This window comes from Arachis hypogaea, chromosome 7, assembly GCF_003086295.3.
Source record: "Arachis hypogaea cultivar Tifrunner chromosome 7, arahy.Tifrunner.gnm2.J5K5, whole genome shotgun sequence".
In the NCBI taxonomy this organism is placed as follows: Eukaryota; Viridiplantae; Streptophyta; class Magnoliopsida; order Fabales; family Fabaceae; genus Arachis; species Arachis hypogaea.
The window spans coordinates 19,916,913-19,989,001 of NC_092042.1; the positions used below are offsets into that span (position 1 = coordinate 19,916,913).

The 72,089-nt window shown below is 33.9% G+C and overlaps 2 protein-coding genes across 5 annotated transcripts; both read left to right on the forward strand.

Annotated features, from left to right (window-relative positions):
- Nucleotides 1–11,493: 11,493 nt before the first annotated feature.
- LOC112702732 (WRKY transcription factor WRKY24) lies at nucleotides 11,494–15,360 on the forward strand. Of its 4 annotated transcripts, none has more exons than XM_025753888.3 (5): nucleotides 11,494–12,068; nucleotides 12,334–12,528; nucleotides 12,607–13,220; nucleotides 13,377–13,538; nucleotides 14,527–15,360. In XM_025753888.3, exons 1-5 carry the CDS (start codon nucleotides 11,769–11,771, stop codon nucleotides 14,990–14,992), a joined length of 1,737 nt encoding a protein of 578 aa, XP_025609673.1. In that variant the 5' UTR covers nucleotides 11,494–11,768; the 3' UTR covers nucleotides 14,993–15,360. The 4 variants fall into 4 exon arrangements, with proteins under 4 accessions (XP_025609673.1, XP_025609674.1, XP_072055362.1 ...); XM_025753889.3 differs by having other exon boundaries at nucleotides 12,610–13,220; XM_072199261.1 differs by having other exon boundaries at nucleotides 11,564–12,246.
- Nucleotides 15,361–18,591: 3,231 nt separating this feature from the next.
- LOC112701247 (cation/H(+) antiporter 15-like) lies at nucleotides 18,592–22,449 on the forward strand. The gene is made up of 4 exons (XM_029288146.2): nucleotides 18,592–19,046; nucleotides 19,426–20,427; nucleotides 20,569–21,086; nucleotides 21,519–22,449. Exons 1-4 carry the CDS (start codon nucleotides 18,795–18,797, stop codon nucleotides 22,258–22,260), a joined length of 2,514 nt encoding a protein of 837 aa, XP_029143979.2. The 5' UTR covers nucleotides 18,592–18,794; the 3' UTR covers nucleotides 22,261–22,449.
- Nucleotides 22,450–72,089: the final 49,640 nt, after the last annotated feature.

Below are 72,089 nucleotides of genomic sequence, written 5' to 3' on the forward strand. Positions count from 1 at the left end.
GTCTCCCCTTTTTATAACTAATCCTAATTAATTTAAAATATAATATTTAAAATTAAGATAATATCTTTCCTATTTTAAAATCAAATTTGAATTTAAATCAGAATTAACTAACTACTCCGCGTCTTGTAACGTGGGGACCACTTGGCTTCACTGGATCCGCGCCTAACTTGGGTGCTAAAATGGGGCCCAGAAATCACCCCCAAGCGTTTTCTGCGTTTTTTGCACATGGCGCATGTCACGCGTACGCATTGATGGTCTTTTTCACGAGTCACGCGGATGCGTCAGTCACGCGCACGCGTCGCTGAGCAAATCTTCAATTCACGCATACGCGTCAGTCAGGGGCACGCGTCGCCATGGATACCTCTAAATCACGCGCACGCGTGCGCGTCGCTCTTCGCAGCCATCTCCTTTGATTCTTGTGCTGCAGAAACTCCATCAAATCCAGCCGAATGCTACCTAAAATAAATAAAATTGTACAAAACTCAAAATAGCATCCATAGTGGCTAAAATATATTTAATTCTTAATTAAAATCAACAAATTAGATGCAAATTTACTAGGAAAAGATAGGAAAGATGCTCACGCATCACCCAGGCAGTGTTATGTTCTCGGTCCGAAGTTAGAGGCAACAGAACACAGTCCTTGCGTCTTACCCGAAGCCTTGAATTTTCCTGCAACAAGTGGATGACAACATTGCATCTTACCCGGCTTATTGATTCTTACCCGGAGCAGGTGGATAACACCACTACATCTTACCCAGAGTCACATACAGAAATACACTTTCATTATCATTACCATTCATTCATTCTCAATTCATACCCAAAGCAAGTGGATAATACCACTGCATCTAACACGACAATCTCGCCTCTTACCCGGAGCAAGTGGTTAACACCACTGCATCTTACCCAGAGGCACATCACAATCAATTTCAATTTCATCATCATTATAATTCATTCATGATCATCCTTTACAACCATGGCATCACATATACTTCATTTCTCTGCATTTTTCATACATAATTCATCATTTTTCAACCTTGCTTCATCCGCAAGTTACCACTCTTTCCTAGTTTCATCTCATCACTAGCCTTACTAACAAAATCTAGGATTAAAGGAATGAAAATAGAGGTTTAAAATTAGGTTTAAAATTTAAAAACCATATTTGCTAAAACAGGGGCCACGCATACGCGTGAATCCTAATCCGAAAGGGTTGGTCGCGTCGCGAGCGGGTGGTCGCGTACGCAAATCCCATGTCACGCATACGCGTGGAAGTACGTTTTTCCAAAAGTTTTGCTGAATCAAATTCTGCAGAATTTCAATTTTAAAACCCCAAACTTCTAACGCGCATAACTTTTTCGTTTTAAATAATTTTTCTTCCTTCGAACGGTGTCAAATTCACAAACCCAATTTTTATATATAACAGGTTTGGAACAATTTGGGATTCCAGAAGCCGAGTTATAACATGCCGAAGTTCGGTCAAAGACCAAAGTTACACAAAATCTCCAAATCTCATTCTCTTTAAAACTCAATTCCAAAATCAACATACCATACCCACAACCTTCATTTCCTACCATTTATCAAATCAACAGTATCATGCACCAACCCCTTAAATACATCAACAAAATACTTATTTTACCTGTCCAACATATATACATATATTATCATAAGTCACCATTTGACTCCATTCAACAAACACACTTCATAGCAATCCCATACAACCCTACTAGCCACTCATCATATTACAAACCATCATGCTTTAGTTTTTACCCCATTCACACCCTAAATCACTTGCTCTCATCAACAAAACCATCTTCATTCTATAATGCATACTTATACAATCAAATCATCAAGCTTGCTAACAATATCCAAACACCCAAGGAGCATTTATTTCCACTATAACCATGATCACCAATACATACTTACTTATATCATCAACAATATTATTAATGCTAAAATCCAACATACATAATCATTCCAACCTATCCTATGATTCTCTAGCCTAAGTTTTCACATGAGATTATATATTAAATATGCGAAACCTAAACCATACCTTGACCGATTTTCACGTATTACCTGAGACAACCCACACAAAAGCAAGCTCACGAGTTCCACTTCCAAAAATCCAGCCACTAAAGTTGTTCTAAAAGCTCCAATTCACCAATTCAAACTTCAATCTAACATAATTTCAATCTAATTTACACAATTCACTAAATTAGCACTAGGTATACAAAATTGGATAACCCACAAGGGTTTATAGTTTTATTACCTTACCCATTGATGATTGGAGTATAATTCAATAATTATCCAATGTTAGATTGCACTTAAACCACCAAAATCATCAAAATCACTGTATATACACACAAAAACGCAAAACAGAAAGGGAAAAGGAAACTGGGCGCAAATCACAAATATTCTTACCACTTTGTTTGGATATAAATAAAGAGGACTCCAAAATAAACGCGTGGCCACAAACGGCTCATCAATCGGAGCTCCGGATCGAAAGATATAAGCAATTGAAGGTGGAGGTGATTAGGTTTCCTTCTCCTCTTCTCATCACCCTAACCCTTTCCCCCTTTTCTTGCCAATTGCAGCATGTTTCCCTTGAGAGAAGGGACACGAGCTGAAGTTCCTTTTCATTTAGTGGATTTGGGTTAGGCCTTGGGCCCAATATGGACTTGGTCTAATCGGTTCGGTCCGTTCGATTCAATCTTGGGCCAAATTCTTTAAAATTAGTGTAAAATTTTCGTTTTAATTAGCTCTATCTTATTTTAGGATAAAACTTACATTTCTAATCTTCTTTATTAAAATTAATTTATTGGTTAATTATTTGCTAATTTTACAAAATTTACACCGACCGCTAAGTGATGCTGAAAGATACATTTATGTGGTAGACAGCAATATAGTTGCAGTCGAAGTTATAGGAACCTTTAGATGATGTTCCATGAGTAGATTTTACTTGGATTTATTTGATATATTTTATGTACCGTCGTTTAGGCGAAATTTAGTTTATGTTTCTTGTTTGGACAATTGGGTTATTTTTGTTCGTTCGAAAATAATAAAGTTAGTTTTTTTTATAATTCGAATAATATTTTCTTTGGTCGTTTGATGCATAATCTATATAGGCTTAATTTAATTTCCTATAATAATGAAATACTGCAAACTAGTACAAAACAAAAAACTAAATGAGAATTCGGCATCATTATATTACAAACGCCTAGGTCATATCTCTAAACAGAAAATTTATAGGCTGGTATTGGATGAGATTCTTGGACCTCTAAATTTGGCAGATTTTGAAGTCTGCATTGAGTGCATAAAGGAAAAAAGTACAAATGAAAAGAAATTAGGTGTCGAGAGAGCTAAAGATGTCTTAGAACTGATGATACATAACCATATATGTGGCACATTTCCTACTGTCTCTTGAAATAGACAACGGTATTTTATTACGTTCATAGATGATTACTCTCGTTATGAATATCTATATTTAATTCATGAGAAGTCCCAAACCTTGGATGTTTTCAAACCTTTCAAAGCTAAAGTTGAACTTCAACTTGGGAAGAAAATTAAAGCTGTCAAATCTGATCGTGGTGGTGAATACTACGGAAGATATGACGGTTTAGGTGAGCAACGTCTCAGGCCATTTGCGCTTTTCCTAGAGGAGTGCGATATTGTTTTGCAATACACCATCCTTGAAAAACCTATTATGAATGGTGTTGTAGAGCGGAGAAACCGAACTCTTAAGGACATGGTGAGAAGTATGATTAATCACTCTTCTTTGCCTGAATCACTCTGGAAGAAGTCTTAAAGATCGTAGTGTATATCCTTAATAGAGGGTGCCAAGAAAAGTAATTAAAAAATTCCTTATGAAACATGGATTGGAAAAAGGCCCAGTATAAAGCATTTATACATTTAGTGATGTCCAGCTGAGGCATGGCCTTATAGGCCTCACGAAAAAAAAATTGGACTTAAGAACAATCAGTTGCTACTTTGTTGGTTATACTGAGCATTCACGAGGGTACAAATTTAACAATTCTGCATCAAGGTCTATTTTTGAAACGAAAAATATGAGATTTCTTGAGGATGTTGAGTTTGAGGGAAGAAAATATTAGGAATGTTGCTTGCTTTTGATGAGGATTCTATAACTGACAATAATTTTTTATACCTATTATTGTTCAAGATGCAGTTACAGTACAAGAGTACAATGAGAATCTTACTATAGATACTGCTACAGTACATGAGAATAATGAGAATCCTCCTCAACCCCAACCATACAAGAAACTCAACAATATCAAGAAGTGCCGTTAAAGAGATCCAACAAAAAAAGAAGAAGCACAATTTTGGATGAATATGTAGTCTTTCTCTAAGAACATGAGGACGATATTAGTTTGATAGAAAATAACCTAATCAATTTTCTTCAAGCCATGCAAAGTTCTAACTTTGAAAAGTGGATCAGTGCCATGAAAAAAGAGATAAAATTTATGAAAAACAATGACGTTTGGGATCTCGTAGAATTACCTGAAAGTGTGAAACCAATTGGTTGTAAATGGATATTTAACATTAAAAGGAATTTTAAGGGTAATGTCGAGAGATATAAAGCTCGTTTAATCACTAAAGGCTTTACTCAAAAGGAAGGCATAGACTATAAAGAGACTTTCTCTGGTATCATCGAAATATCCTTTTAGAACTATAATGGCACTAGTAGCTCATTTTGACTTGGAGCTACATCAAATGGATGTAAAGACAGTGTTTCTTAATGTGATATTGATAAAATGATGCATATGATACAACCAGAAAATTTTGTATCAGGCGATTCAAAATATATGATTTGTAAGTTAAAAAAATCTATATATGGTCTCCAACAAGCTTTCCGTCAATGGCATCACAAGTTTCATCAAGTCATTATCTCATATGGTTTTGAGGTAAATACTATAGATGAATGTATATACCTCAAGTTCAGTGGGAGTAAATACATATTTTTTGTCTTATATGTTGCTGGCATTCTACTTGTCAGTAATGATATAGAATTTTTGCATGAAACTCAGAAATTTCTATCGAACAAATTCAAAATGAAAGATCTTGATGATGCCTCTTTTGTATTTAGAATCGAAATACTAAGAAATCGCTTTTAAGGTATTCTTGAATTATTACACAAGAACTATATCAAAAAAAATTTAACTAGATATAGTAAGAAAAGTTATAGACCAGGACATACCCGTAGCTAAAGGAGATTAGTACAGTCTCAAGCAATGCCTCAAAAATGATCTTGAGTGTACAAAAATGCATGATAAACCTTATGCATTAGCACTAGGGAGTTTAATGCATGCTCAAGTCTGCACACGTCCCGATATATCATTCATAGTGGGAGTGTTGGGTATATACTTGAGCAATCCTAGCATGAATCATTAGATAAATGTTAAACGCGTAATGCGTTATCTGAAGAGAACGAAGGATTACATACTTACTTATCGGAGATTAGAACATTCGAAGATCATTAGATACTCTGATTCTGATTTTGCGAGATGCCAAGATAGTAGACGCTCTACTTTAGGCTGTCTTCAAGTTGACTAGAGGAGCTATTGCATGAAAGTCTAACAAACAAAATCTTGTAGTTTTTTCAACAATGGAGGCAAAGTACGCTGCTTGTTTTGAGGCATCCAAACATGACATATGGTTGCGAAACTTTGTCATTGAGCTTCGTATAGTAGATGATCTTGGAAGACCATTGAAGATATTTTGTGACAATAAGTCAGCAATATTATACTCCAACAACAATAAGAGCTCGACAAAATCGAAGCATATAGACATCAAGTTCTTAGTTGTCAAGGAGAAGTTCAAGAAAAACAAATTTTCATAGAACATATAGGAATAGATTATCTGCTAGCAGATCCATTAATCAAGGGATTGGTCCCTAAAGTCTTTCATGAGCACACTGCTCGGATGTCAATATATGCGATGCCTTGGTTTAGTGGGAGTTTATTTTATACTATATATCCTATAACAAATATTAAATTATCTTTCTGCAAAATTAAGTTGATGGTTTATTTCATGTCATGTGCAACGTTTATTTTGTGTTTGATTCAATAAAGTTTTAAAGTTGGACTAGTCGAAAGTAAACATGCACGAGATCACTTGACATGTAATTTTCATATTACTCATTCTAATTTGATCTATGTCGTTAAATATATTAATATGGTGATTATTGTGATTCAGTCATGACAATAATGTTATAAAAACTGTGGTAATTTCATAACTAATATATGCGATGGATCCGATTGCTAAAGTAATAAGAGAAATAGCATTTAGGAGGGAATATATGTATAGCCCAAGTAGAAGATTGTTGAAAAATTATTTAATTTTCTATTTTGTTTGTGGACAATACATATATTAATTATAATTACAAATTATGCTATTTCAAATTAAATGACTTATATAACGATGATCTCATTTATTGTTATACATTCTAAATTGAATAAATCATAACTATTTTTAATTTGAAATTAAATGAGAATAAAATCAGATACTATTTTTATTCGAACTTTAAATACTATTTTTATTTGAGCTTTAGGATTTAATGGATATTATGCTCAAATATAAATAGTGACTTCAGAGTTTCGATTCCCAAATATACCAAAGTCACCTCCGTCGCTTCTTTCCCCATCAGAGGAATTACAATTCAGCCCTATCAGGAATACAGAAAGTTTTGGTTGAGGAAGAGTAAAACAACTCTTCAATCACTTTTATGCATACAAGTACGCTTCCGCACTATGACATATTTTTGGTAATTTAATATGAATAATCTGAATTATAAAATTATTTATTCTAACAAACTTATGATATTTGTTTTCTTTTAATAATCTCTAACAACTCCAAGTCCACTAGTATATTAAACAAAACTATCACACTAAAAAATTGGTTTGAAATCCTAATATTCTTCTCAACCTTTTTTGCTTTGTAAAATAAGACATAATTAATAACATACCTTTTTGTTTTATTGAGAACATGTCTTTTTACAACGTAACAATTCTGAATATATTTTTCACATAAAATCTTTGCTTCATTTTGTTCAAAAAATCACACGTATTATCACATTAAAGTACACTTTAAAAAAATTTCTTGCGAATATACAACCAACAAAACACAAATATATTGCATTTATTCCAAGCATCAAATGTATTGTCGTTGTCATCTGGCTTTGGCAAGGAGTCGTCGATAAACTTAAATTTTTTCTTTGATTTATTGGAGAACCATAAAGATTTTTTTCAAGAGTGATAAATCAAAGATAGAGTTAATTTAAGTTTTCACTAAGATGCAGAAAATATGGGCATGACAGATCTTGATTTAGGTTCATGCTTGCTTTTGGAATTTGAATTTAGAATAATGAGATTTGAACCATCATCTTTGCAAATTTTTGACATTATGCCATGTTTTGGTTTCTGAATTTGACTAATTTGTCATTTTTTCTTTGTGTGTTTGCTACAATTAGACTTGGACCACAAAATCAAAGCTTACTAAACTCAATCTAAACCTTGTAACATGAAGTACTCACAAATCTATGCAATTTTCATGTTTACGGTATCATATCAAAAATATATCTCAAATAGCAGAGAGCTTATGAGGGTGAGGTGAAGATTACATGAGCAGAGTTTTGGAGTTTCAAAAAATGAACTCTAATTTTAGAACGATGAATCTTAAATTTTTTGTGAAGTCTCACATAGATTGGGGAGGATAATATAACATGCCTTATAAAGGTAGGAGACCTCTCCCTTATAGGATGCATTTTGATAGAATGAGTAGTTTTCATTCTCCTCTCTAAGAACAAACGAGTAAATTGAACTGTTACACATGGTTTTAGAAAAAAGAACAAAACATGTCTTATCACATAACTTTTAATATTTAAAATGACCATAATAAACAGAAATAGAAAAATAATTTTTTTATCGTAAATAAAATTTGACATCAAATTATCAATAATTTAAATAAAAAAATCTAAATATTTATTAATATATAAAATTCGTTAGATAATACTTAGGTATCTTCTTTTAACATAATATATAACTCATAAATGTTATTGGTTAATTTTCTCATTTTTTTATATTCTATTTTTTTATTAAATATCATATCATTAAAAATTTAAATGTTTTATATTTTTAATAAAAAAAATTTAATTTATAAACTTAACATGTCTCTTTAAAATATAAGATAAATAAATCTATATATATTATTGAATATTATATTATTAAAAATTTAAATTTATTATATTTTTAATAAAAAAAATTTTAATTTGTAAACTTAACATATATATATATATATATATATATATATATATATATAACGTTTAAAGTTCAACTCCGCACATTTACTATATATGTAGACATGTAGTACTATATATATATATATATATTTGGTTAGACACTTAAAATGTCCAAACTATAGTTTAATTCCTAGAAAATCTAAATCCAATGAACACTTTTTAAGCTAAGGTGGGGAGGATATCCCTCTTTAAGAGCTGAACACTTTTGTTTTTAAGGAACATGCCTTTTTAAATTATGTTTTCGGCATTGGCTTTTTAGTTATAAAGAAATAATAAACTTATAAACTACCAATTAAAGTTATTATATTAGATACAGACAGGTCCAAAGTTAGACAACTATTCATAACGAAAGGGTATTTGAGTGTTCACGCCACCAATCAAGTTAACGTTGATTGTTCCAGCTATAATTTCTCTTATAGCTAGTCTGAAAATGTAAGCAGACACTCGTGTTAATTTAAAATCAATTAGCAAACATGTCTTCAATAAAAAAAAAATTAAATAACTAATTGATAAACAAAAAGTAATAATAAAAAGAAACAAAGGGTGGATATCTAAATGAGTAAACCCTAATAACAAATTTGAAGCAAGGTTAACTAACAAATTATATTAGCATCCTTTGTAGAGTTAGATGTAATAATTAGACTCCTAAAATTTTAGTCTATTTGGATCGATTCCGTGCAAAATTATCAATTTAGTGATAAAAATAATTTATTAATTAGTAGAGAATCACTTAGATAAAGATGTTAAAAATATTTTTTTAAATTAAAATTTAATACATATAATCAATTAAACTGTGTTATTTTTATTAAAATTAGACCGAACAAATTAGTTTAGCAAAAAATTAATAAATTAAATTTTAAACCGGTCTAAATTAATATTTTTTATAAAAAATAACTACAATTTTCATATTATAAAAAATAACTAATATATATAAATTTTAAAAATTCTAAATCCTAACCCTATGATTATAGAGAAAAAAAAGAGATAGAATTTAAGATTCTCAAAATTAATATATATAATATGAGTATTTTAGTCATTTTCTATAATAAGAGTATTGTAGTAATTTTTTATAAAAAACAATATTAATTTAGACCGATTCAAAATTTGATTCACTATTTTTCGATTAAATTAATTTATTTGACCTAATTTTGACAAAAAAAACATGATTTAATCGATAATATGTATTAAATTTTAATTATTAAAAAATATTTAAAAAAAAAAGAAGTTTTAAACGTCTTTATCGGAGTGACTTTCTAACTAATATTGTGAAATAAAACAAATATAGAAAAACACTTTTATATACCATAATAATATACGTGTTGCTTTTTTTTTTTTTAATTTTAACTGAATTTTCTATATCCACATCATTCTTGATCGAAATAAATGAATATATGCCACTCCAAACTAATCACCTTCTAATGATGTAGATTATTTTCAAGTTGAATGAATTATTTTGGTAATAGTATACAATGTGTCAATTTTATAAAATTACTTTAATTTCATAGAACATATAAGTACGATTATGACTACATTTATATTAGGTTTATAGAACATATAAGAACAATTGATGCCCAAAATTATTAACAAAACAAGTCTCTAATATTCGAAATAAAAATATTTTGATATAAAAATATCAAATGAAAAACTTAATTAAAATGTACTTTTAGATTGTTTTATATATATATATATATATATATATATATATATAAATGATCAGGCAAGTGTCTGTAATAATCTGCTAGTTTTAGGTCCTTTTTCTGCGGTTTGCTGATTTATTTTCGGTAACCAACTAACCATGTTCCCACCTCCCATGTTTCGGGGTTTTGTAATAATGATCTATATTTGAATTATTAAAAAAAAAATCTAATAGCTAGTTTTTCTATCATAAATAAATCTTACAATTAAACATGTCTGAAAGTGACTTGAGCTGATCGAAATCAGTCTAAACTCAAATTCGATCCGTAAAATTAAGCTCAACTTATTAATAATAGTCAAGCTTATTTACGAAGTTCAAATAATATAAATATAATCTAAAATTTTACATAAATAAATTATAATTTATATATAAAATTTTATTATTATATATATTATCTATCTATTAATTACAGTTTACATCTTAGCAAAATTATAAGATGAGTAGATGACTATAAAATTTTAATTAAAATATTAATATATATTTATAGTATTTTTTTATTATAAATAATTTAATTAGATTTATTGTCTTTTAATTTATTATCTATTTCATCTTTAATAAAATAAAAAAGTTGAATCTTTTTAGAAATTAAATATTTTTAAAATTGAAATTGACCTCTCCAATTTTACTTTTTAAAAAATATAAAAAGTTAAAATATTAAAATTGGAATTTTTTATTTTTGTTTTTAAAAAATAAAAAAATTAAATTAAATTCTCCAATTTTTTTTTCTAAAAAATAAAAAAATAAATCAGGTCCTCAAATTTTATATTTTTTTTTGCTCTTTCACAAATTGGATGGTTCAATTTGTATGATAACAATTTTTTTAGAAAAATTAATCCCGTATTAAAGAGAAACACTAACTCTTTCAATAATAATACATATTACACCATTTTTATCCATATAAAAAAATAAGCTTAAAATTCATGTATTTAGTAATTAATTATTTTAGTAAAAGAATGTATAAATGGTATATTTTTATTATTCATAAAGCATTTTTAGTATTAATTAATCATGGACAAAATAGTTTTATTTGTTGGAAATGTATACTATTTTATATTTCATCCATGAAAAAACATTGGCTAAAAAATGTTATACTATCTGAACAATTTTATTAAATAGTCTCTAAAAATATTTTAAAAAAAGTAAATGAAAAAATTTTAATATTTCTAATACACTAAATTCATAGAAAACACTTATACATTAACCTTTAACTTGTATTTTCTATAAACATTTTCTCTTAGTATTCTGTACCAAAAACCTTAAAATACTCGTAAACAAAATCCTTATTTTATATTTATTTTCATTGTCTATCTAAATCTAAATACCTCTTCCCCTAAATATAACCAAAAAAAAAAAATCTAAATACCTCTATTTTTCCTCATTTCCTGCCATAATAAATCTCCCCTATATCTCAGTGTCGTCAGCCGCCAACCAGTCAAACCCACGAGGTTTGACCATACCACCATATAAAAAAAAAAAGAAAAATTAAACATTCAGAAAAAAAAATGTACACGTTGGCAAAAAAAGAAAAAAAATAAAGCGGATTTTCCACGGTCAAAGCAATGCCAATCCCCTCTCATATTTTCACTAGGTTCTGAGAACCATCCTTCATCCAATAGCACGCAAAGCCTTGTGCTATACGTGACCCCTTCTTTCATCTTCCTCTCTCTTCTTCATCTTCCCTCTCTTCTCTCTTTCTTATTAAATCCTTCACACCCTCTCTCTTTCAAAGATTTTCCTCTCTAAACACCGTTCACAACCATTTCTCTTATGGCATCTTCTTCTGGTACCTTAGACACTACTTCTGCTTCCAATTCTTATACCAATAACTTCACTTTCTCGACACACCCATTCATGACCACTTCTTTCTCTGAACTCTTAGCTTCTTCCGCTGAAGACAAGCCTCGTGCTTCTGCAGCTGCTGTTGGTGTTCCTAAGTTCAAGTCTACACCACCACCGTCTTTGCCTCTCTCTCCACCACCCATTTCTCCTTCTTCTTATTTCGCTATTCCTCCTGGTTTGAGCCCTGCTGAACTTCTTGATTCCCCTGTTCTTCTTAATCCTTCTAACGTGAGTTTTCGTTTCTTTTCTATTAATCTTTGGTTGACCGTGTTTCTTATGCTCTGAATTTTTTGAACCAGGAGAGAGAAGCATACTTTTGAACTTGTTCAAATCTGGAAATTTGACTAAGACTCGAGTTGACCTGATGAATTTCATACTATTATTTGATAATTTTTTTTTATCAGTGGTTTGTGTCTTAAACAAGAGAAAAGTTAGTAGCTAGTATTAGCTTATGATATTTTTTTTAATAATTAATTCTTGTTTTGATGAGCAGATTTTGCCATCTCCAACAACGGGGGCATTTGTTGCACATAACTACAATAATTGGAAGAACAACAACAATTCTGGTGGGAACCAACAACAAGTTATCATCAAAGAGGAAGAAGGAAAGAACAACAATTTCTCAAACTTCTCTTTCCAAACCCAGCCATCTATGTTTCAATCCTCATCAACTGCCACAACTCAAACAGTATGTAACCAATTTCAAGTTAATTATTCTATAAATTAATTAATAGTGGATCTAATTCCAATAATATTCTCTTATCAGCAGCAGCAGCAGCAGCCGCCATGGGGATTTCAAGAATCCAACAAGAAACAGGAAAATTTCTCATCATCAAAAACTGTGATGAAAACTGAGAACACTTGTTCCAACCAAAACAACAATGGGTTCCAATCAGATTACAGCAGCAACAACAATTACCAGCCACAATCTCAGACTCTAAGCAGAAGATCAGATGATGGTTACAATTGGAGAAAATATGGTCAGAAACAAGTGAAAGGTAGTGAGAATCCAAGAAGTTACTATAAATGCACATTCCCAAATTGCCCAACAAAAAAGAAAGTTGAGAGATCCTTGGATGGACAAATCACAGAGATTGTTTATAAGGGTACTCATAATCACCCTAAGCCTCAGAACACTAGGAGAAACTCTTCATCTTCTTCTAATTCTGCTGCTTTTGCAATTGCTCCCTCCAATCAAATGAACAACTCTGAGGTGACTGATCATCAATCTTATACACATGGTAGTGGGCAAATGGATTCTGTTGCCACCCCTGAGAACTCCTCAATTTCAGTTGGGGATGATGATTTTGAACAAAGCTCTCAGAGGTGTAAATCAGTTGGAGATGAATATGATGATGATGAACCTGATGCCAAAAGATGGTAAATTTTTAGTTTCATCCTTTTTATTATTATCCAAAGAAATGTCAGAAATACTTGTGTTTTTTGTTGCTGTTTTTGGTTTTAGCCTGATCTTAATTATATATTATTATCCAGTTAAGTTCATTTCATGGTCTAATGTTGTTATGAATTATGCAGGAAAATTGAAGGGGAAAATGAGGGAATATCAGGAGGTGGAAGTAGAACAGTGAGAGAACCAAGGGTTGTGGTTCAGACAACAAGTGACATAGATATCCTTGATGATGGCTACAGATGGAGGAAGTATGGCCAGAAAGTAGTTAAGGGCAATCCAAATCCAAGGTAAAAATATTTTTAAGTCACTTCTTTTGATTCATCTTTTTGGGAAATTCTTTCAACTTCTTTTATGTTCTATCATGTCACACTACTTTGATAAATTCCTTTTTTCCTTTTCTCTTGGATCAAACATGGCATGCACATCATAAAAGGACATAATATGTTGCATACTACTACTTATTCATCTTTTTTTAAATTTGCACTGTAACATGGGTGTACCTATTATTCTGGTATAAAATTTCTTGGTCAAATTAGGCTTTAGGCACCCCCCCCTTCTATCATTTTCTTTTTCCCTAGTTTGTGCATGTGACACTAGAAGAATAAAGGATACTTATATAAAATCGACTATCAAAATTAATTATTTGTATAAAATGGAATTTTTATTTTTGTATATTGGATTATGAGCGGTAAAATCTTTAAAGATAATCTAAACTATGTGTTATATGTTGTTGTAGGTGTTTACAAATTAGTGACATTTTTTTATATAATTAAAATAAATTTTTTTACAAAATATCAAGGACGTTTTCTTATCTTATAATTAAAAAAATATTTTCTTACAAAACGTCATTTTTATCATTAAAAATTTTTTTTTTATAAAACATCAATAATTTTTGTATTACTATTATAGTAATATAAAATACTAAAATGATCATCGTCATATTTCACACTAAAATTATCCATATCCAAAAATTTTAACCTATAAAATATGTTAAAAACTTAAAATATAAAACATACATTAAAAATAAATTACCCAACATATATTTATACACTAATACATGGGCCCATTGAATTTAGTACATACAATTTTTTTAGTATTTTTTTCTCTATTTCATTTGTTTGTTTTCTTTAATTCTCTACTGTAATAAGTTCCACTTTTATTTGCGTTGAGTTCCTTTCTTTCAAAACAAAAATGCATATAACTCATTAACTCAATCACAAAAAACCAAATTTTTTTATGTTTTTATTTTGTGTCCTAAGTCTGTTGATTTTGTAGGAGCTACTACAAGTGCACACACCCAGGTTGTCCAGTGAGGAAGCATGTAGAGAGAGCCTCACATGACCTGAGGGCAGTGATAACAACCTATGAAGGCAAACACAACCATGATGTCCCCGCCGCCCGCGGCAGCGGAAGCCATGCCTCTGTCAACAGACCAATGCCCAACAACCACCACAACAATGCAAGCATTGCAATTAGGCCTTTACCATCAATGACACACCACAACAACAACAACACTAACAACGCTACTTCCCTTCAACAAGGGCCAGAAGGACAATCACCCTTCACACTTGAAATGCTTCAGAACCCTTCAAGCTATGGATTCTCATCTTCTGGGTTTGGGAATCCAATGGGTTCTTACATGCCTCAGCAGCAGCAACAACAGCAATCTGACAATGTGTTTTCTTCCAGAGCCAAGGAGGAACCTAGGGATGACATGTTCCTTGAATCTTTGCTATGCTGAAGCAAAATTCATTCATATATATATATACTTTCTGGCTTAGTTTGGAGGGGTTAGGATTATATTAACAAAATAAACTCAGGTTCATTTCATTTATTGCATTTTTTAGTTTGTTTTTTGTTGTTGTATATTTTACACAGCCACAGCCCATAGGATTGGTAATAGTGTATATTTTTTATATTTGTTGTATGTTACAAAATGTTATGTTAAAATTTTTTTGATTAATTTAAGGGCCAGAAAAATGGTCTGAAATTAATCTTTTTTTTTGTATTTGTTTTAGGAGACTTTCATTTATTTATTTGTTTGATATATCTCTCTCATATTGTTTACAAGAAAATAATTAAAATATATCAAAGAAATTTTTCTTGTTATATTATGATTTTAATGTTAACAATATGAGACTCAAATTTAACTGGAAAATGGGATTGAAGGTAGGAGGGAAATTACGGATGGAGACTGATTTGGATACAATGGTTGGTCAAAGATGGAGAGCTGGATTACTTGGTGGTTAAGTTGGTCAATGTCAACTTTGGTTTTGTCTCTTTCTTTTGTTATATATTTATTTTTATTATACAAGTGTGGATGCTTCCAGGTTGCCACCTTATTTAACCAAGTGGGTCAATCATCAATGTTCATGTCCAGTTGGAATGACAGAATTACCCCCCTTGGCGCCAAATTCTAGTACATACATACATGGATTAAACGCCAAGTGTTGGGAAGGGGCAACTCTTTGGGATTGTGATGAGGGCCTGCTGTATTTAAATTTATTCATATATATACTAAATTAATTAATTGTCTAATTTATCTTCTTAAGTGTATTAAATTAAATTAATTCATTAAAAAATAATAAAACTTATTTTCTGAAATTTTGTTAGTTAATGGGATGGCTTGTATTAATTAGAGTAGGACAAGTGGCGGTGGGAATGAGACATTTACGTGATACACACGTTAGCCTTAGACGTTAGGGTATTGTGTAATATAAATTATAAATAGAGCAGATTCATTTGTCTTTGTCCTTATCCTAATGGTCGTGTTCTATATGGGGGCCACACCCTAAATCGCCGACCCTGCAATTTTCCCATGCTCATGCTCATCCATTTCCTCTCTTCCCCTGTACAACAACACACAATAGATAAGATAATAACTAAGCCTTTTTAACCTTTTGAGCGTGTTAATTATGATTTCTTTTTTCTTCTCAAATGATTAATATCTTATGTTTTACATTAACATTCATTTAATTATATTTGCGACTTTTACTTTAAAAGAATTAATATATGAAATAGAATATATTGTTTTATAATAAAAGTATTAATGAAAAGAAACTTGAGGGGTATGTTAATAGAGTCAATGAAAATTAAGGCTTGGTTTTAACATTGTTATTCAAATTACAAAAATATAAAGACATGTGATATAAAATTTCGCTTGTCTATAAAATTAAAGAATTAAATTAAAAGAAATTCAATATCTATATTTATTATAGTGCAATTACATTTATTATAGTGCAACTACATTTTTGTAATTACTTTTTTTTATTGTTTTTAATCTTTTCATTCAATTAAGCGCTCTTTTAAGTGTGATGTTAAATTTTAAATTTCGCTATCAAATGTAATTAAAATAGTAAAAATATTCCAGTAATCCACTATCAAATTTTTTTTTGCTTTCTTTCTTTTTCAGATATATATATTCTCTATAAAAATTCCATTTATTTATCAATATATAATAACTAAACTTAAAAGACATATAGAACAATGACGAAACTACATGCACTACTGTAATACCTGTCGAGAAGTAAGTATTTATATTGTATTTATTAAAAAATTGAAAAAAATTAATTAAAATTAAATGACTCTAAGAAAAGCACATACATAAAGTGATAAAACGTTTGTACTTTTTAATGATATGTTTTCTTTGTCTTTTCTGTTTTAAAAATAGAATTTAGTATAATAATTAAAATTTCGATTTAACTCTTAAAATTTTTTAATATTACGATTTTAAATAAGTCTATTAATTTTATAAAATTTATACTAAATTTGATAATTTTACGATTTAAATTTTATTAAAATTTTATATTTTACATTCGTAATTTATTTTTTTGATTTCGCATAAAATCTTAATTTTCTTTTCACAAATTAAAATTTAGAAAGTGCTGATAAAATATAGGAAAAATGTTTTTTTGGTACAAAATGGGCGAAATGCTGGGAATGACATGTAGTTTATCTTATTCCAAAAAAAAAAGAAAAAACATGTAGTTTATCTTTATACATTTCCATCAACTTTAAATTTCCATTGATTTAGGAGGAAAAAATAGCGACCGCGTGACAAGTGTTTTTGTGATTGCTTCGCAGTTACGTTCGTACAAAATCCTACCCATAATATAGATAACAACATTGTATTATGAGTTTAGATCCTTACAAATTTTCCATTACTTGGATGAAAACAACTTCTACAAAAGAAATCAAATGGTTGAAGTAGTTTTTGAGATGAAATAGGGTAATATTATTTTATGTTAAAGTGTATAATTTGATTAAAGAGAAAATAATATTTTGATTAATATTTTAAAATATTTTAATTAATTTAAAAATAATACTTTATAAATTTAGCTAATATATATCCTTAAAATACATGATAAATTTATCATTAAAGTTTTTTTTAAATATTTTTATATTTTTAATAAATATTTTTTTATTTTATAATATTAACATGTGTCTTTAGAACACAAAATAAATAAATACATTCTTAATTACTCATTTTTCACTTAAATCAAGTGGCGATATTAATTTCTGTATAATTACAATATTCTTAAAAAAATTAGACTATATACACTAATGAAAACTATGTTATGAAGTACGAAAAAGACACTCTCAAATTATTACCAAACAAAGTGTTTTATGTTGTGAAATAAATAAAGAAGATGTTCTAAATATAAATCTTAGTGAAAGAAAAAGAGTACAATATCATTTGTGACAGGAACTGTCTCATTAAAAACTTTGTATTTTTATAGACAAACAAATTCTACTTTTCAAATTTTATTAATTGTACTTTGTCACGAGAATTTGTTCTTTTCAACATAAGAAATCAAATCCACCCATAAATGAGCATCCATTCTTATTCATCCTTGTTGTAACATTTTACTCGAATTTTGTTCTATTTTAACAGAAAATGTGGATATCTGAATATTATAAAAATTTATTTTAAATGTCGTAAAATTAAATCAAATTAAAAATTAAAAATAATAATTTTAAAGACAGTAAAAATAAAAATAATATTTTAAAAAATAATTTCACAAATAAATAAAGAGAGACTTGTAGATCTAAATCTGATAGATATTTATTGCCTATTTAAGCGCATAAATCCAAAATGTAACCAAACTAAACTACTACCAATAAAATAGAGCATTACGCCACAAAATTCTACACTTTAAACTAGAGCAAAGAATATTGTGGCTATGGTAACAAAGTTTTACATGGCTCCCCCCATAGCCCAATACCATCAATTTCTCCTCCTAAAAATAAAATCATCACCCTCCACTAATAATCAGGAATCACAAAACAAAACTAATTTTAAGATTGCCTCATAACCCACAATTTAACATTACCACTTGAAGCTAGCTAATTAATAATTTGACTCTTATAACAAAAAATGGTGGTGCAAGATCTCCATGAGCTAGATCCTTGCAATTCAAGGATTTGGTGATAATTATTAGTTTAATTTTGACCCTACATTGATAATTCCTCCCCCTTCATTCTCTTCAATTCATAAGAGCATTTGTTCTATCTTGCTAGTTTGTTGATTTTCGCAACAAGTCATGAATACAGCTACATTGAATGCCTCAACAACCACCTTGGGACATGAGGCAACCACAACTAATAACACCATATGGGTGTGTGAACGCTTCACAAGGGCTGCAAGGTCAAGAGGAATATTCTTCAGTGATAACCCTTTGTCTTACACAATGCCAGTGCTTATTCTTCAAACCTCCGTTGTTGCATTGATCACCACAACCTTACAACTCCTATTAACCCCCTTTGGCCAAAGTAGTTTTGTTCCCCAGATGCTGGTAATTTATTGCTTCTAATCTTTTAATATATATTAGAGAGTAAAGAAATATCATAGGTTTGATTCGAATTTTTATTTGTGTAAGATGTATGTATTCATAATTCTTGTTTTAACCAAATTCCAAGTTTCATATTGAAATTAGCTGTTTAGTTACAAAGAAATGAAAATATATTTTGTGAAGTTTAAGATTATACCTGAAAGTATTATACATGGTTGATGTGCCAATACTTATAAATTGTAAATCAGTGCTCGTTATAAATACCCAATTCATCTTTGAGAGATCAAAATAATAGTTTAGTGGTGTGTCCTAGTGCTCGTAATAAATATCCAATACATGATTGCTCCTCAATTGTTTTGTAACATTTTTTAGATGTATTCAGGGAGGATTAGCACTAGGACCATCCATCCTGGGACAAATCGGTGTGGTTCAAAAGTATCTGTTCCCACCAAGAACCTTCTACGTGAGCGAGACCATCGCCTTTTTCGGCAGCATGATATTCATGTTCCTCATAGGAGTCAAAATAGACCTAACCTCAATAGTCACAACGGGTAAAAAAACGTGGGCAATTGCACTCTCTTGTTTCGTATTCCCCATCGTTTTCACCGCAGTAACCGCCCTCACACTCCGCGCACTATTCCTGCTCCCTCAAGAAAACCTCTACACTTCCATCTTCTACGTCTGTTTCTACTTATCAAGCTGTTCATTCCACTCCACAGCAAGCCACCTCGCAGATCTCAAGCTCTTGAACTCTGAGCTTGGCCGTTTGGCCGTTTCTTCCTCCATGATTTCTGGAACAATCTCTGCTGTTTTGATAACTTCAGTTTTCTCACACCATGGTTTGAGGAAGGGCTCTAGGTCGTTGCAAATGGCGTCGCTTTCGTTCCTTTTCTTGGTGGCTGTCATAGTTTTTGTTTGTAGGCCCATCATAATGTGGATGATAAGGCGAACCCCGGAAGGAAAGCCCATTAAGGAAGCCTACATAATTATGATTTTCGTAATGATGTTGTTGTCTGCGTTGTTTAGTGAGCTTATTGGGGGGCATTTTATGACTGGGCCTATACTTTTGGGCCTTGCTGTGCCTGATGGGCCGCCTTTGGGCTCAGCGTTGAGTGAGAAGCTGGATGCTTTGGTTTCGGCAGTGTTCTTGCCGTTGTATTTTCTTTTCTGTGGGGCAAGGTTTAATTCCTTTGCACTTGATGCAACGAGCTTTGCGGTTGTGCAGGTTTTGGCTATAAGTAGCTTCCTTGGGAAGATTTTTGGAGCAATGTTGCCTTCGCTTTATTGCAAGATGTCTGTCACTGATTCTCTTTCCTTAGGTCTTATCATGAGTGCACAGGGCATCACTCAAATGCTCTACTTGCAAGGTTCTATGTACCTCAAGGTAAGAATTAATCACATCATTAGCTATATTATTTGACTAATTAAGAAATGATTTATTTATTCATATTTATTTAATGAAAATAATATTTGTATATGAATAGTGACTAATTTATTTCTAAAAGGCATCCTAAATGCGTTGCAGATTATAGATACGGAAACATATGGCAATGTGGTGATATCAATGATATGGTTAACCGGAGCAACCACACCTTTAGTGAAATTCCTATATGACCCTTCGAAGAGGTACTTAGCCATAAACCGAAGAAGAACCATTGAACATGCATCTCCAGACGTGGAACTCCTCCTTATGGCATGCATTCACAACGAAGAAAACACACCATCCATGATCAACATTCTCGACATGTCAAATCCAACGGAACAAAGCCCCATTTGCTTCTACGTCCTTCATCTCATTCAATTAACCGGAAGAGCAACACCGCTCTTCATAGACCACCAATCCACTAGCAGCAAAACAAATTCCCTATACTCCACCCATTCTCAACACATCATCAACGCTTTCAGATCTTACGAGCAGCAAAATGTCGACAAACTTGTCGTCAATCTCTTCTCATCCATTTCTCCTTATGAAACAATGCATGACGAGGTTTGCATGCAAGCCGCGGAGAAAAGGGTCTCTATGTTGATCGTACCATTTCACAGGCGAGTAATAACATAAAAATTACTTTCTTTAATTTAGGTAAAAATTTAAATACAGTTATATTTTTATGTAAATTTAAATAGTTAAAAATTATTAAATAATTTAATAAATTTAATTAAATTATTATCTAATTATTTTTTAATTATCAACTTAACAAAAAATAATTACGTATAAATTTTTATTTTTAATTTAATTTTTATAATTTTATATATATAATATTTATTATGATATATCAATTTAAAATTATTTATTTATTTTGTCAATAAACTATAACTCAAATCAAATAGTCGCTTCATATTCACTAGAGATGGCGATTCAACTCTCTTTATCTTAGGTTAAAAAAAAATTATTCATTTATTTCAACAATAATTAATAAATACAAACTAAAAAATTTAAACTTATTTTTATTATTTTTCAAATATTTTTGTTCACAGGCAATGGAGTTCCAACGGTGTAGTAACTGAATCAGCGCATCCGATTAGGGCATTCAACCGTCAAATATTGAGAACTGCGCCTTGTTCGGTAGGAATACTGGTTGATCGTGGAACTTTGAGCAAGAGCAATTATTTAACGTCTGCTTCCTTCTATAGCGTCGGAGTCTTGTTCATAGAAGGCTCCGACGATCGCGAAGCGTTGGTTTACGCGATGCGCATGGCGGATCATCCTAATGTGAGTGTTACAGTGGTTAGGTTAATAGAGCCAAGAAGAAAAAGTAGGAACTTAATGATGAGAGATCCAGATGGGGATTTAATTCATAAGTTTAAAGTAGAGCACTGCATTCAAATCAAAAGACATGACTATAGAGAAGAAGTGGTGAGGGATAGTGTTGAGATGATTAGTGCGATTAAGTCTTTGAATGGTTGCTTTGATTTGATTATGGTGGGTAGGCGCCATGCGAATGGTGAATCTTCATCGTTGTTTAATGGAATGAATGAGTGGAATGAGTATCCTGAACTTGGTGTTGTAGGGGACATGCTTGTTTCTTCGGATTCTAGTTATGATGGTTCTGTTATGGTGGTGCAGCAACAAATGTTAGGGTTTGGTGGTGGTGGTTATCATCATCCTGATTTTCATATGGATTCCAATAATGGTCCTATGAACCATCATCCTAGGCAAGAAAGACCCCCGAATGTTGTGGAAGTGCCACGTGATACAAGGGTGTGGCCAATGGTATGATTAACCATATTGGATATTGAAGATTTATCAACGACATATAGATTTTAGAATTTAGACCCGTAAAACAATTTTAGAAAAGGAAATCATTCTTGTACATATGTATATATTATCAATTTAATTTTGATGTATAGATATATATAATTTAAGGTTTTTTATGTAATTATCTAATTTTTTTAATGATTATTTACACATTAAATTTGACTGTTTTAATCTAGGTTAAATTTCAAATTATTTCTATTATATTAAAACATTTTATTTTATTTATTATTAAAGATATAATCATTTATATATGTTGTCTCCTCTTATATCAGTTTAAATTTTTGAAAAAAATGATTTTATAATATGGTATCAAAATTTTATGTCTAAAAAACTTAAAATTTGATATTTGGTGAACTCAAAAATAAAAAGTAATATAAGACAAAATAAAAAGAAAAAGCTTTCGAGAAACGTGGTTTCATGACACTCATGTTACTTTTGTAGATTAAAGTTTAATTATTCTGTATGTCTTTATAATTTTACTAAATTTTCAATTAGGTCGTTATACTTTTTTTTTTAATTGGGTTCCTATAATATAATTTTTTTTTTCAATTTAGTCCCTATTAATATTAAAGTCTAAAAAACATTAGTGAATTGTAAATTTACTTATATACTCTTATTTTCTACCTATAATAGGTTTATATTACTGTAAAATTTCTCCCCTTACTACAACAATTCCTGAAGATAGCGGTGAAAATTTTGTGGCGGTTTTATAAAATCGCCGCCAAATAAATAATTGCGGCGCATATTGCAGCGGTTAAGAGTGGGATTGCAATCAGCCTTTTATTTTGCGGCAATTTTTCTAGAATCGTCGCGATTAGGGGGGTGCATAGGCCGAGTGAAATCGGAGTTGATGTGACCCAGACCCAACTCGATATATATACCGGGTCTATTTATTAGACCCGAATCCGACCCTAGACCCGATGAAACCTATACACTTTCGGGCCATGATTATAACGGATAAAAACTGAGTGAAAACCGGACCGTTAACATTACATTACCTTGATACCTTCTTATAAGCTAGCATGTGAAAATATCTAAATTTTCAAGGCTCCAAGTATTATTTGACATGGTAAAATTCACTTAGAAAAATATAACAAGAACTAACTCTTCTCTAAAATTAAAGCATAACCATAATCAATACTAATATTGTATAATAACATCAAATATTTAAATCAATACAAATAACACAACATTATGCATTAATTAGTCTAAAATCTTATGTATTTCAAAATATAAAACATTAACTTATAGTTTTATAATAACTAATAACACAAAATATTAAAATTTACAATACTTAAATTCCACATAAGAATAGCCATCATCCATCACTAATAACACAAAATATTAATTGTGTATGATGACTGGGCCACCGGGCCGACTTCGGGTGACCCGAGCCATGGCCCAGACCCGACCCGAAATAATGACCGGGTCTATTTTTTAGACCCTTACCCAACCTTAGACGCGATGAAATCACACCAAATTAGCCCCTAAAGTGCTCGGGACCGAGCCGGGTCTTCGGGTCGAGTCGGACCATGCACACCCCTAGCCGCAATATGTAACTTGGGGTGAATTTTTATTTTACATTTTGCGGCGGTTTTCTTTCAACCGCCGCAAAATACATTTAACTACATATTTTATTTTTTTAGTAATAAGCATATGGGTATAATCTAGTTAAGTTAACACTACTTTTTCAAACTACATATGTTTAAATCATTATTACTTAAATTCGTAAAACTATTTCTAGATTCGTTTTGCGTAAAAAAGTTCACAAGTTAAATAAGTTATATATGTTAACTCATGTGAACAAATTTACCGATAAGATTTCCTCATTTACTATATTATCATTTAAATTTGCATTCAAACATAAATGTAAAAGATAAAAATAAAATCATAATCTATATTTATATACTTAAGATGAAGTTCTAACGAGCATAAATTAAAGTTATGAGTTAATAGTCAAAATCATCCCTGAAAGATACCCCGATCTCCATTTTGGTACTCGAAAGATAAAATTAATCAAAATCGTCCTCGAAAGATACACGACTTGGTCACGTTAGTCCTTCCGTCAGTTGGATGATGACGTGTCACGTTAAGTGCCACGTGGTATGATGACGTATCACGCCACGTGGTAGATTAGTGATACATGGGACGCCACGTGGTAGGTCAGTGACACGTGGCATGCCACGTGTCACTTGACATGTAAAAAAGTTTTTTATAATCAAAATAGTTCTTGAAAGTTCATACGTAAATCATTTTCATCCCTCAAATTTAAAAATTACTCAAATTAGTCCTTAATAGGATCCTCTTAAGAGCACTATTCATATGCTTGTCCAAAAAGTAATGTTGAGAGAAATTCCTGCTTAAGACACCATATTAAATCCCTAGAAATTAGCCAACCCTTCATTGTTTGTCAAGTTCCAGACATTTCAAGGAAAATTAAAGAATATTTAGCAATGCCTCACCTGATGAGCTTTCATTTAAATTATTTCAAATTTACATATCATATATTATTCATATATGCAAAAAGAAAAATGTAACTGTAAAAAATGGAGTCAGTGATGAATGCACAATACACAAGAATTAACAAGTTCCAGGGTGATATTTTACAATGAAATCTTGCTTGCATCTTCTAAGAGTGCATAAGGATCCACATATTGGGGAGGTGATAGTGACATCTTGCTTGCATCATGGACAAAGTTGGTCCAAAATACTGTAACACAGTACATACCAAACCATCAAATCCTACTCTCTAAAAGATTATATGCATCAGCATTCAATATTACAAAATTATAGGTTAGTGTAAGACCAACATGTCATAACTAACCAGTCAATGGCTGAAAGAAAAATCATAATGGCCAAGATAATATATGCATTAATGAACATGCAAATAGCTGCATAAAAGAGTCATGCAGAAGTTGAAAGGAAAATATCTTACCAAGTAAAGAGATGAAAAGAATGCGACGGTTATGAGGATTTTCCAGACCCTCTCTACATCGGTTGAGACAACATTTCTCCGCGGGAGACCTCTATCTTATTCATTCACAACCACCTCTTCGTCAACTCCAGAGTTTCCTTGCTTGTAATCCTCAAGCAATGATGTAGGAGTCATGCCCCCTCCTCTTCAATTCCTTCATAAACAACGATTCCGGAGGTTCTTCTCCTGAAAATTCAATATCAATAGCAGCATTAGCCATTTCAATGGGAATTCCTGCTATTTCTAAGGAAAAGTGGAAGTTACAGACCATCTATTTGTAAAAAGTACTGACTGAAAATGGATATTGATGAAGTTGAGAGAGTAGTTGTGGAAAAACCAGTTGCTTCAAGGCCTAATTGTTCTACTTTTAGATCTTTCTCTAAGCTTCTTGCATTAATGCCTCATCACCCCAAATTGAATCTTCTCAGGCAACAGTTTCTGCCATTAGACCAAAGACAGTGAGGTTCAAGTCACCGCCACATTTCTCCCTGAGATTTAGCAAATAGGGTTTCATTTCACAAAATTTAAAAATCACAAAAAATCTAATTGGGAATTGGAACCTGATTTTCCAATGGAGTCAACCAAAGAACAACACGGGTTACTGCACCAGATCCTACCCCCGCGCCTTAAAGATGCAGGCGTCGAAGATTGTGCTCTTCCACCTGAATCCATCCACCAAGCATTCCTCAAAGCAGCCGCTGCCGTGAAGTCCGCCACTGCGATTTTCTCCGATGACGATGATGATACCGCTGGAGATTGCGTCAACGACCCATGGCCAGCCGCAGTCGAGGGAACATCCGATGCTGTGATTGGGATCAAGCCAGAGAACGAGCTGTCCGGAGCATGTGCCGTCGAGAAAGGGTGCGAAGAAGGCGGCGATGAGGTGAAAGTCTCTGGTGGTAGCAGCTACAAAGTGGAGGAGGTTGTGGATGAAATTGTGGTTGGAGAAGGAGCTAAATTGGGGGAAGGTGAAGAAGAACCTTGCATTGATGAATTACAAAACTTGGGAATTGAAGATGATACAAAGAAGAATAAGAAGAAAAACTATGAAGAAGAAGAAGAGAAGAACGGTGACGTTTCAAGGCTAGGTGAGCCTTCTACCAAAACGGCGTTGTTTTAGTTGTCTGCCACGTTGGCAGTTAACGGCCCACGTCAGTGGCCGTTTTCCAACTTAGCTACGGAGATGATGGAAGGACGAACGTGACCAAGTAGGATATCTTTGGGGAACAAATTTGATTAATTTTATCTTTCGGGGATGAAAATGGAGATCGAAGTATCTTTTAGGGACGATTTTGACTATTAACTCTTAAAGTTACTCTTCTTCGAAGTTATGCCTTACTAAACCAAAATAAAAAAACTCTAAAAGTTAATAAACATGTAAAATTGCGACCCAAACCATTAAATTAAGGGAATCAACGTAACTCTTATGATAAAAGATCAAAATTTCTCTTCAACATTGTATTGACCTGGAGAAAAATACTCTGTCAAGAATCTATGGATTTCACGTCTTACAGGATCTGATATGTCATTTCCATACCATGGCTTTTTGTTCAAATTAAAACACATTTTGATAACATGTATATTATCTTCTCTTTGTTGATCTTCTAAAGTTTTATTGTCTTCTTCTGAAACCATATTAAGATCAAACTGCATGGATCTGTCAATTCTAACGGATAAGATATCATCTAAATTGTCTTCTAAATCAAACTCTTTCCCATCTAAACTGTCAAGAACTACCTAGAATATTCAAGTAGTACTGAAAATATCAACATGCATACAACAAAATAAGTATGTCCAGAAGAAACTGATAACTCCTAAGTCATTAGATAGTGATTTAGAAAAAAAAAACAGACGACAATATGCTAAGACAATTTTAAAACTAAACGCAAATAAACAACAATTACCATCTCCCTTGTTGGTAATTTAGGCAAATTTCTTAGACAGAAGCTCTATAGCGAATGTTGTGCTTGCACAGCATGAAGAAATGTCCTTAGTTTTCATTTGTCCTGTTCCACCGTTATGGTTATGTTCACTGATATTTAAAAATTGTAACACTATTGGAATTGATATCGAATATTCGATATCAAGATTACCAAAACTGCAGTATTAAGAACAACAACTGAAACATCATTAAAGATTTGATGTAAACTAACTTTTGACAAAAAAAACCGGTAAAAGAAACAAAAAATTTGCTTTTATCCATGAAAACGCACAATACATTAAAGACTTAACTGCAAATCGAAAATACACAAGTTTTTTGTAACAAAAGAAAACGACGTACATCGTTGAGTTTATTTAACTTATTCATGACACAAAGATCCTTTTTAAATCACGTTAACTTTCTTCATATAAGCATTACGCAACATCATCAAAATTCTCTGAAGCATTTTCTGTGGAGTCTTTTATATCATCCTCCCTTGTCAATTGTAAATCTCCAATGTCACCTTCCGCTGACATGTTCAACCCTAACTGTGGAGAAAAATCAACTTTAGCTTCTTTGTTCTCTTCTCCCATGTCATACAAATCTCGTGGTTTCACATGAATCACAACACTCCATTCCTTAGCTACTTCATCATCCACAAAGTATACAAGCTGAGCTTCTGATGCCAATATGTACGGTTCATCGTCTTCTCGATCACCAGTGTGTATTAGGCAAGAGAAATTAACGTTGGTAAGGCCCAAATGGTCTTGTTTGATGCCTCTGCTGGTAATGGTATCAGCCCAAACACATTTGAACAGTACCACTGTGAAATAACAGCTATAATTCAATTTAATTATGTCCACAATTTTTCCATAAAACGGAACACTACCAACAACCACTCTATTATCACGCATGCTTGCATAAATTCTTGTATTAGATGATACATATATTCTACTATTTTAGGTTTTCAGCCTGTCTTCCTTTGTCATAGTTCTAAACTTGTACCCGTTAATGTTGTATGCCCTAAAATCTCTTGCCTGAATCATGGGATCGCATGCAAGCAACTTCATTTCTTTCGAATGAAGCGTACTTTCCATTAGAACTTGGAACCACATAACATTCATGCTTTATATTAAAATTGGATTTCATAAAGTATGAATTATAGGCTAAAAACACATTGGTTAGGTTAATATTCTATCAACTTCATGCTTGAACCACTGAGAAAATTTTGCATGCACAACACTATCTATCTTTGATGGCAACCTTGTTTGAGTTAGTAATCTTCGCTTTTTTTCCTTAAATGTACTTTATGAGAGAAAAGAAAATTAGTCAACTAGTCATTTGGTAAAAAGAGTTATATTCGTGTTTTAAAAATACATGTGCATACTCACTCAACAAATAGAACCACGGCCTCGCAGTTGACAAGCACATGACGATGTGCTTGATGTTTTTTCATTGGAGTGAGTTCAAAATGTGAAACAGCCCTTAATGCATTTCCAATAGCTGGGAACATAGTTTCCCTTAAATATGTGTAGCATCAATGGGTTGATTATCAACTCGCCCTGGTCGATTGATTCTAGTATCAATATTATCCAAATATCTAGAATAGAAAGTCAGAATTTTCTCAGATAAATAGCTTTCCTCAATTGAGCCTTCTGGTTGTGCCCTATTATGAATATACTGCTTCAAACGACCTAGATATTTTTTATATAATATAACATAACGCTCAGTATTTACACAATTAATTCAACTGATTGTATTAAAGGAATTTATTAGCAAGCTAACTATTTTATTAGATACATCCACCGATAATGTACTAGTCCACCAAGATTTACTTCATCAACGAGATACACCATGAGGTAAACCATGACGGTGAAGAAAGATGGAGGAAAAATCATTTCCATCTGACACAAGGTTTGCAAAACATGATTTTGAAGGTCAGCAAGTTGCATAGGGTTTATGGCTTTCCCACAAAGTTCTCGAAAAAATGATGACAAATTTGCAATTACATTAGACACCGGACTCGGAAGTGCATTCTTCACCAAAATTGAAAGTAATTGTTCCATCAGAATATGACAGTCGTGACTTTTCAACCCTGATAACTTGCACTGTCGCAAATCAGCACAATGAGAAATATTGCTAGAGTAACCATCTGGAAAGACCACATTCTGCAGAGTTTTCAAGAATACATCACTCTATGAATTTGACATCGTAAACATTGCAGAAGGATATTTACCACCTTTGTCCAGCCACAATTCAGGCTTTATGCCCATGCATTGTAACTTTGTGAGCTTTAAGATTGTCTTTTGATTTGCTACTATTGTTTAAGATGGTGAAAACCACATTGTCACAGGCATTTTTCTCTATATGTATCATATCAAGCTTATGATGCAACATCTGATCCTCCCAGTATGGGAGGTCAAAGAAAATACTCTTCTTTTTCCAGTGCGAGTCATCTTCATCCGCATCTTGACCATTGCGTCTTTTTCTGGCTGTCACAGTTGAAATCTTCCCAATGAAACGGTGCACATTAGACTGTTGTCTCAATACATCTGTTCCGGATAACTTCTTCGATGGATCTCTACCTTTAACTTGCCTGTCAAATCTATTCCGGTCTAGTCTATATTTGTGTCCCTGATTCAAAAAGTGGCAATGGTCCATAAAACACCACTTTTGAGTATCTTTCAGCCGATGAGGATTAGCGTCCAAGTTACATGTAAGACACGCTAACCCACTGTGCGTACTCCAACCAGATAGGTTTTCCATTCCTAGAAAGTCGCTAATAATCCACGTTAGTGCTGCACAACTTGAAAGTGTTTCCTTCTTTGGAATCATACATTTCAACGACATCCCATAATTACTTCGACTCATCTACCAAAGGCTGCAAGTAAACATCTATGTCATTACCTGACATTTTCGACCCAAGAATAAGAGTGGATAGAATGAAAGATGTCTATTTCACGCAAAGCCAATGCGAAAGATTATACGGAATAAGAATCACAGGCCAAATAGAATACTTTGTTCTCATATTCCCAAAAGGATTAAATCTGTTGCTCGCCAAGGCTAGGTGAACATTGCACGGATCCTTCGAAAAGTTAGTATACTTTGCATCAAACTTTTTTCATTCTTCAGCGTCCCTTGGATGCTTCAGGAAACCATCATTATTACGTGCTTCTTTATGCCATAATATGTCAGTTGATATCTTGCTGTACATGAATAACCATTGCAGCTGTGGTATAAAAGGAAAGTAACGAAGAGTCTTGGTTGCTATAGGTTTCCCATTTCTTTCCCACCAATATCCCACTATATGCATGCTAGAATTATTTTTCATCCATTTAATTGTGGAACCCAATATAGCTTAGGAATATAGTCTTGTAAATTTCGCTATTATTTGTGATCATTGTTAACACATCTAACTAGTAAAGAATTAGTAGAATAATTAATGAGGGATTTTTTCAATTTTTTTATGGAATTAATTATTATTTATTTTGCATTTTATTGTAAAATTTTAGATCTGAATTTTTTATTTTTTGTTATCAGAAAATAATAAACAAATTTTTAATAAATAAAAAAGACCAATATTAGTATTTTCAAAATAATAAATTTATCTTTTTATAAATAAATACATACATCTTTCAAAATTAATGTATTATTAGAACCATTCTATTCAAAATTTAAATTATAGTAATCAAATTCAAAACATAATGTTTCTATTTTTATTTTGAAAAAAACTATAATTTCAAATCAATAAATATTATTTTACAATTAGCCACTACCGAATTTAGAATACAAGATTCAAAATGGTATCGTTTGGATTTCTCAATTATTATTTTATTATCAAAAATTATATATTTTCTTATTTTATACCATTTTTAAATATAATTTAACAGATGATAAATAACATAAAAAAATTAGTATTCATCTCTATCATTATATAACATGTATTCCAATTAATTTAATCGGTAAAAATTTAACTCTACTATATAACTAAAAAAATATTACAGCTTAAACAAATGGTATTATAATAAAACTCTGGCCCACAAAACAAAAAACACAGCTACTAATAAAATAAAATAAAGACCCTAAACCCCAACGCATCCCCCCTTCCCCCAATACCCCCTCCTTTTGTCAATTTCGTTTCAAAATGGACTGTAAACCACAAAACCTCCATTTTTTAGAGTTCAAAAACTAACCCCCCCCAAAACCCCATTTCTTTAACGGTGTCGCAGATACCGTTCATGATTGACAGTGCCGCTGTGGCTTCCTCCTTCCCCATATTCCAAAACCAGACCCTCTCTTCTAGCTTACGTCCCATCCTCCCGTGGCATCTCTGTCCGAGGCTTCGAGCTGCTCGGCGTAGTCTAGTCTTCGTCTCACCGTTCGTCGTCGTCTTTTCGTCGTCATGCTCTCTGTTGAAGGTTAGTGGCGTTATAATTCCAGGATTTTGTGTTGTTTGATGGTTTCTTTTCATGCACTGTTCATTGGATTGAGTCTGTTTTGAATGCAAACCCATTCAAAGGATTAATGTTGGAAAGTTGGTGAAATCATTTCTAAAGATGGAAATGTTACTTTATTGTTGTTGTGTTTTAATTTCTGTGGCTTCTTTTGAAATATTTATGAAAATCGATTTGACCATTTGTAAGGCTGCTGTCGTCAACATGTTTTGATTTTAGAATTACGGTGATTATATGATGTTGTTTTCAGTAATACTTCTTCAAACATTTTTCTTAGCTAATTTGATTCCCCTAATTTATAGTAAAGTCATATATGTGTGTTCCATACTCTCATAATTCATTCAGTTGGTAATGTTTTATGTCAAATTTATTATAATGGATTTTGGGTTTTGGTCTTTTTACCTAATTGAAGTCTTACAGGTTGAAGAAAAAAACTACTATAGTAGACTATAACAAGTTTTGATAATTAGCTTTTGGCAACAATTTAATTTAATATTATTTTAAGTTTTATTAATTTTTAGATGAATTTTTTAGATATATTCAATAATTATTAGTGTTATACGAGGTCTAAGTTTCAATCTTTTAAGTTTCAAGCTAAATTCCAAACAATTATAATTTTATGTATTATTTTTATGAAATTATATAATTCTGTTATCTATTTTTTATATTATTTTGAATTTTGTTATTTTTTTAGTTGAATCTTTGTATCGGTAAAAAATTCATATTATCAATTAGTGTTTATTATGATTTTTAATATTTATCATTGTAATGAAAATTTATTTTACATATTTAATATTTTATATATTTTAATTTTCTACACATATGATGATGAAAATCAAAGAACTATGTCTTTTTTAAGAGAAAGGTTACTGCTAAAGAAAGAAAAATATATAGTGTCCAAGACGGTCTCTTTTATGTTAAAATTATGTAACCTTTAATTGTATCATTGAGTCGTTTTGTATGTTTTTCGTGAAAACTTACTAGTTTATTAAGTCAATTAATATTTAGAATAAATTCTTTTTCTTCAATATCATTCTAAATGATTTCATATTGCTTTAAGGTTGGATCCGTGATTAGAGGAGTTCAAATATCACGTGAGCAACCACGTGATAGAGCTCCTCCATTTTAGTCTTTAGCTAATAGTACTCCAACATCCCGTATCAATGAGCCATTTTGTGCATCGCGTAATGATAGACAACTTGCACCGTCAAGTATAACTGATGACCCTCAAACTCCCACAGAACACACAAAGGCTCGGCATCGCAATGAAGTGGCTAATCATCAATCAGAGGATGAGGATTATGATTCGGAGGCGGATGAAGTTGGGTCGTTTGAGGACCATATTGATGACTTGTTTGCTACCGAAGAAGTGAAAGGTTAGAACAACGACGGAAAATGCAAAGATACAGATTATTGGAAAGTTAATGTCATCAGTATACTTTTTTTTGCCTCCTATTTTCGTGTTAATATTTATTTTGAAAGTCTTTTACTTCTATTTTTCTTTTGTGTAATGATTATCTTGCAATTTCTTTTCCATACGTTTCTTAGAGGATGGCGTGAGAAAAGGGTCTGAGCTGAGCGTGAAGGAGGCTATAGCACTTCCTTCCAATACAAAGATAATACTTCCATTTAACAAAGAGTTACAACCAATTGGTCAGGCAGCTGGATTATTAATTGGTTTGTTTCTTAGGGAGTTTGGGTGCTGATTATTTCCATTTTTCCATATGTGAAGAGTGTTGGAAGCATGTGAACAAAGCTAAGAAGGAATATGCATACGATATGGTTAAGGTACATCTTTTAGTTTCAACATCTTAAGCAAATTTAGTATTCAATTTTTTTGGGTAAGAACTTTTGCATGGATAAATTATATTATTGGTTAAATTTTCATATTTCGTTTTTACATGTTTATGTCAGCATTTCTATCTTATACGTAACAGTGACTTATTGACCAAGATGTGAGTGTTATCCTTTTTCACATTAAAGTGGCCTATTTTGTTTATAGATATTCTTCAGATTACCAGTATTATACTTGTTGATTGGGTTTGGTTAATGACAATGGCAAATAATTGCAGCGAGTCTTTCAATATGAGGACGATGCCAGAGAAAAAATAAAACAGGATATTATGAAAAGGATAGAAAAGAACTGGAAGGATACAAGATCCAACTTGTATCATAAGTTTCATGAATCAACAAGGACTTTTGAGAAAAATGTTAAGCATCACCCATCAGAAATAGAAGAAAATAACTGGAAATAGTTGCTTGAATATCGTCAGAAGGAAGCAACAAAGGTAACCCTTGGTATTTTTTATTATTTCCACAAAAACATACATGCGTATACTGGTGCACGAAATTGCAATCACACTTTTGCAATCCCGCACAACTAACCAGCAAGTGCACTGGGTCGTCTAAGTAATACCTTACGTGAGTAAGGGTCGATCCCACGGAGATTGTCGGCTTGAAGCAAGCTATGGTTATCTTGTAACTCTTAGTCAGGATATCAATAATTATCAGGTTTGATTGTGAAAAGCAAAAGAACATGAAATAAGTACTTGTTTTGCAGTAATGGGGAACAGGTTGAGGTTTTGGAGATGCTCTATCTTCTGAACCTCTGCTTTCCTACTGTCTTCTTCTTCAAGCACGCAAGGCTCCTTCCATGGCAAGCTGTATGTAGGGTTTCACCGTTGTCAATGGCTACCTCCCATCCTTTCAGTGAAAATGTTCAACGCGCTCTGTCACAGCACGGCTAATCATCTGTCGGTTCTCAATCGGGTTGGAATAGAATCCAGTGATTCTTTTGCGTCTATCACTAACGCCCAGCCCTCAGGAGTTTGAAGCTCGTCACAGTCATTCAATCCTCGAATCCTACTCAGAATACCACAGACAAGGTTTAGACCTTCCGGATTCTCTTGAATGCCGCCATCAATTCTAGCTTATACCACGAAGATTCTGATTAAGGAATCCAAGAGATATCTACTTAATCTAAGGTAGAACGGAGGTGGTTGTCAGGCACACGTTCATAGTTGAGAATGATGATGAGTGTCACGGATCATCACATTCATCAGGTTTAGGAACAAGTGATATCTTAGAATGGAAGCAAGCATGATTGAATGAAAAACAGTAGTAATTGCATTAATCCATCAAGACACAGCAGAGCTCCTAACCCCAACCATGGGGTTTAGAGACTCATGCCGTAGAAAATACAATGAGAAACGTGTAATGTGTCATGAGGTACAGATACAAAGTCAAAAGATCCTATTAATAGTGAACTAGTAGCCTACGGTATACAGAAATGAGTAAATGACGTAAAAATCCACTTCTGGGTCCACTTAGTGTGTGCTTGGGCTGAGCATTGAAGCTTTCATGTGTAGAGACTTTTTCTGGAGTTAAACGCCAGCTTTTATGCCAGTTTGGGCGTTTAACTCCAATTTTTGTGCCAGTTCCAGCGTTAAACGCTGGGAATTCTGAAGCTGATTTGCAACGCCAGTTTGGGCCATCAAATCTCGGGCAAAGTATGGACTATTATACATTTCTGGAAAGCCCAGGATGTCTACTTTCTAACGCCGTTAAGAGCGCGCCAATTGGGCTTCTGTAGCTCCAGAAAATTCGCTTCGAGTGCAGGGAGGTCAGAATCCAACAGCATCTGCAGTCCTTTTCAACCTCTGAATCAGATTTTTGCTCAGGACCCTCAATTTCAGCCAGAAAATACCTGAAATCACAGAAAAACACACAAACTCATAGTAAAGTCAAGAAAAGTAAATTTTAACTAAAAACTAATAAAAATATAATAAAAACTAATTAAAACATACTAAAAACATACTGAAAACAATGCCAAAAAGCGTATAAATTATCCGCTCATCACAACACCAAACTTAAATTGTTGCTTGTCCCCAAGCAACTGAAAATCAAAATAGAATAAAAAGAAGAGAATATACTATAGACTCCAAAATATCAAAGAAACTAAGCTCCAATTAGATGAGCGGGACTAGTAGCTTTTTGCTTCTGAACAGTTTTGGCATCTCACTTTTATCCTTTGAAGTTTAGAATGATTGGCCTCTATAAGAACTCAGAACTCAGATAGTGTTATTGATTCTCCTAGTGAAGTATGATGATTCTTGAACATAGCTACTTTATGAGTCTTGGCTGTGGCCCAAAACACTCTGTCTTTCAGTATTACCACCAGATACATACATGCCACAGACACATAATTGGGTGAACCTTTTCAGATTGTGACTCAGCTTTGCTAGAGTCCCCAATTAGAGATGTCCAGGGTTCTTAAGCACACTCTTTTTGCCTTGGATCACAACTTTATTATTTTTTTCTTTTTCTTTTCTTTTTCTCTTTCTTTTCTTTTCGTTTTTTTGTATTCACTGCTTTTTCTTGCTTCAAGAATCAATTTGATGATTTTTCAGATCCTCAATAACAGTTCTCCTTTTCCTTCATTCTTTCAAGAGCCAACAATTTTAACATTCTTAAAACAACAAATTCAAAAGACATATGCACTGTTCAAGCATTCATTCAGAAAACAAAAAGCATTGTCACCACATCAAACTAATTCAACTAGTTTCAAAGATGAATTCGAAATCCTGTACTTCTTGTTTTTTTGTGATTAAAGCATTTTTCATTTAAGAGAGGTGATGGATTCATAGGACATTCATAGCTTTAAGACATGAACTTTAAATTTTATTAATTATGAATTAAGAACAAGACTCAAAAATAGATATAAGATGAGACTAGTAGGAATAGAAAATAAAAATTTAAATAGGCTCCTAATGATAGAGGTTATCACAGAGTTAGGACTCAACAACCTTGATTTTGAGAAGTGGATGCTCCCTCAACTTGAGAGGAGAGCTTTTGGCGTTTCAATTCTTGAAGTTCACGCCCCTGCTTCTCTTGTTCCTTCAGCAATTTGCAGAGCATGCAGTTCTGATTCTGCTGTTCTTCCTTAAGTTGCTCCATAGTTTCTTGCAACTTGGTGATAGATGCTTCTAGGCTGGCCCAGTAGTCAATTTCAGGAACTTCAGGGAGGAACTCCTGCGCCCTCTTTTTGATAGAGTTGTCTTGCATTTGTCCTTCCATTGACTTCTTGGTGATTGGATGTTCAATGGGTATGAATTCATCTACTCCCATCTTCACCCCAGCTTCTTTACAGAGCAAGGAGATCAAGCTTGGGTAAGCCAGTTTGGCTTTAGTGGAATTCTTATTTGCAATTGTGTAGATCTCACAAGCAATCAGATGATGAACCTCCACTTCTTTTCCAAGCATAATGCAATGAATCATCACTGCTCTCTTGATGGTGACCTCAGAATGGTTGCTAGTGGGCAATATTGAACGCCCAATAAAGTCTAGCCAGCCTCTTGTAATTGGTTTGAGGTCTCCCCTCTTGAGTTGGTTTGGGACACCTTTTGAATTGGTTATCCACTTAGTTCCAGGGAGGCAAATGTCCTCTAGAACTTGATCCAACCCCTTATCTGCTCTCACCATTCTCCTATTAAAGGATTCAGGATCATCTTGCAGTTGAGGCAATTTGAAGACCTCTCTTATTTTGTCCAGATGGAAGTAGATAACTTTCCCTCTGACCATGGTTCTGTAAGTATGGAAGGCAGTTCCAGTCATTCTCTGCTTATCTGTCAGCCACAGATTTGAGTAGAATTCCTGAACCATATTTCTTCCAACCTTTATCTCAGGATTGGTTAGAACTTCCCATCCTCTGTTTCGAATTTGCTCTTGGATCCCTGGATATTCATCTTCTTTCAGATCGAATTTGACTTCCGGGATCACTGATCTCAGACCCATTATTTTGTGATAATGGTCTTCATGTTCTTTGGTTAAGAACTTCTCTTGATTCCAAAGATTCTTTGGATTATTCTCTTTCTTTCCTCTTAAATTCGTTTGTTTTCCTTTAGCAGCCATGATCTTGATGAATCTTGGCTTAGTGATCACGAAAATGCACACCAAACTTAGAGGTTTGCTTATCCTCAAGCAAAAGAAAGGAAAGAGGAGAGAGAGGAGGAGAGCAAATTCGAATGGTGTGGGGAAAGAGGGTGGCCGAACGTGTTTAAATACGAGAGGAGGAGAGATTTTCGAAAATTTGAGGGAGATTTGAGAAGATATGGAAAAAATTTGAGGAGATAATTGAGTTTTTGAAAGAGTCTAGGAAAGGATTTGAAATAGATTTGAAGAAGATTTTAATTTTTGAAATTGGAAGGTGAATGATGAAAGATTGTAATGTGTTTATGCAGAAAAATATGAATCAAAACAAGAAAGTTTGAAAAAATTTGAAGTGGGAAACAAAATCTCCTCCCCCTGCCTTTCTGGCGTTAAACGCCCAGAATGGTATCCATTCTGGCGTTTAACGCCCATTTGTTGGCCAATTTAGGCATTTAACGCCCGGCCAGGTATCCTGGCCGGCGTTAAATGCCAGAAATCCCTTTATCACTGAGCGTTTTGCTAAACGCCCAGGATGCTGCACACCTGGCGTTAAACACCCAGAATGGTGCCCATTCTGGCGTTTAACGCCCAAAATGGCACCTTTACTGGCGTTTAACGCCCAAAGTACCCCTTACTGGCGTTTTTTCGCCAGTAAGCTCTTTTTTTCTTCTTTTTGCACTGAATCCTTCTGTAACTCTGTGAATTCCTTCAATTTTGATAATTGCCCTTGTAGAAAAAAAACATATAACCTGCTAATGACTGGGTTGCCTCCCAGCAAGCGCTTCTTTATTGTCTTTAGCTGGACCTTCACTGAGGATCATTCCAGCCTCAGTTTTGAGCATTCCTGCTCAAAATTGCTTTCATGATAATGCTTGATCCTCTGTCCATTAACAATGAACTTTTTGTCAGAATCAGTATCCTAAAGCTCAACATATCCATATGGTGACACTCCTATAATCACATACGGACCCCTCCACCGGGATTTAAGCTTTCCTGGGAACAATCTGAGCCTAGAGTTGAAGAGCAGAACTTTTTGTCCTGGCTCAAAGACTCTGGATGACAACTTCTTGTCATGCCACTTCTTTGCCTTTTCCTTATAAATCTTTGCATTTTCAAAGGCACTGAGTCTAAATTCATCTAGCTCATTTAGCTGGAGTAATCTCTTTTCACCAGCTAACTTAGCATCCAGGTTTAGGAATCTGGTTGCCCAGTAGGCTTTATGTTCCAGTTCCACGGGCAGATGACAGGCCTTGCCATACACAAGTTGGTATGGTGAGGTTCCTATTGGGGTCTTGAATGCTGTTCTGTATGCCCACAGAGCATCATCCAAGCTCCTTGCCCAATCCTTTCTTCGGGCTATTACAGTTCGTTCTAGGATTCTTTTTAGCTCTCTGTTAGAGACTTCAGCTTGCCCATTTGTCTGTGGATGATACGGGGTAGCCACTTTGTGGCTAATTCCATATCGGACCATAGCGGAGTAAAGCTGTTTATTGCAGAAATGAGTACCCCCATCACTGATTATGACTCTGGGAACACCAAATCTGCTGAAGATGTGTTTCTAGAAGAATTTCAGCACGGTTTTAGTATCACTAGTGGGTGTAGCAATTGCTTCTACCCATTTAGATACATAGTCCACTGCCACCAGAATGTAAGTGTTTGAGTATGATGGTGGGAATGGACCCATAAAGTCAATTCCCCGTACATCAAACAACTCAATCTCTAAGATTCCTTGTTGAGGCATGGTGTATCCATGAGGTAAGTTACCAGCTCTTTGGCAGCTGTCACAGTTACGCACAAATTCTCGGGCATCTCTATAGAGAGTAGGCCAGTAGAAGCCACATTGGAGGACCTTAGTGGCTGTTCGCTCACTTCAAAATGTCCCATTTACTGTGATCCATGGCAATGCCACAGGATCTTTTGTGCTTCTTCTCTGGGTACACATCTGTGGATCATTCCGTCTACACATCTCTTAAAGAGATATGGCTCATCCCATAGGTAGTACTTGGCATCTGAAATTAATTTCTTTCTTTGCACTCTGCTGTACTCCTGTGGTATGAACCTCACAGCTTTGTAATTTGCAATATCTGCAAACCATGGAGCTTCCTGGATGGCAAAGAGTTGCTCATCTGGGAAAGTCTCAGAGATCTCAGTAGAAGGGAGGGATGCCCCAGCTACTGGTTCTATTCGGGACAGATGATCAGCTACTTGGTTCTCTGTCCCTTTTCTGTCTCTTATTTCTATATCAAACTCTTGCAGAAGCAACACCCATCTTATAAGCCTGGGTTTTGAATCCTACTTTGTGAGTAAGTACTTAAGAGCAGCATGGTCAGTGTACACAATCACCTTGGATCCCACTAGATAGGATCTAAACTTGTCAATGGCATAGACCACTGCAAGTAACTCTATTTCTGTGGTTGTGTAATTCTTCTGTGCATCATTTAGAACACGGCTGGCATAATAAATGACGTGCAGAAGCTTGTTATGCCTCTGTCCCAACACTGCACCAATGGCATGGTCACTGGCATCACACATTAGTTCAAATGGTAATGTCCAGTCTAGTGCAGAGATGACTGGTGCTGTTACCAGCTTGACTTTTAGGGTCTCAAATGCCTGCAGACACTGTGTGTCAAACACAAATGGTATGTCAGCAGCTAGAGGTTGCTCAAAGGTTTTGCAATTTTCGAAAAATTCTTTATAAACCTCTTGTAGAATCCTGCATGCCCCAGAAAGCTTTTGATTGCCTTAACATTGGCAGGTGGTGGTAATTTTTCAATTACCTCTACCTTTGCCTTGTCCACCTCTATTCCCCTGCTTGAAATTTTGTGTCCAAGGACAATTCCTTCAGTCACCATAAAGTGGCATTTCTCCCAGTTTAAAACCAGGTTAGTCTCTTGGCACCTTTTTAGGACAAGTGCTAGGTGGTCAAGACAAGAGCTGAATGAGTCTCCATATACTGAGAAGTCATCCATGAAGACTTCCAGGAATTTCTCCACCATATCAGAGAAGATGGATAGCATGCATCTCTGAAAGGTTGCAGGAGCATTACACAAACCAAAAGGCATCCTCCTATAGGCAAACACGCCAGAATGGCAAGTAAATGCTGTTTTCTCTTGGTCTTGAGGATCTACTGCAATTTGGTTGTAACCTGAATAGCCATCCAAAAAGCAGTAATAATCATGACCAGCTAGTCTTTCTAGCATTTGGTCTATGAATGGTAAAGGAAAATGATCCTTTCTGGTGGCTGTATTGAGCCTTCTGTAGTCAATACACATACGCCACCATGTGACTATTCTTGTAGGAACCAGTTCATTCTTTTCATTATGAACCACTGTCATGCCTCCCTTTTTGGGGACAACTTGGACAGGGCTCACCCAGGGGCTATCAGAAATAGGATAAATAATCCCAGCCTCTAGTAATTTAGTGACCTCTTTCTGCACCACCTCCTTCATAGCTGGATTTAGCCTCCTTTGTGGTTGGACAACTGGTTTGGCATTATCTTCCAACAGGATCTTGTGCATGCATCTAGCTGGGCTAATGCCCTTAAGATCACTTATGGACCACCCAAGAGCTGTCTTGTGTGTCCTTAGCACTTGAATCAGTGCTTCCTCTTCCTGTGGATTTAAAGCAGAGCTTATAATCACTGGAAAAGTGTCACCCTCTCCCAGAAATGCATACTTCAGGGATGGTGGTAATGGTTTGAGTTCAGGTTTGGGAGGTTTATCCTCCTCCTGAGGAATTTTCAAAAGTTCTTTTGTTTCCTCTGGTTCTTCCTGATCAGGCTGAGCATCCTTGAAGATGTCCTCAAGCTCTGAATCTAGACTTTCAGTCATATTGATCTCTTCCACCAAAGAGTCAATAATGTCAGCACCCATGCAGTCATTTGGTGTGTCTGGATGCTGCATAGCTTTCACAGCATTCAACTTGAACTCATCCTCATTGACTCTCAGGGTTACTTCCCCTTTTTGTACATCAATGAGAGTTCATCTAGTTGCTAGGAAAGGTCTTCCTAGAATGAGAGTTGCACTCTTGTGCTCCTCCATTTCCAGCACCACAAAGTCAGTTGGAAAGGCGAATGGCCCAACCTTGACAATCATGTCCTCTATTATGCCTGATGGATGTTTAATGGAGCCATCAGCAAGTTGGAGGCATATCCGGATTGGTTTGACTTCTTCAGTCAACCCAAGCTTTCTGATAGTGGATGCAGGTATTAAATTGATGCTTGCTCCAAGATCACATAGGGTTGTCTTGGTGCAAGCACCTTCTAATGTGCATGGTATCATAAAGCTTCCTGGATCTTGAAGCTTTTCTGGTAAGCTTTTCAGAATGACTGCACTGCATTCTTCAGTGAGAAATACTTTTTCAGTTTCTCTCCAATCCTTCTTATGACTTAAGATCTCTTTCATAAACTTAGCATAAGAAGGTATTTTCTCAAGTGCCTCTGCAAACGGAATCTTTATTTCAAGAGTCCTTAGGTAGTCTGCAAAGCGGGCAAATTGCTTATCCTGCTCCGCTTGGCGGAGTTTCTGAGGATAAGGCATCTTGGCTTTATATTCTTCAACCTTAGTTGCTGCAGGTTTATTCCTTACAGAAGTGGTTGGAGAAGCCTTTTTAGAGGGGTTACTATCAGCACTCTAAGGTGTCTGATTCCCCATTGGCGTTTGAACGCCAGGATTGGGTGAAGTTTGGGCGTTTAACGCCAACTTTCCCCCCTTTTCTGGCGTTTGAACGCCAGAACTGGGCAGGGAATGGGCGTTTAACGCCAGCTTTCCCCCCTTTTCTGGCGTTTGAACGCCAAAAGTATTCCTCTCTGGGCTCTTACTGTCCTCAGAGGGATTTTGGACAGTGATTTGGTCATCCTCTGTCAATTGTTCCTTATTTGGCTTTTTGCTACTTTGAGCAGTGTTATTCAATGTCTTCCCACTCCTCAGTTGAACTGCTTGGCATTCTTCTGTTATCTGTTTAAATAGCTGCTGTTTTGCCTGATTCAACTGAGATTCTATGTTCTTGTTAGCAATTTTAGTTTCTTGGAGCATCTCATTAAATTCTGCTAACTATTTTGTCATCAGCTGTAATTGCTGATTAAGCTCAATCATCTGTTCTTGAGGATTAGGATCAGTGGCTACTGCCATACCTTCCTCTTTTGTAGAGAACTCAGTGCTAGCGTACAAATATTGATTTCTAGCAACAGTATCTATAAGCTCTTGAGCCTCTTCAATTGTCTTCCTCATGTGTATAGATCCACCAGCTGAGTGGTCTAAAGACATATGAGCTTTTTCTGTAAGCCCATAGTAGAAGATGTCTAGCTGTACCCACTCTGAAAATATTTCAGAGGGGCATTTTCTTAGCATACCTCTATACCTCTCCCAGGCATTGTAAAGGGATTCATTATCCTCTTGTTTAAAGCCTTGGATGTCCAGCCTTAGCTGTGTCATCCTTTTTGGAGGGTAAAATTGATTCAGGAATTTGTCTGATAACTGTTTCCATGTCTTTATGCTTGCTGTAGGTTGGTTATTCAACCACCTCTTAGCTTGATCTTTTACAGCAAATGGAAACAGTAATAGTCTATAGACATCCTGATCCACCTCTTTATCATGTACTGTGTTAGCAATTTGTAAGAACTGTGCCAGAAACTCAGTAGGTTCTTCCTGTGAAAGACCGAAATACTGGCAATTTTGCTGCACCATGATAATGAGTTGGGGATTTAGCTCAAAGCTGCTTGCTTTGATGGGAGGAATACAGATGCTACTCCCATATGCAGCTGTAATGGAGTTAGCATATGACCCCAGAGTCCTTCTGGACTGTTCAATTCCACTTAGGTCCATGATGGAAAAAAGGGAATATGATATGAATTCACAAGCAAAATAAAATATATATAAATTTTTTTTGAATTGACCGAAAAAATAAAATAAAACAAAAGGAAAACAAAATAAATTTTCAAAAACTAAAAGAAAATAAGATCAAAGCAAATTGAAAACTAAATCAATTAATTAGTTAAAAAGATTTTGGAATTAGCAATTGAAAAGATATGATTGAAAATCATTTTGAAATAGATTTGATTTTTTTTTTGAAATGAGGAAAGAGAAAAACAACAAAATGACACCAAACTTAAAATTTTTAGAAAATCAGACACAAATTTTCGAAAACTTAAAGGAAAACAAAAAGAAGACACCAAACTTAGAATTTTTAAAGATCAAAAAGAGACAAAGGACATGCAAATTCGAAAATTAAAAGAAAAACAAAAGCATGCAATTGACACCAAACTTAAAATATGAAACTAAACTCAAATAAAAGACTCTAAACCAACAAAAAAAATAAAACAGTCATAATCTAAGTAACAAGATAAACCGTCAGTTGTCCAAACTCAACAATCCCCGGCAATGGCGCCAAAAACTTGGTGCACGAAATTGCAACCACACTTTTGCAATCCCACACAACTAACCAGCAAGTGCACTGGGTCGTCCAAGTAATACCTTACGTGAGTAAGGGTCGATCCCACGGAGATTGTCGGCTTGAAGCAAGCTATGGTTATCTTGTAACTCTTAGTCAGGATATCAATAATTATCATGTTTGATTGTGAAAAGCAAAAGAACATGAAATAAGTACTTGTTTTGCAGTAATGGGGAACAGGTTGAGGTTTTGGAGATGCTCTATCTTCTGAACCTCTGCTTTCCTACTGTCTTCTTCTTCAAGCACGCAAGGCTCCTTCCATGGCAAGCTGTATGTAGGGTTTCACTGTTGTCAATGGCTACCTCCCATCCTCTCAGTGAAAATGTTCAACATGCTCTATCAAAGCACGGCTAATCATCTGTCGGTTCTCAATCGGGTTGGAATAGAATCCAGTGATTCTTTTGCGTCTGTCACTAATGCCCAGCCCTTAGGAGTTTGAAGCTCGTCACAGTCATTCAATCCTTGAATCCTACTCAGAATACCACAGACAAGGTTTAGACCTTCCGGATTCTCTTGAATGCCGCCATCAATTCTAGCTTATACCACGAAGATTCTGATTAAGGAATCCAAGAGATATCTACTCAATCTAAGGTAGAACGGAGGTGGTTGTCAGGCACACGTTCATAGTTGAGAATGATGATGAGTGTCACGGATCATCACATTCATCAGGTTTAGGAACAAGTGATATCTTAGAATGGAAGCAAGCATGATTGAATGAAAAATAGTAGTAATTGTATTAATCCATCAAGACACAGCAGAGCTCCTAACCCCCAACCATGGGGTTTAGAGACTCATGCCGTAGAAAATACAATGAGAAACGTGTAATGTGTCATGAGGTACAGATACAAAATCAAAAGATCCTATTAATAGTGAACTAGTAGCCTAGGGTATACAAAAATGAGTAAATGACGTAAAAATCCACTTCTGGGTCCACTTAGTGTGTGCTTGGGCTGAGCATTGAAGCTTTCATGTGTAGAGACTTTTTCTGGAGTTAAACGCCAGCTTTTATGCCAGTTTGGGCGTTTAACTCCAATTTTTGTGCCAGTTCCAGCGTTAAACGCTGGGAATTCTGAAGCTGATTTGCAACGCCAGTTTGGGCCATCAAATCTCGGGCAAATTATGAACTATTATACATTGCTGGAAAGTCCAGGATGTCTACTTTCCAACGCCGTTGAGAGCGCGCCAATTGGGCTTCTGTAGCTCCAGAAAATCTGCTTCGAGTGCAGGGAGGTCAGAATCCAACAGCATCTGCAGTCCTTTTCAGCCTCTGAATCAGATTTTTGCTCAAGACCCTCAATTTCAGCCAGAAAATACCTGAAATCACAGAAAGATACACAAACTCATAGTAACGTCCAGAAAAGTGAATTTTAACTAAAAACTAATAAAAATATAATAAAAACTAATTAAAACACACTAAAAACATACTGAAAACAATGCCAAAAAGCGTATAAATTATCCGCTCATCATATACATAATAGACTTCTTACGTTTTATATTCAACATCCCATTCTCATTTGTATTTGTTCATAGAAAAAATGTAAACAAAATGCTTTAAATCAGAGTAAGCAACTTTACACACATACTTGGGGCTCCAAAATATTGGTAAGAAAAAAAGACGAAGTGGTAATAAATAATTATTCTTTTGAAATTTTGCTTAATCTTCCAGAATATGGTGTTGTTATTTATATAATTGTGTTGATATCAATGTTATAGGAGAAAGTACGTGGAAGGCTTGTTGGTAGAGGAGAGTTGTTTATCATCACTCATAAAAAATGGCTCATATATCCATGTCGATGCGCGTGTTGTCGGTGTAAGTAATGTTTGAAAATTTTAAACTTCTCTTATTGTATATATCGTGCTCATTTTAAATCATCATAACCCAATTTCTTGTATATCTGTTGAAAGAAATTACGAATATTGAGATTCAAGATGAATCCTCTAAGCACCTTTCACAAAATGATTCGCTAGCACAAGTTCTTGGAAATGAGCACCCAGAACGAGTTCGTACCTTAGTGCTGGACCATATCCTACCTAAGTTTTTGGTAACGCTGTTGCACAACCGTCGAGTTCTAGTGTGCCAAATGAAGAGTATGAGAGGAGCATTGCAGAATTAACGGCTAAGATAGAAGAAGAGCACGCGAAGAGACAGTCAATAGAGAAGCTTTTGGGATATCTAATCCGACAGCAAGGAGACAATTTGGCAGCTGATGTTGTTGCAAAGATGGATTATTTGGGCAGTACACCAATCTCATCGCACGCAAGGCCATCTTCACCTGGCAATCATGACCAGCAACAAAAATAATGACTTTCAATCATTGTTATTAGATACTATTGAATTTAACTTGTTTTAGTACTTTATATTTATTTTCTTGAAATTTTCAAATTTTACTTTATATTGAATGATGCACTTATGACAGTCTCATTATATATGTTATGTTTGCATATACATAATTTAGTTTGTTATGCTATTTTGTTGTTTTATTTAGTTGGAAGTCTTTAAATTAATCGGTAACTAATACATTAAAGTTGAATAAACCGATAGTTATAAAAAAGGCTGAAACTTTGATGGGAATCCAGAATTTGGCAGCGGTTTTTAACCGCCGCAAAGTGGTAATCGTTTTCATTTTCTTGCTATTTAGCGGCGGTTTACAACCACGGTAAAACGGTCATCATTTTCATTTCAATGCTATTTAGCGGCAGTTTGCAACCGTTGCAAAATTAATATGCATTTTTTGACCCCCTGTAGCAGCGGGTAAAAATCGCCGCAAAATCTTTGTTATTTTGCGGCGGTTATTCAACGGTTAGCTTAAATCACCGCTATCCATTTACTCTTAGGTTATCTTTCAGTGGGTATTTAACCGCCGTAATTTACCGATAGTGTTGTAGTGCCTTCTCATTTTTCATCTTCTACTCTCTATGAAACTACCACACACACATAAGAATAGAATTATGGATGGCCATGTTGGTAAATTATGCGAAAACATAGACAAAAACACAATTCAGATAACATCTGGCACAAAGTATTCCCATGAATTAGACCCTTCATTGCTCATTGATCTCTTCCAAAGCTCAAACAACAACCTAATCACAAGAAGTTGTAGAATATATTTCCTCACCAAAACCCAAATTCTATTACTCCCCAATTCTCCATCAACCCAACGTAACACAACTTAATTAAAATATAACTTATGGACACTAAGAGATATAAAGAAATTTCATAATGACAATAATTTACATTGTTCGATGAGAAATCAAACAAAACCCCGTCAAATAATTTAACCTTGCACTCCAACCCGTAAAAGTACTGGATCGCAGATGATAATGAAATTAAATGGAACCTTAAAATAAAAATCTAAACTTTCCACCAGAGAATGGCGTGGAGCTTCGAGGAGGTCAATCCAATCAGAAAGAACAACGCTTCACACAGATCATCCATCGCAAAATAGGATGAGAAAGTAAATGGAGAATTTCAAAGAACCTAGCATTCTAAAATGCAAACTTGAGTAGAGAATAGAATTAGGATCGAGAAGTGCAGTAAAACTATAAGAATTTCAATGAGTGAATCAAGAGTCAAAGAGATGGCAGGCGGGCAGTAATGGCGGACGAGCTGTGGATGAGGCAGAGGGTGACGAGTATGCGAGGGATGACGAGCACGCAACACATGACAACCACGTGAGGGAACACGAGAATGCAATGGCCAACGAGAATGCAATAGATGCCGAGCGTAGGAGACATGGCTACCACTACAAGAAAAGTACTAAGTACCATCAGAATTATCGTCAATCTATACCGGCAGATTTGTCATCAAATTTTTCGACGGAAAGGAGGAGAATTCATCACCATAAAAGGTTACCATAGAAGAGATTTTCCGTCGGTAATATCGATGGTAATTATTGGCGCAAAAATATAACTCTTGGGCGGCAATATTTCCATCGGATTTTTCGTCGCTATATTCTGCTGGTATCACGGTTTAGTGAAACACATCATTTTGGTGATTTTTTTTTACGATAAATCCAATAGTAAAATTGGGTTAAAATTCAAACGCAAAACTCTTCTCCCTCACTTGTATGAATGCTCTCTCTCTCTCTCTCTCTCTCTCTTCTTGTCTTCTCTCTCCCTTGCCATCGAACTATCACCGTTGCCACCTCCGGGAGCTCATCATCATTCTCACCGCTGCTTGGAGTACCTATTAAAGCCTCCGTTGTACATCGTTGTCGATTTTGTTGCTGTTGTTTCTGTTGCATCCTCTGCCATAGTTGCCATTCATGTCAGCGTCACTGCCATCTCTATCACCCCACATTAAAGAGACCTTGCAGCCACTATAAACAGATTTATTGTTAGTATGGTTATTTTATTTTTACATATTAATTTGTGACTTTAGAATTTTGTTACGTTTTTGTTGAATTAGTGGTTAACTTTTTTTAATGAAGTGTATGACTAAGATTTGTTGTGTTAATTTAATGGATATAAACATTAAATAATGTTAGAGTAGGTTAAGTAAGGTGAGATTAAGAGTGCTTATTTTAGTTGAGTTTAGTGAATGAGTTCCTTTGAATTTCATTAAACTTATGTCGCTTACTTTTGTCATGCCTCTTGTTAGTTTGCTGAAATTAGAATTAGGTTTTAATTAATTGAAATAGTGAGTTTAACTTATTCTTTCAAATTAGTTTTTGAATTAGTTTCAAATTGTGAATTATTTTCTCTAAGATTATTTGAAGTTTGCATTTTTTTTATTTGTGAAGTAATATTCCAGGTTTGTTTTCTATCTCTGAATATAATGAATTATTCAAATTTTATGTTGGACTTACTTATCCTAGGATAGAGTTTTAGGACGGAAGTGGGAGAAGGTCGCGTAGTGGCGCCTTCTTGAAACCCTTATTTGCCAAAAAGTTATGGAGTTATAAGAGGTTGCGCACTAGAACGGTTAGGATTTGATGTTTTATTGAATGCGTGTATGTTAAAATTTATGCTAACAGGTGTTTTCTCTGTGAAAACTGTTATATTTATTTGATGGATATCTTTGAATTAAGGAGAAGTTCTGTCGAATTATCGTTTAAATTATTTAAAACATGTTTGGTTTGTCAAAAATGATAATTGTATTGGGCAAAAAATTCTAATTATAGGGTACATTGCCGAATTTTCTAAAAAATTTAATAATTTGTGTTGTTTGTTGAATTCTATGGTATGTGTTTCAATATGATTTCAAGTCATCGTCTATGAACGTATGATGGGGATAACGGTGGCTGGGAGAATTTAAAACTTGAATTCTTTGAGGCGGTTGATGCGTTTGTTGCGCATGCCTTCAGCATGGAACCGTTTAGGTCTGAAGGGATATCTAGGTGTCCGTGTCAAAAGTGTCGACTGACTAAGTGATTAGTACTTGCGGATATGATCTTCACCTCTACCGTAACGGGTTTAAACATGGGTATTGGATGTGGACGGAATACGAAAAAGTGGACGATTAGGGAAATAACTGGTCTGCCTCCAATTTGAATATGTCTAATGGTTGATCAACAAAGGTTCGAGTGGTGAAAAAACTAAATATGGAAGAAATGACTTGGAAGGGAAACCAAGAGAGACACAACGAGATGGTGTTTAATGCAACATATGTTACGGAATCAGAAGAGGCTAAACAAGAGCCTAACCAAGAGGAAAAAAGATTTTATCATCTGTTAGAATCTGCTGCGAAACCTTTGTTCGAGGGGTGCGTTGATAAACCGCTATTTTACGGTTTATCTTATGCTTATTTCAGTAGATTTTACCCATTATTCTCACACTTATTCATGTAAATTGCATGTTTTACATTTTTCTTCCTGATTTTGTGCTATAATTGAAAACATACTTTTTTGGCCTTAAATTTGCTACTTTTAATTCCTCCTTATTACCATTCGATGCCGTGATATGTTTGCTGAGTGTTTTTAGGGTTTATAGGACAGGAATGACTTAGAGGATGGAAAGGAAGCATGCAAAAGTGGAAGGAACACAAGAAAATGAGGAAATCCAAAGCTAGCAGCGACGCACACGCATGGGCGACACGTACGCGTGAACTACGCATGCGAGTGACCAGGATTTTTACTCATCGACACGTACGCGTGGGCGACGTGTACGCGTAACGAGCGTCACGTGCTGCAATTCACAGAAAACACTGGGGGCAACTTCTGAGCTCCTTTTTGACCCAGTTTTAAGCCCAAAATTCCAAATTAGAGGTTGTAGAGTGGAGCAAATGGGGACATACATTTATGATTCATCATTATTCACACTTTAGGTTTTAGATGTAGTTTTCTAGTGAGAGAGGCTCTCTCCTCTCTCTAGGTTTTAGGTTTTTAGTTTTATTTCTTCCCCAATTCATATTTTCATGTTGCTTTAATTTAGTTTCTCTTCTACATTCTATTATTCTAGTAGTTTAGTTATCTATTTCCCTTTATGGTTTCCTTATTTTGCTAATTTGGTTTATGAATTCTTCATGTTAGATTCAATTTCTTATTAATACAATTTGAGGTACTTCATGTTTATTGCTTCTCTCTTCATTTGTTATTGTGTCTTGCAATTGGGTATCTTAGATTTTTTTTATCTCTTATTAATGTTCTATGTTTTTATTCTGTGCCTTCCAACTATTTGATAAAATGCTTGGGAGGATTTTAAATTAGATTTTTATGTTCTTAACTTGGATTGATTATTTAGAGACTCTTGAGTTATCAAAAGTCTTTTGTTGATTATTAATTGAGACTTGCTAGCTGGCTTAGACTTCACTAAATCTAGTCTTTGATTAGGACTTGTGAACCTAAGTTGACTTTGCTCACTTGACTTACCTTAATTGTTAGATGTTAACTAAGTGAAAGCAAAAGACAATTACCATCACAATTGATAATGATAATTAGGACATGACTTCTAATTCTTTTTCCTTGTTAGGAACTTTCTTAGTTATTATTTTACTTATTTGTTATTTACATTCCTTGCTTATTAAACTCAAAACTCAAAAAGATACTTTTCCATAACCAATTATAAGTACACTTCCCTGCAATTTCTTGAGAGACGACCCGAGGTTTAATACTTCAGTTGATTTTATTGAGTTTGCTTAAGTGACAAACATATTAAATTTGATTGAGGTTTAATTGTCGGTTTAGAACTATATTTGCAACGCGATTATTTTTGTGAAAATCTTTACCAATGATTTTTCCCCTATCATGAATTCATTCAGAGTTATCTACATGTGTTAGAATGATGAGTATTAAATCGGAGTCAAATCATACTCAAGAGTCTTTTGATAAGTGGGCCACACTTTACAATAAACTGGTACCTGTTGGCACCGCGGACATCCCTCGAAACCACTACGAAAGAAAGAAGTTAGTTTCGAAATTGGGTTTAAATTCGATGAAAATTGATTGTTGTTTGAATATTTGTATGCTGTATTACAAGAGGAATGCAGACCTAACGAAATGGATGCACTACTTACCCTTAATCCATAGGCTGAAACGATTGTATATATCGATGAGTTCAATTCTTCACATGACCTAGCATAGTAACAACAGAGATGATGGAATCATGACACATCCATCACACAGAGAAGCTTGGAAACATTTTGATTGGATCCTACATTTGCGAGAGAGCCTAGAAACGTTAGACTAGCTTTGTGCTCTAACGGGTTCGTACTTAATTCCAATTTTTGTAAGGCATACTCTTATTGGGTTGTAATCGTGTCACCTTATAACCTGAGTCCTGAAATGTGCATGACGAACCCTTACATGTTCCTAACTTGTATCAGACATGGTCTCAACAACCAAAGGCCAAAATAGATATCTTTTTTCAACCCTTGGTGGATGAGTTAAACGTGTTATGGATCCATGGTATAGAAACGTATAATATTTCAACGAAGGCAAACTTACAACTGCATGCTGCATTGATGTGGACTATTAACGACCTTCCTACATATGGAATGTTATTAGGTTGGTCTATTTAGGACAGAATGGCATGTACCATTTGTACCGAGGATACACAGACATTTTGGTTGACGAATGGCGGTAAGAATTCGTGGTTTGATTGTCATCGAATATTTTTTGACATGGATTATCCTTTTCAACGCAACAAGCACTCGATCATAAAGAATGAAACTGAACAACAAGAGGCACATGTGAGGTTGGGTGGTAGACAAGTTTGGCATCGTGTTAGTAGAATCCCAAGGATCGTCAATAACGGGACAGGTTTGAGATCTCCAGGATATGGCAAGGAGCATAATTGGACTAAACAGAGTATATTTAGAGTTGCCTTATTAGAAAGACAACTTAGTTCGATATTGTCTTGATGTGATGCAGATTGAAAAAACTTATTTGATAATATTATGAACACAGTAATGGACAATGAGCGAACAAAAGATAACGATAAGGCTAGGTTAGACTTAGTGGACATTTGCGGGCGGCCAGATCTAAACTTGAAGAGACTTAATAACAGACGGTGGGTTAAAACAAAGGTTGTATTCGCTCTAATGAAGGACCAAAGACAAAATATTTGTAACTTGATTAAAGGATTAAGGTTTCCTGATGGTTCTTCTAACTTGAGCAGGTCTGTAAACGTCTCATAGGGTACATTTACTAGGTTGAAGAGTCATGATTGTCATGTCTTCATGGAAATTTTGCTTCCTACCGCGTTTAGAGAACTTCCAACCAACATCTAGGAACCCCTCACAGAAATAAGTAAGTTTTTTGAGGAGTTATGTGCTACGAAACTTAGTATTAATGATCTCACAGTCATAGACAAGAACATTTCCGTCATACTTGGTAAGCTAGAAAGGATATTCGCACCATCTGTTTTTGACGTTATGGAACACTTAGCAATCTACCTACCATACAAAGAAATACTATGTGGGATGGTCCAATTTAGGTGGATGTACCCATTTGAATGGATGATTTGGTTCATTCAAGCGCACCATGAATAACAGAGCTCGGATTGAGAGCAGTATCTGCGAAACATTTCTAGGTAAGGAAACATCTGCATTTTACTCATTATATTTTCTGCCTCATGCTGAGTCACGTAGAACAATAGTTGCAAGAAATGATAGGAGGGGAGAATCCTCGTCAAGTGGAACAACATACCCAATTTTTGCTCCGAAAGGAGCTGCAATGGGTGCGGGAAAGTAACTACTGGTTAGAGCTGAAGAAAATCGATGCCGCACATCTGCATGTGTTATTTAGCTATGACTAGATTTTATCCTACCTCATGTGGGTTTTTTAAGTCTTCGTAAATATTGTAGTAAGTAAGATACTAACTTCTTAATCTAATCAAAACTTCTTTCTCCTTTTCTATTATATAGGTTATTCCAAGAGGCAAATCCTGAAACCTCATTGAATAATTTTTCACATTGGTTCAGAGAATACGTCAACACTAGCGTGCATCTAACTGACACAACAGATTCGAAACTAGTTGCATTGAGTTTCTGCCCAATGAACAAAGACAATAGCTACCCAGTATACAATGTTAATGGATATCGGCTCTATTCTTTACAATGGTCGATTGGAAAGAAAACAGATAACACCAGAGTGTGGGTTTGTGGGGATTCAGGCGGTGGTCATTCTGATTGGTTTAGTGTGTTACACAACATAATTCAATTAGAGTATTTCTATCGCACAATGTACAAGGTGTGAATGTTTAAATGAGAATGGTATGATCCAAGTTCGCAACAAGAAACACGAAAGCACAAGGACTACGATATCACTGAAGTTATTGTAACTAGGAAATATAAGCAATACTATCCTTTTATTTTACCTCAAAATGCACGACATGTATACTAATTGCCTTATCCGAGTTCATGCAAGTCCAGTTGAGTGGTTGTGGTTAAGACTAAGCCAAGAGGCCGCATTAAGTCTGATGATAGGACAGAGGGTCAGGAACCTTACCAAATTGATGACACAAATCCTTTGAAAATGGTGGTTAATACTGGTGAGCCGATCACCCTTATGTCGACTATTATGGATGATGATATCATTGACCTTGGAATAGATGATGACGCACTACCACCAGAGGACGACAATCTTCAAGAAGAAGACAGGGTCGATGGCGATGAAGAAGAGAAAGACAAGTTCGATGATCAGGAAACTACCTTGGAAGAGGAGGATGGTGAACCAAAAGAAGAAGATGATGAATCTGAATAGGGTTAATGTAAATATAGTTCTATGATATGTATTTCTTTACCAAACTTTGAGAACAATGTAATATAATTATCATTGTTTCAGATATTTCAATTACCAACCTTCCGTATTTTTAATTTGTTTGTTTGATATTTCATATCAGGTTTAAAGTACTGTTTCAATTATTAATTATCATTAGGGTACATTATAGATGGACGGAAAAAGATTATTAAAAAATAAAAAAGACTACCATCGGAATATACCGACGGTAATAGCCCAGTCAATTTTTCAAAAAAAAAAAAATATTTCCGTCGGCATTACCGTCGAATTAGTCCATCGGTAAGATGGCGTGGAGACGTATGATATGGCGCCAACGTTACCGTCGAAAAATTTTTGACGATAACGTTCAACAGATTTCATTTTCTTAATAACCATAATAACCATATTCTGTCGTTAAATTCGACGAAAATTACTGCCGAACACAAAAATCCGACGGTAATATATATTACTAGCGAGGTTTATTATGTTGGATAAATACAGACGCAAAATCCGATGGTAACCATTGTACCGTCGGATTTTATTCATTTTTCTAACGATAATTCTATCGGTATTCAGCGTTTTTCTTGTAGTGGATAGGAGAGCTCAGCGAATGAAGAACTTAGGTGTGAGTGAGTGTGGGATAAAATGCCAAGAGTTATTTTTTAATTTTAGAAAAATATAAAGATTATTTTCAATTTAGTTTCCATCCCTAATAGTGAGAATATTTTTTAACAAAATATTCTATTATCTCTAATATTTTTGTCACAGTAGAGACTAAATTTTAAAAAGAATTATGATATAAGAACTTAATTATAAAAAATATAAAATTTAATTAAAAATTTGTTAAAACTATAAAAACATGCAGAATAATTAAATCTTATATTAATTTAATTTATTATAGTTGTTGTTATGTTATGCCTTATGACAGTTTTTGATTTGTTATTACGTAAAAATGTAAAATTTTAGATTTTATTGATATTGAATTAGTAATTTTAGGTCTCTTAAAATTTATATCAATAATTTAAACAATTTTATTATTTATTTACTTAAACTGATTTAACCAAGATGAAATCACAATTAGATTATTGAACTTTTAATTTAAACCATTCTCTTTATCAATTTATTAACCGGTCTAAGTCTCCTAACCTTAGATAGGTTTTATATGCTGTACGTGTTTGTAACTTATATATACTTTCTGTACGTATCGTTAAATTTTAATACCTAAAATAAACTTAAAATAATATATAACTTAATATTTTTTTTATACATTAGTCAACGCACTAAAGAAAAAAAAAGAAATCACCTATAAAGATTACTATATATATAGATAGGAACAAGTTAGGAATAAGTTGGCAAATATGACTAAAAGTAGGTATGGATTGAGTGGGGCATTCGTTGAATAATATATTTTGCCATCCACCATCCTTGACTGTGCTCTTGAATATGGTTGAAGGAATGGTGTTTGTTATTTAATATATTTATAATAATAATATTATTATTTGCATAATCATTATATTGTATAATCAGAAATAGCCATATAAATAAATATAAATTCTAGCATACATTAAATTGCGTACTTAAGATTAAAACTATGTTATATTTAACAAAATATTATTTATATATTAAAATAGTTATTAAAATTAATTATCATGTATTTCTATATAAATATTTGTGAAGTTTAATATATATTTAATGTATATTTTGTATTTTAATAAATATTTTACTAATGACTAAATTTAGTGACTAATTTTAATATATATCTAATATATTTATATATTTTATATTATCTTTTTATTTATACGATGTGATATTAACCTAGTCTAAAAAAATTCTACTAATGTGCCATTAGAATTTTATGTGCTTTGCTAGAATTTTTATAAAGCAATCTTAATTTTCATAATTTGACGCGATTCATGCTAAGTGTGTCACATAGATCACAAATATAACAACAAACACTACTTTCTTAGACTCAGATTGACGTATAAATCAAGATGATGAAGATCCAATTATTGTTTTGGAGGAGAAAGATATTCATGTAGATATAGAAAGGTGCTCTAGAAGCTTGATAAGAAAACTTTAGGTAAACAAGTAATTTTCTGTTGGAATAGTGGAATCGTAATGCAAACTATTTGGAGACAACCACAGAGGTTCAAGGTAATTAATCATGGTAGGAATGTGTTTTAATTTTTCTTTCAAGACAGAAGAGATGCCATAAAAATTGAACGGGATGCACCATAACTCTTTAAGAACTATATTTTAAATATAAAACAATGGAAGGATAATAACAGATTAGGAATTTCGATTTCACCCAAGTTTCGAGGTGGATTCAATTTTGGGGACTTCCGGAGCACTACAAAACAAAAGACCTAGGATGGAAACTAGGTTGCTCGTTTGGGAATTTTCTAAATGTGGATCTCTTTTAAATAAGAGGCAAAAAAACACATTCTAGTGAAGGCACAATTCAGCCTAGATATTACTAAATTGATTAAAAGATCCCTATGTGTAGCCGGATCAAATAAAAAGGTGCTGGAATTTGCTCTGAAGTATGATCAGATCAAAAACTTTTGTAATTACTACGGCTATGTGAGTCACGAGGCAAGGGTGTGCAATTTTCAACTTGAAGATTTCTTGAAAGGATATGTTAAAGAAAAAAGGTAGGGAAAATGATTGAAATCAAATCAAATAGGAAGAAGAGAGAATTCCATGAAAGATAACTTTGACCCTAATTGTTCCGTTAAATGAGGAGATTAGGCAAAATAAGGTTAAAAAGCCTACCCCAGTGAACCTGATCAGAAATTTGGCTAGTTTATCAATGCAATTACAGCCTACTTGAAAGAAAGATGAAGGAGAAGAGGTAATGAGTAAGAGCATAACAGTGCAGAATGAACTGTTATTAGAACATAATGTAATTTAGATGTTGCAACCAATGACAGAAAAGAAGTGGAGACCTAGGAATGGAGGGAGAAGGAGACGGATTCGTGTTCATAAGCAAGGACGATAGGAGGGCAACAACATATAGGGAGAAAGGGTAAAATTTAAAACTATAAGCTCAAAAGAATTCTAAAGGTGGCTGGAAGCAATAGATGGGCCTCAAGGAGAAAGTACGCCTGCTAGACAAAAAAGATATGCTCAGAAGAGGGCAACGATGTTGAAGAGGGAGAGGGTGCAACCCACCACAATGGGTACCCAAAGATTCACGAAGATGATGATGTAAAACTATCGGGACATGGAAAATCCTTTGATAGTTCAAAACATACAAGGGATTTGTAGATTCCATTCTCCCGAGGCAATACTTTTATACAAAACAAAAAATATTACCTTGATTTTTAAGAGCAGAACAGAATCAGAATAACAGCAAACAATTCTAGACTCAAATTTAATTTAGGTTAATTAGCTCATTCATAATATACAATAGAGGGAGGATATAATCGGAAGACACTTTAGCCTAGAAATAGCATAAAAAATCTTGAAAACTGCTATTATGGAAGTAGGATAAGATTGGATTACCTGAAAAAGAGAACGAGATGAAAATTTTAAGGTGGCTTCTGGTTATAGAATAACTTTTCAAATGTTGCATTCCTTGATTAATTAACTACCAGCTCTGTGCAGGGAGAAGAATCTTTGGAATTCATTGTGGAACCTTCAATGTTCACCGATGATCAAGGTATTATTGTGGAAAGCCCTTCAAGACGGCCTCCTAGTCCGTTGTAGACTTCATGTGCGGCTACCGGTGATCCCAGAAAATTGCCCTAGATGTAACAATTTGAGAAAAAACATAAATCACTTCTTAATTGATTACTCAAGATCACAAGAAGTCTGGCAGAAGTCAAATTTGGGAGTATACCTATTGCAAGACAGTTCGGAGAAATTTTGGGTGCGATAGAGACGATTCTCGAAAGGAGCTCGACGAAGACACCATTGGAAAAGTAACATAGCACAAGCAGCAACTATCCTCTGAAAAATATGGACTGTGAGAAACCTTAAGGTATTTGAAAGCAAAAGCACCTCTCCAGATTCAATACTCACTTCAGCACATGAACTCATGGAGGACTTCCAGAAGAGAAATGAAACTTAGGATGTTTAGCTTTATTTAGTTTAAATTTGATTGAAAAATTCTTTTTTACATTGTTGTTTGGTTGTCTGATTTGGACTCACACCTATGTTCATTTTTCATTAATAAATGAATATCGCTTTATTTTTGAAAAAAAAAAATATTAACCTAGTCAATATATTAAACACATGACATTAATCTTTATTTTAGTGAGGCCAGTTACAAGCATAACAACTCCAGATTATTAGGTTATTTATTACAGCTGATTAGTTTTTTGTTAGCCTTAGTTAGTTAGAATCAGTTAGAAGTTAGTTAGCTTAGTTGTTACGTGTAACTTTCCCTCCAAGCTATACTCTATGCACTTGTATATATATGTAGAAACAAGAATAATCAATACACTTAGTTCATTTTCTCTTCCTTTAAATTCATTCTACTTTTCAAATTCTTTTCTCTTCTAACAGTGTATCATATAACATTCTTACACCTTCTGCAACCTCTATTTGATTCTAGAACAATTCTTTTTTCTTATCTTCATTCTTTTCTCTTCTCATAAACTCACACAATAGAAGTTTGATGAGAGCTTGATTACTTCACCGCTTTTCAGCTATGGCAAAAGTGAAAGAGCTCCGATCAAACAAGCTTGGAGAAGAGGTTATGGATCTTGTTTGCTTCTCAAAGGTCCGTTGATACTCTATAATGACAGATCCATACGCACTCTCAACAACAGACCAATGACGGATCCATACGCACTCTCAACAACAGACCAGTAGTTAAGTTTGATTATTGTAATTTAACAAGTAACTAAGGAAATTTATCATTCATGGAGCCAAACTATGAAGAAAGCGCTCAATACGAAGAGAAAGCTCATAAATGTTTCAATTTTCACGTCCAGTTCTCACTATAGATTCTAAGCATTTTGAGACTTGGCACTATGTTGTTGCATGATATGGTGAGTACTTGGATACTGAATTTTTTGAAAAAAAAAATTGCAACTTCACTAACCTATGTAGATTCAGCAGAAGAATTGTAGAATGATCTAAATGAAATGTTTGAACGTGGAAATAAACCTTGAATCTTTGAGCCAAATAGAGAATTAACGAATCTAAAGCATGGATCAATGACTGTATCACAATAGTTCACCAGAATTAAGATGCTATGCGAAGAGCTAATCCCTTATCATCAAGTGCAATGTAACTGTGGAGATGCACGTTCAATGCAAGAAATTCTAGAAATTTTATGACAAATTTTACTCATGGAGCCTGTCAGGTATAAATAAGGTTCTTTCACTAGTGGTTCAAGAGAAAAATTACACACCAATTGGTGTTAGTTTTTCGCCAAATCAGGGGTTGATATTTTTGCTAAGAATAGAATCATGGTAGAGGAAAGCACCATATGAAGAAAGATAAGCCTATGTGTTCTCATTGTGACTTGTTCGATCACATAGTGGAGAAAATGATAAAATTTATGGATTTTCTCTAGGTTATGGTAGAGGATGTGAAGAGAAACCCGCAATCCATCATGTAGCAACCTCTTAGCAGAAAAATGAGGCAAGCTTATCTCTAAACCTAGATGCCAACCAGGTTCAACAATCATTATCATGCTCAACTGCCAAAAAATTCAAGAACTGTCAGCAAACAAAATCCATTGAAGTGTCAACACTGGCAATTATAGTCTTCAATTCATTACTATCAAGATCTCAAATGCCTTTAAATTGTTAGATTTTAGACATTGAAACAACTATTCATATAACTTATGACATAAACTTTTTTTTCCGAAATTCATGCATGTCTTGAAACCTTTTTTAGTAATCCTTTCAAATGGCACACAATTTCAAGTCAAAATACATTGGAATAGTAATTTTGAACTCTAAAATCACGCTGCAAAATGCCTTTTATATACCTCAATTTTGTGTTAATCTCTTATCAGTTTTTCGTTCTTAAGAAACACACAAATTCCAATTACTATTTGGACATTATTACTTTAACATTCAGGATCTAAACTCATTGAAGAAGATTGGGAAGGTTGATTTGAGCAATGGGTTATATATCTTGAAGGCTGATCCACTTTCTAAGATTGATTCATTACTGCAACAGTATGATGTTATTACCGTTAATAATTTCTGTAATTTTGATATATGACATTTTTGCTTAAGTCATGTATCAAATAAAGTCTTTCAAAATTTTCTTGTATCAAATAAATCTTCATTTAGTCCAATCTATTCCATTTATCCATAAGCTTAATTCAAAAAGCTTTCTTTCGAATAGAAAATAATATATATCTAAATTCATTTGATCTTATTCATTGTGATGTTCGGAGAACTTACCATATTTTCATCTATAAGAAATATAGTTATTTTCTAAGTTTAGTTGATAATTGTACTAGATTTTGTTGGATTTATTTACTACATAGCAAGGATGAAGCTGCAAGATATCTCAAATAGTTCCCTACTTCTCTATTTATTTATTGGGACACAATTCAACATTAAATAAAGTGTTTCAGATTAGATAACACAAATGAACTAGGAGAAAAGGACAAATCGATCCCTAACCTTTTGGTTTACGAACATTTAAATTTCTAAAGATTTAAAAATACATTTAAGTCCTAACTTCTTCAAAATTTAGAAACATCAATTCCTAAGTCTAATTTATTCCATTTTAAAAACTCTCCCATGTGTGCATCCGTATTGACCAGGTCAGTACAACGAAAATCACGTTTGATTTTTTTTGTTAGTTCTGACAGATCTAAGTGAATATAAGAGATTGATATGTCCAAATTTTAAAAAGGTCAGAGACTTAAATTTATTTTCAAATCTTGGGAAACTTAAATATCGTCTACGGATCAAAATTTCAAAAATCTATTTGTCATTTTCTCAATGAACTAGTATTTGTATTTTCTTACTAGAAAGAGGAGTACCACATCAATCCTTATGCTCATATAAATCACAACAGAATGTTGTGATAGAAAAAAGTATCGACACATCTTTAATGTAGCAAGAGCATTATATTTAATTTTCAATCACAGGTTTTAATTTGGCTACGGGGAGAGTGCATCACCACTGTAATCTTTTTAATAAACAAAATACTACTATCGATCCCGTTTTAGTGACGATGATGAGTTTCAAAGGCAAAGCATAGATGAGAAGAAGGGTGGTTGTAGCAAGCAGTTAGAGAAAAAAAGAGGAACGACTATACGCAATTAGTCAATTCTATGGTGTCTTTCATGGATGTATTTGGAGTTCACGTTGGGGAATAGAAAAGTCCGTTTGAACATCTTGAACGTCCCACTATTATGTTTGGCAACTTTTTGGAACCCCTAATCCAGAAGTGCTTTCACCTCTGAACGTACGTTCACGTGAAGGTAAAAATTCTACCTTCTGCATTCACGTTGGAAAGGTTAATTACCGTTGAAGGAATTAGGTAAGAAATTTATTCTATAGCTACCAACTCTACCCTTCATTTCTTCTATAAAAAGGATGCACATAACCACATAATTTCACAGCAGTTCTCTGTATGTTCTTTATTACAGATTTTTTTTTCCATCAAACTCTTTCATATTTGTTTCCATCACTGCCAAGGTTAAGATTTTAATTTTTTTTATTATTTTTAGTTCTTTCTTCCAATTTTATTTTTATGTTTTTATTATATTTTTTATTTATATAATAAATATTTTTCATATTATTTTTTTAGTGTTCTGATGTTATTTTTTTAGTTTTCTATTGTTATATTTTTATTGTATTTTTTATTTATATGACAACTATTTTGATATAAATTTTTATTTTTATTAATTTTTATGATATTTTTATTATTTTTTGTTTATATAAATTATTTTTTTCTATCTTTTATTGTATTATATTTATGTTGTGTATAAAATTTTTTATTTTTTTATTTAATTTTATTCGTATGAATTTTATTCATTTTTATTATAATTTTTTTGTTCATATGATATATGTTGATGGTTGTAATTATTATATATTATGTTTGTATGAATTTTTTGTTTTTGTTTTTTGTTTTTGTTATACTTCTTACTGTATTTTATTTTTGTTTTTATTATATACTAATTATAAGTAATAAAAGAGTCATAAATAACAAACTTTATAGTCCAAAATGATATTGTTCATACTCTGGCCCAATACTATAGTCCAGACCCAAGTAATCCAAAAAGGTCCAACTCAAAAATTGACCTCTACCACTTACCCGACCTCATCCAAAGAGGTCGGACTTGACATGAACTAGCAGATAACACTTATTCAAATAAGTAACTACCCCCTAAAATCTCTCATCCACTTCTAGAAGCAATATCTCAACAACCCTAAGATAAAGGGACGGTTATCCACCTTCAGAAGTAGAACTACTCCAACGGTGGTTATTGGATCACCATTATAAATACACTGACACACTCAGGTAAAACCAAATTTCAATACACTCTAAAGCTGCTTACCCCCTTGCTAACTTAGGCATTGGAGTGTCTTTGCAGGTACCACCCCTCATTCTCCAAAATACACAACTCGAACGGTGACTCCCGAACGCTAACAAGTCGGAGACTATATTCCTCTAATGTTTGGGCCAATCCTTCAAGCCCAATCTGCCTATCTTAGGTTACCCACGTAACAGATACTCAAGTAAAGAGTACTAACGGCACTAAAATAAATTATAAAATATTTTCTTTTTATTTGACATTATAAAATGTATAGTACTCTCTTTCATATTTTTATTTCTTATTTTTTTTAGTTCATATAAATTTTTTTTATCATTATATTTAATATGTAAAGTGTCTTTTTTATTTTTATTTGACTTTGTTCTTTCTTATTTTTTACTTATTTTTATTATTGACTTTTTTTATATTATTTTTTTCAGTGTTCTAATTCCTCAAATATGTTATTAATTTTTTTATTAATTTTTTATAGTATTCTTATTATTCTTGTTTATATGAATTCTATTTTTTATGCACCGTGTTTATATCTTATACGAAGTTTATTTTATTTTCTTTATTTGATATAGTCCATATGAACTTTTTTATTTGAATCACACTCAACTATTGTGTCCACATTTCTAGTACCCGGTGCATCTATTGGAGAAGTAATGGCTGAGATTCAAAAGATGGAAACGATTACTAGTGATCCCAATTTTTATAATCGTTGTTGTTAAGTAATGATGTTTAAACCTGCTAGAAAAATATTTGTATCCTTAAAAGAATATGAGTAAAGATTGTTGGATTGACTCAAACATACAGCATATAATCCACTATTATTCATGCAAAATTATTATTTTTTTTGTGATTTTCATACAAAAGTAATTAAGTTATTATTGTATTCCATTTTAATTTGTCCTTGAATTTTTTGTTATGTTAGGATAAGACAATAAAAAAATTTGGGTGTTGCTTATTTATCATTTTATAATATAATATTTATGGTACTTAATTATTGTTCTTATTATATATAATTTATTTTTTAACTTGGTATTGATAAGAATTTATTTATATTTTTATGTAGGATTTAATTTTTGTTAATTAATTTGGAATGAACATGGAGTATTTGTTTGAAGAGTATGAAAAAGAACAATATGAAAAATTAAAATTATTTTCCATTATGGAAGAAGATACAGATAAAATTGAAAATATTTCAGCATTAATTGGTTAATATACAGTCAATTATTTGCGCAAAAAACCATGCAGAACTAGTGAACAAACAGATTATTTATGGGTGCAAGAAATTTTATGTGGCCATGACATTCGTTGTTATGAAATATTTCAGATGGAAAAACATGTTTTTTTTTCTTAATTTTGTGATGAATTAGTTGAACAATGATTAAAATGTACAAGACAAATGAGAGTTCAAAAAATAGTTGCAATATTCTTAAATACGGTTGGTCATAGACTGAGTAATAAGATGATACAAGAAAGGTTTCAATATTCTGGAGAGACAATAAGTAGACATTTTCATGAGGTATTGGTTGCTTGCTTCAGATTATCTATTAAAAATATTAAGCCATCGGATCCTAAGTTTGAGAATGTTCATAGCAAAATAAAAAATGACCAATGATATTGGCCATTTTTTCAAAATGCTATAGGAGCAATTGATGGTACTCATATCCCGTGTGTAGTTAGCCCAAGTGATTAACCCAAATTTATTGGAAGAAAAGGATATCCAACACAAAATATAATGGCTGTATGTGATTGGAACATGTGCTTTATTTTTGCTTTACTTGGATGGGAAGGCACTGAGCATGATGCTCATGTATTTAATCAATATGAACATGCAAACATTTTTGATGGAGAAGATAATAGTTATGTTAGTGAAAGTTCAGATCAAACTCTAACTATTAGCTCTTCTACAAAAATGGAACGTGTTCGAAACTCGATTAGGGATCAAATTGTTAATCACATGCAGTAGAAATAATAGTGTTCTTATATACTAATTTTGTATAAGATATTATTTTTTATATATTTTATTAGTATTTTATCTTTTAATTTAATATTTATTAGTGTTTTTATGTATTAAAATATATTTTGTCAACTTTTATATGTTACTTTAATTTAGTAAGTAAATATTAATTTTATTATAAAATGAATTAATAAGATCTATTCAAATATCTAAAGTAAAATAATAGAATAATATAAAAAATTATTTTAATTGATCTCTCTTTTAATAATTTTTCATCTAAAAGTGATTTTGAGTAGTATAATCTAAACAACATTTATTTTACTATAATCCATTTTGATATAAAGATTGCGAAACATAAATCACGTTAACACAAATTTACTTTTCATCAAAATCAAGTTTGCAAAATTAATTTTTCAATCCAAACACACACTATTTGGTGTTTAACTTTTGTCCAAATTATCTTTTATAATAATTTTAAAATTTTTTAATTTTCATATTTTTAAATTTAAAATTAATTATTTAATCTATTTTAACAATTAGATAACATCTTTTAGGCACCATAATAAATACTTTTTTACCCTCATTTAATAATAGTTTGAGATTGATGAAATAATGGAAGAGAAAGTATAGAAAGATAATGATTTTAGTATATAATGTGTACAATAAAAATAAAAATGATATTTAGATCATATAATAATTAATTATTAGTTTTTAATAATTACCCTTTTTGAATTCGAACAGAAATTAGGATTTTTCTCAGGGTCAGTTACACTGAGACCGCAACCCCCTCTCTGCATGTGATTTCACGTCTTCGACGGTCATTATCTGCCATTCTCATAGGTCCATCGCCGTAAGGAACAACACCATCGCCGCTTAGACCACAGCCTGATGCATCCCTGCCATCGCCGTTCAGACTACGACTCAACGTTGCCCTGCTCATCGCAATCATCTGAGCATCCCCGTCGCGCACAAAGGTGGTTCAGGCCGAGCACACAACATCGGATTCCTCTGCAGGCCTTCCTTTCTTCCCCATCGCACACAAAGAGAGGTTCAGGCCGACCAAAGAAGGTCGGATCCCTTCGCATGCCTTCCTTTCTTCCTCGTTGCTGCGGTTACGTCCGGTTACCGCACAACCGGCAATTGTTCAACGTTGCACCACCTGGATCCCGCCGTAGCCGCAACCGGGTACGGTTGAAGTCCCCATTGGCATGCCGTGGTAGAAAATCTGAGAATAGGAAGCCCCCTCGCACAACCCGATGTTGAAGATATCAAGAAGGCGAGTGCTTTGTTTTATGAATTTAGATGTTGGATATTCAATTCACTAGGTATGTAGATGGTTATTTTAATTCTTAATTGGATGACTATTTTGTTTGATTCAGTTTAATTATATACAATTAACAAATGCTAGATGGTCATTTCACTAGGTAGTTGACGAATGGATTTTTGACGGTTTAGAATTTCACTAATGAAATCTCGTTGTAAAGTATAGTCTCTAAACCAATCACTAATCCTTTCATACAAAAGATTGTTTGTCACAAGTAACAAACCCCTAAATTTATAAACCGAAGTATTCAAACTTCGGGTCGTTCTCCCTAGGAATTGTAATGAAGTGTTTTGTTATTGGTTGAGTTATCTTTGGGGTTTTTGATAAGAGGCATGAAAGATAAATGGCAAGAAAGTAAACTAACAATTATAAAAGGCTCTTGGCAAGACATGAGAACTAGAAGTCCTATCCTAGTTATCCTTCTCAATTGTGATGAGAATTGTTCATTGCTACCACTTAGTTAACCCTTACTAAATAGAGGAAATTCAAGTGGATGAATTGACTTGAGCCACAAGTCCTAGCCAACTCCCAAGGAAAGACTAGCTTTAGTACACTCCAAACCAATTAGCAATCTCTCCAATTATCAATCAATAAAGGAATTAGATAACTCAAGTGTCACTAATTACTCTACCTAGGCCAAGAGGAACAAAATCTACACTAAAACTAAAAGAGACATTTCAACAAACACATAAAGTGCAATAGAAGTAATCATTATTAAATGCAAGAATTAAAGGAATCTACAACTACAAAAACAAGAGATCAACAATAGAAAAGTAAAGAAGACATATTTAGTATGAATTACCTCTTATTGAATTGGAAGAATGTAGAGGGAACAATACTAGATCTACAACAAAATGTAAGAACAACATAAAGGAAATTACAACAAAAGAATAGAAGAAGATGAATGTAGCAACAAAGAATTGAAAGGCAGAAGTAGAAGAAAGCAAAGATTAAAACCTAGATCTAAGAACTAATCCTAATCCTAATCCTAATTCTAGAGAGAAGTGAGAGCTTCTCTCTCTAGAAACTACTTCTAACTAATCCTAATGAGTGTGTAGTGATTGGTATCCCCTTTGCTCTTCAATCCTTGGCTTTAAATAGCATCTCTGGCGCCAAAGTTGGTTGCAATTGGGCCCCACAACCCTTCAGAATTCGTTGGCCAAGTTTTCATTAAAAAATCATAAAACGGCACCGACGCGTACGCGCACAGCACGCGTACGCGTCCATGGGGTGATTCGCAGGTGCGCGCGAGCGCTAGGTGCGCGCGCGCGTCCATGGGCAAGTTCAACTTCTTTGACTTTTCATGATTTCTCCACTTTGCATGCTTTCCTCTTCACTCCTTTGATCCATTCCTAGCCTTTTCAATCTGAAATCACTAACAAACATATCAAGGCATCTAGTGGAATCAAAGGTGAATTGAATTTAGCTAATTTAAGGTCTAGAAAGCATGTTTTCACATCTAAGCACAAATTAGGAGATAATCACAAAACTATGCTATTTCATTGAATAAATGTGGGTAAAAGGTCATAAAATCCCCTAAAATCAATACAAGATAAACCGTACAAATGGGATTTGTCAACCTCCCCATACTTAAACCTTAGCATGTCCTCATGCTAAACCAAGAATGAAATAAGGGTATGGCATTTATTCCATAGAAACTAACTAAATGCAATCTACCTATATGCAACTATCTAAATGAATGCAATTGCTTGGTCAAAATAAATCAATTCCCCAGAAGCATATATGCACAAGGGCTAAGGACTAGCAAGTCTAATCCACAATTGAATTGAGTTATTAAATATTTTTACAAACTTGCATGAGAAGAGATGATCATAGGTGGAAACATGTAATTGAGTATCAAACCCTCACCGGATGTATTTGCACTCTATTCGCTCAAGTGTTTAGGGTTGATTCTCTCAATTCTCCCCTAATCATGTTCTCCAAGATTTGTTTTTCTTCTAACAATCAACATATATTTCATGCATGCATACAAGTATCATGAGGTCTTTTCTTTGGTTGTAATGGGGCTAGGGTCAAGGTATGATGCATATATGGTTAAGTGAGCTTGAAATTTGAATCTTTGATAAGCTTAAACTTCCCACCTAACCTATGACATCCTATACAATTAAGTTCTAACCTAACTACCCATTTTTCACTCTTTCACATACTCATGTATCCCTTTTCATTTCACAATACTCATGCATTGATTTTATTGAGCTACACTTTGCTTTGGGGCATTTTGTCCCCTTTTATTTCTTTCTTTTTCTTCTTTTTCTTTCTTTTTCTATTTTTTCTTTTTCTTTTCCATATTATTTTTCTTTTTCTTTTGTTTTCTTTTGTTTTTCTCATTTTTTTTCTTTCTATATACAAGAACCTCAATGCATAAGGTTTTACATTTGATCAATACATGAGTATGTACCCGATTCCCAATATTTCCAATAATAATACAAAACTACCCTTTTATTCCCCCAATGTCCCAAGATTCCCACACTTGAATGATACTCACATACACCAGCCTAAGCTAATCAAAGATCCAAATTAAGGACTTTTATTGTTTTCCGCTTTAAGGCTTGTAATGTGCTAAATTAAAGAACAAGTGGGTTAACCGAAGGCTCAAATTTGGCTAACAAAGGAAGATAAAAGGTTGGCTATTTGGATAAGTGAGCTAATAAAATGATGGCCTCAATCATATAAATGCATGAATACACAAAATAATGGACATAAAGAATCAAACAAAGCAAAGATTACAATCATAGAAAGAGAATAATGCACACAAGAAGGAAAAATAAGTGGTTATAAGATGTAACCACACCATTAAGCTCAAATCTCACTTGCTTGTGTTCTTAGCTCAAAAATATGATCCACAATATATATATATTTCAAGCAAGTTCTATGAAGAGTTTTTACTCAAATCAATTGGTGCCCCATAGATAGAAATCCTTGAAAAATTTCATTATTTTGACTAAGCTTATTGTGTATACATATGCAAAAATAAGAAAATGCAAGTAAAAATCCTAAAATCCTAGAATGAAATGCAAAAGTGTTGGAATTAGAAACTTGTCACCTAAAATCGCCGACCGGTCGGACGACCTCCCCACACTTAAAAGTTTGCACCGTCCTCGGTGCACTCAAAGATGAGCAAGGGGGTACGGCGACTCTCCGGATTGCTGCATGTTCTTAGTCTTGCTTCCATTTTTGCTTGTGGTGCATTGTGCATGGAAAACAAAGATATAACACCATAAGATGAGAAGATATAAAAACAAGGAAGCATACATTGTTGGAGTGAGGTAAATCACTAGAATTGAGTGAGTGAATTAGTGTGACATTAATGACAAATATGTGTGTGAATTCTAAATTGCGCGGTTTAGAACACACATTAGCATAAAAGTTATGTCACAAAAGAAGCATGCACTTTACTTATTCTAGTATGCTTGAGATGCTTTAAGTGAACTTGTAAGGTAAAACAAGCATTAAAGAAGCATGAAAGCATTCAAGTCAAACACATATGGATGCATATGATCATGAAATACCATGCATTAAGGTAAATGCACATCATCATCCATCAAGAGATTGCCTAATCAAAGAATACGGTTCAAATTACATGGTGGCCAAATCATGCAATTCAAAAAAATTACAAGCTCAAATGCAATTCTCATCACTTGGTATTTTTCAAAAGATAAGCATGAAAAACTCAAGACCAAGTAGCAAAATATAACCTCAATCATAGAATCCAACAAAGATTATCTAAAATTATTCATGCTAAAATAGCATTTAGGCAATAAGAGGCAACAATGTGTAGTAAACAAGATCAATAAGCCAACACTTATAATGAAAATGGAGAAAATAAAATGAAAACTAAACTAAAGCTATCTCACAAACTAACTAACTAACTAATTAACTAACTAAAATAAATGGTTATTCATGGTGTTTGGAAGTGTTGGATGAGGGGTAGAAGAAGGAAAGAAGAAAGGAGAAGGAAAGAAATGGAAAAATGAGAAGAAAAGAAATGTAGTGAAGGAATGGCATCCACGCGTACGCGCACATGGCGCGCCCGCGTCGATGGCGTATTTCGAGAGTGGCGCGTACGCGTCATGTGCGCGTACGCGCAAGTGGGGTTGTGCCTAAGGCACAACGCGCGCACAGTGCGGGCCTAACTCTCGGGTTAATGCATGGAAGGTGGAACTTCTCAACCCACGCGTACGCGTGCATGGCGCGCTCGCGTGGATGGTCGAAAATGCTCAATGTACGCGTACGCGTGTAGTGCGCGTACGCGTGGATGGTGCTCTGTTTTTCAAAAATTTTTTTGGTATGTTTTTACACCAATCCAAGCATTCCAAACCTCCAAACAACTACCAAAACACCATAAAACCTTATTTAACATACTAAACTATCAAATGCACTTAACAAACTACCAAAACATGAAATTAAACTAATTCTACCCATATATACAAAAGAGAAAATGAAAAGATTTTACCATGGTGGGGTGTCTCCCACCTAGCACTTTTATTTATTGTCCTTAAGTTGGACTTATGGGGAGCTCCTCATCAAGGTGGCTTGTGCTTGTACTCATCTTGGAACTTCCACCAATGCTTGGACTTCCAATAAGCTTTATCATTCAAGATTAATATCTCCAAGCTTTGATGGAGTTCTTCACAAACCATGGGCTCCCAATGTTGATCCTCGTATGTTCCCGGATCCCATATTTTGTCTTCACACCCATCTCCAAGTTGATTATCATTAATCCATGTGGGTGGTGAGCAAGGCGAATTCTCAACAAGGTGACCAAACATCCTTCTAGACCCATGTACTCTAGTTATACACCAACCTTTGCTATCAAGCTTTGGACATGTGACCATAGTGAACCTAGAATGATGCTTCCAACCACTAACCATCTCCTTTTTACTCTTAAAGCCACAAATATATCTAAGTTGACCATCCGTTTCAAGCAAACCATATTCAAGGGGAATAATAAAGCTTGAGTATAAGGAATTTACCCACTTGAATGAGAGAGTGGATGGTGGTGGCTTGGGGAGAGGTATCTCCAATGTGCTTGCAAGCTCTACTCCCTTGTTTGCTTCTTTGTCAATCTCCACCTCTTCATAAACTTCTTCATTCTCAATCCTTTGTTCATCAACTTCCTCTAACTCTTCTCCATCACTCAAGTCATAAATGGGAGGTTGAGAGAAATCTACCTCCACATCACTTTTAAATTCATTGGGAGAAGGTTCTTCAAATTCAAAGGATTCTTCACCAAGAAGATTGGATGCATGATCTTCATCACCAAGGGAACTCAATTCTTGCTTCATTCTCTCCAAGTCTTCATATAGAATATGCCTTGGAGGTTGTGCACATTCCTCCTCAACATCAAATTTACTCTTCTTGGAGGAGTTTTCTATAACTCTAGGCTCCCATGGAAGTTCCGCATCTCCTAAGTCTTCAACCACTTCTTCCTTTTCTTCAATGGTCATAGGTTCCTCCAATTGTTCTAACACAAAGTAGCATTCCTCCTTTTCCACCAATGTTTCCAATCTCTTCTTTAAGCTATGCTCCTCTTTAGATTCTCCACATGTATCCATGGGAGTTCCTTGAGTGTCCAAAAGTTGGGATGCTAGCCGGTTTACCACCTCATCTAAGGTGGTCATGAATTGTTGCACATCCCTTGTCATCTCCTCTTGTCCTTGAAGAAGAACGCCGAGGGTTTCATCCATTAGAGATTGGGGTGGATGAGAGGGTTCATCATTTTGGAGAAAGGGTTCATTATAGGAAGGTGGTTCTTCTTGGTAAGGTGGTGGTGTGTATTGAGGTGGTCCTTGGGAGTAGTAATCATGGAATTGTGGTTCCATGTATGGCTCATATGGTTCAAAAGTTGGTTGGTGTGATGGATAAGGATCATGGTCATAGGGAGGTGTTTGTTGAAAATAGGCTTGTGAGTGTGGTTGAGGGTCATGTTGAGGATATGACTCATAAGCATATGGTGGTGGTTCTTGAAAGTCACAAGGAGATTCACCATAGCCATTTGATTGGTATGCATCATGGAATGGCTCTTCTTCATAGTTCATTGGTGGAGGTTGTTGCCAAGAAGATTGATCATATGCATATGGCTCCTCCCACCTTTGGTTGTCTCATCCTTGATACATATCTCCATTATAGTCCTC

Coding starts and splice junctions, on each gene's coding strand:
- LOC112702732 (XM_025753888.3), top strand. CDS start 11,769: ATGGCATCTTCTTCTGGTACCTTAGACACTACTTCTGCTTCCAATTCT. Junction 12,069..12,333: donor TTCTTCTTAATCCTTCTAAC/GTGAGTTTTCGT, acceptor TTTGATGAGCAG/ATTTTGCCATCTCCAACAAC. Junction 12,529..12,606: donor CAACTGCCACAACTCAAACA/GTATGTAACCAA, acceptor TTCTCTTATCAG/CAGCAGCAGCAGCAGCCGCC.
- LOC112701247 (XM_029288146.2), top strand. CDS start 18,795: ATGAATACAGCTACATTGAATGCCTCAACAACCACCTTGGGACATGAG. Junction 20,428..20,568: donor AAGGTTCTATGTACCTCAAG/GTAAGAATTAAT, acceptor AATGCGTTGCAG/ATTATAGATACGGAAACATA. Junction 21,087..21,518: donor TTGATCGTACCATTTCACAG/GCGAGTAATAAC, acceptor TTTTGTTCACAG/GCAATGGAGTTCCAACGGTG.